At 51.1% G+C, this 69,393-nt stretch overlaps 1 protein-coding gene across 1 annotated transcript; it reads left to right on the forward strand.

Annotated features, from left to right (window-relative positions):
- Positions 1-8,145: 8,145 nt before the first annotated feature.
- Positions 8,146-32,719, forward strand: fam217ba (family with sequence similarity 217 member Ba). The gene is made up of 6 exons (XM_072556993.1): positions 8,146-8,308; positions 17,852-17,993; positions 18,958-19,057; positions 21,589-21,660; positions 27,645-27,754; positions 30,622-32,719. The coding sequence occupies exons 1-6, from the start codon at positions 8,146-8,148 to the stop codon at positions 31,823-31,825; spliced, it is 1,791 nt and encodes a 596-aa protein (XP_072413094.1). The 3' UTR covers positions 31,826-32,719.
- The last annotated feature ends 36,674 nt before the right edge of the window (positions 32,720-69,393 follow it).

Genomic DNA, 69,393 nt, shown 5'->3' on the forward strand with positions numbered 1-69,393 from the left:
TTGGTTAGGCCACTGTTGGAATATTATGTGCAATTCTGGTCTCCTTCCTATCGGAAAGATGTTGTGAAACTTGACAGGGTTCAGAAAAGATTTACAAGGATGTTGCCAGGGTTGGAGGGTTTGAGCTATACGGAGAGGCTGAACAGGCTGGGGCTGTTTTCCCTGGAGCGTCAGAGGCTGAGGGGTGACCTTATAGAGGTTTACAAAATTATGAGGGGCATGGATAGGATAAATAGACAAAGTCTTTTCAATGGTGTCAGGGAGTCCAGAACTAGAGGGCATAGGTTTAGGGTGAGAGGGGAAAGATATAAAAGAGACCTAAGGGGCAACTTTTTCATGCAGAGGGTGGTATGTGTATGGAATGAGCTGCCAGAGGAAGTGGTAGAGGCTGGTACAATTACAACATTTAAAAGGTATGTGCGGCATGGTGGCACAGTGGTTAGCACTGCTGCCTCACAGCGCCAGAGACCTCGGTTCAATTCCCACCTCAGGCAACTGGCTGTGTGGAGTTTGCAATTCCAACACCAATTCAGGGACCAGCCAACCTCTGAGCTATGGCCTCAGCAGCCACTCGCCGCCCGGGCCAGGGCATTCGGAACACAGTCAGGGTGACTGTGAAGAAGGTGGAGGAGCACACACCGGTGGATTGGACGGTGTTTGTGAAGAAAGTTCTGCTGGAGTGTTGTGGGCTTGCAGCAGCAGACGTGTACTGCCTGCAGGATTTCCCTGGGGCAGGCTACTTCGATGTGACCTTCAGAAGCGTGAAGCAGTGCAGACAGCTCCTGAAGGTGTTCAAGGAAAAGGAAGGGGAGCCACTGTTTTCCATCTTGTCGGCGACCCCATTGTGTGTGCTTCCTGCACAGAGGAATCGGGTTGTTACAATCCATATGTACAACCCCTATGTTCCAGCGGCTGATGTCCTGACCTTCCTGGGAAGGTACGTCCAAGTTGAGGGAGAAGCCACTGATGTGATCGACCCCTTTGGGATCTGGACCAGTAAGAGGCAAGGTCAAGGTAACTCTGAGGGCCGATGACAGTGGGAACATCCTCCACCCACCCTCGAGCTTCGCAATCGGAGGGAGCAGAGGCTACCTGACATATGCAGGGCAGCCCAAAGTGTGCCGAACCTGCGGGAAGTCGGGACACGTGGCGGTGGATTGCAAAGAGACCATCTGCAGGAACTGCAAACAGGAGGGTCACTTGACTAAGGACTGTCAGGAGGAAAAGAGCTGCAACCTGTGCGGGGAGGTGGGCCACATGTACAAGACCTGCCCAAGACGAGGAGCCGCCACTTACGCACAGATGGCCGGAGGTGGCAACACGAGCCGCGGACTGACAAAGTCCAGCGAGGTACCGCAAATCAGCAAAGGAACGGTGTCTGGAGGCACCCAGAAGGAAGGGAAAGTTGTAGAGGAGCAGGCGGCAGACAGCGGGGAGATGCAGCAGCCGACCCAAGCTCCTGCAAGACAGACGGAGGAAATGGAAGAGGAGGGATCAAAGGAGGCAGAGGATTGGATTATCGTTAAAAACAGGAAAAGGAAACCTCTCGAGGGCCCCAAAGCCACCAAGCGAAGGGGGAAGAGACACCTCCAAGAGGAGGATACAGGCAGCTCCTCCGAGGGTGAGGATGGGCGCAAGAAGGGTCGCCTCCGGAGGAAGAGGCAGAGCGCCGTGGGGAGAAAGGAGGGCAGCACCGCCCAAGAAGGAAAAGACGATCCCTCTGAGGGGGTGGGTGAAGGCGTCCCCCTACCCGGTGAGAACCAAGGGGTACCCACCGGCCCACAGCTCCAGGGAACTGGGAGCAGCGTCCCAGTGACAGCCCTGCTGTCAGATGGAGAACGGGGCGATGAGGACCCTGGGTCCGACACGATGACACCAGAGCGGGGAAATGACTCCAGCGTGGAGCTGGACAACTACCTCAGCCCTGGGAGGGTCCAGCAGTTTGCTGTCACCACGGGGATGCACGCAGCTACCCCACTGGAGCAAGACCAGAAGAAAATGGACACTGGTAACCCCGTAAACTGGTAAAATGGGGTTTAAAATTGCCAGCATAAATGTGCGTAGCATTAAAGCGGCTACGCGATGTGTTTCAACGCTGGCCTTCCTGGTCAACGTCAAAGCCGATGTCCTGTTTCTGCAGGAGTGTGGGATACCGCACCTCAGCAGTTACAGGAGATGGTCGAGCTTGTGGGCCCACGGGCTGTCAGTGTGGTCGGGGGGCAACGATAGCCGCGCCTCCGGCCTGGGTATCCTGTTGCGGGGAGGCAACTTCACCATCTCCGAGGTTAAGGAGGTGGTGGGCGGGTGCCTCCTCGTCGCGGACGTTAAATACAGAAACGCTCCCGTGAGACTAATCAACGTGTACGCCCCAGTGGGTAAGAGTGAATGGTTGGCCGTCCTGCAACAGCTTCCACTGCTGCTGGCTACGTCCAGGCTGGTCATTCTGGCCGGAGACTTCAACTGCATCATTGATGCAGATGGACGATCCGGCGGGGGGGGACAGTAAACCAGACGCTACGTCCAGGGCCCTGATGGAAACGGTCAAAGACGCCAAGCTGCACGACGTCTTCAGCACCCCTGCAGATGGAGCGCAGCGTAGATACACCTGGTCACGGGCAGACGCGTCTATCCGCTCAAGGATAGATTACCTGTTTGTGTCCCGAACGCTCTCGGTCAGATCCACCGACGTCAAGCCGGTGTTCTTCTCTGACCACTGCCTCCTGCTGGCCGACTGTCACCTACAGGACGAGCAGCGGGCGGGCAAGGGAACGTGGAAACTGAACACTAAGCTGTTGACCCTGGGAAACATCGAAGAGCTCAAGAGGGATTACGCAGGTTGGAGAACCGTGAAGCCCCTCTTTGAGTCCCCAGCGAACTGGTGGGAAACAGTAAAAGGGAACATCAAGAGGTTCTTCATCCTCAAAGGTGTCCAGGAGGCGAGAGAGAGGCGGGGAAAACTGTCCCAGCTCCAGGAAAGTATGCAGAACCTGCTCCTGCTGCAGACGATGGGGGTCGATGTCACGGAGGACCTCAAGGAGGTGAAGGGCCAGCAAGCCTCACTCTTTGCCTTGGAGGCCTCCAGGATAATCTTCCGGTCCAGGGTCCGCTCGGTGGAGCAGGACGAGACGTGCTCACGTTTCTTCTTCCAGAAGGTGCACAAAGAGAGCTCCGTGCTCAGCAGCCTGAAGAAAGAAGATGGCTCGGTAACGTCATCTCAGGCTGATGTCATGAGGATCAGCAAATCCTTCTACGCCAGCCTGTATGACTCGAAGCCAACCGACAGCGCGGCCTCCCAGTCGTTCCTGTCCTCTATCACGGAGGTCCTAGATGACGGAACACGAGAGAGGCTGGACTAGCCGCGATCTCTGGATGAACTGACCAAGGCCCTCGAGTCCTTCGAAAAGAATAAAACTCCCGGAAGCGACGGCTTACCGGTCGAGGTTTATTCCGCTCTGTGGGAATTGTTTGGCCAGGACCTGCTGGAGGTGTATGTCAGTATGATTCAGGCAGGTACCATGAGTGAATCCATGAGGAAAGGCATCATCACCCTCGTCTACAAGCGGAAGGGGGAGAGGGAGGAACTCAAACATTGGAGACCGATCTCACTGTTAAATGCAGACTACAAAATCTTGTCAAAGGTCATCGCCAACCGGGTCAGGTCTGCTCTGGGATCGGTGATCCACCCGGACCAAACCTGTGCTGTACCGGGCAGGAAGATCTCTGAGAGTCTCGCGCTCCTCAGGGATACGATCGCCTACGTGCAGGACAGGGGGTTGGACACCTGCCTGATCAGCTTGGACCAGGAGAAAGCCTTTGACAGGATATCACACAGGTATATGAGAGATGATCTCTCCAAAATGGGCTCTGGGGAGGGAATCGGAAATTGGATCAGACTGCTCTACACCAACATTGTCAGTGCAGTCTCAGTCAATGGGTGGGAATCAGATAGCTTCCCTGTAAGATCTGGAGTCAGGCAGGGCTGCCCTCTCTCTCCTGCCTTGTTTGTGTGTTGCATAGAGCCATTTGCCGAATCCATCAGGAAGGATGTGAACCTGAGAGGGGTGACTATTCCTGGCCGCGGGGGCCTGCAGGTTAAGGCCTCCCTGTACATGGATGACGTCGCTGTTTTCTGCTCGGATCCGCTGTCCGTGCACAGACTCGTGTGCATCTGCGACCAGTTTGAACGGGCCTCGGGGGCCAAGGTAAACCGAGGCAAGAGCGAGGCCATGCTCTTCGGGAACTGGGCCGACCAATCCTCTATCCCCTTCACCGTCAGGACTGACCACCTGAAGGTGCTGGGTATTTGGTTCGGGGGGGCTGGGGCGTGCGCCAAGACCTGGGAGGAGCGGATCAGGGAGATGAGACAGAAACTAGGCAGATGGGGGCAACGGTCGCTCTCCATCGCGGGAAAAAACCTGGTCATCAGGTGTGAGGTACTCTCAGTATTGCTATATGTGGCACAGGTCTGGCCTATCCCCAGGACCTGTGCCGCTGCAGTCACCCGGGCCATCTTCCAATTCATTTGGAGATCAAAGATGGACCGGGTCCGAAGAGACTCTATGTACAAAGACCGGTGCAATGGGGGAAAAAACACGCCCAATGCCACCCTCACCCTGATGGCCACCTTTGTGTGTGGCTGCATCAAGCTGTGCGTGGATCCCCGGTACGCAAACACCAAGTGTCACTACGTACTGAGGTTCTACCTGTCCCCGGTGTTGCGAAGGATGGGCCTGGCCTCGCTGCCGCGGAACGCTCCGAGTAGTTGGACCGTTCCGTATCACCTGTCCTTCGTGGAGAAATTTATGAGGAAAACCACCTTTGACCACAAGTCCATCAGGAAGTGGTCAGCACGTAGCGTCCTTGAGACCCTTCGGGAAAAGGAGAGGGCGGATCCTGTCGAGCGGTTCCCTGAGCAGACTGTCAAAGCCATTTGGCAGAATGCCTCATCGCCAGAACTTTCCAACAAGCACCAAGACGTGGCTTGGCTGGTGGTGAGAAGGGCTCTGCCCGTGAGATCCTTTATGCACGCCCGGACTCTCTGCCGCACCGCGCGCTGCCCTCGAAGTGGCTGCGGGGGGGACGAGACTGTCACACACCTCCTTCTGGAATGTGCCTATGCAGAGGAAGTCTGGAGAGGAATGCAGTGGTGCTTGTCGAGGTTCGTCCCGAGCAGCGCCGTGACGCGGGACTCTGTGCTCTACGGCCTGTTCCCCGGGACTCACACCGAGACGAACATTAACTGTGCCTGGAGGATCATCAACTCGGTGAAGGACGCTCTCTGGGCGGTCCGAAACCTGTTGATCTTCCAGCTGAAGGAGTTGACCCCGACCGAGTGTTGCAGACTGGCACATTCCAAGGTCCAGGACTACGTGTTGAGGGACGCGCTGAAGCTTGGGGCAGCTGCCGCCAAGGCGCGGTGGGGAAAGACCACCGTGTAAGATCGGCCTGCCTAAAGAAGAACAGGGGGCCCATACAGACGTTTTTTGGGCTCTGCTGATGCCTCAGCCAAATATATGTATATATACAAGATTGAAAAATGCACAGGATTGTAAAGGACAAGGATAAAGTCGAATCTGTGTTTGTCAATATGGACATATGTATGGCATGATCCAATGTACAGACCATCAAATCATTTATGAATAAAGTATATTTTTGAAATAAAAAAAAACTGGCTGTGTGGAGTTTGCACATTCTCCCCGTGTCTGCGTGGGTTTCCTCTGGGTGCTCCGGTTTCCTCCCACAGTCCAAAGATGTGCAGGTTAGGTGAATTGGCCATGCTAAATTGCCCATGGTGTTAGGTTAGGGGTATGGGTGGGTTGCGCTTCAGCGGGTCAGTGTGGACTTGTTGGGCCGAAGGGCCTGTTTCCACACTGTAAGTAATCTAATCTAATCTAAGTATCTGGATAGGTATATGAATAGGAAGGGTTTGGAGGAATATGGGCCGGGTACTGGCAGATGGGGCAAGATTGGGTTGGGATATCTGGTCAGCATGGACGGGTTGGGCCAAAGGGTCTGTCTCCACGCTGTGACTCTATGACTCTATGATGCCATTGACTGGGGAAGAAGACATAGAAGTACTCTACAGTGAAAAAGTAGATTATTACTGCCTGTAAGTGAGATTGTTAATACTCTTAAACATTTTGAGTTTATGACCATCACGTCCATAAAGAAACACTCATGTATACCAGTCATAATCACATGGCCTTTGTAGAGAAATTTAAAACTTGAAATGTGAAATTATTTCAGTGGAGCTTGTTAATTCAACATGTAGCATGGTGGCTCAATGGTTAGCGCTGCTGCCTCATATCACCAGGGACCCAGATTCGATTCCACCCTCAGACAACTCTCTGTGGAGTTTGCACACTTTCCTGGCGTCCACTTGGGTTTCCTCCAGGGACTCTGGATTCCTTCCACAGTCCGAATAGTGCAAGTTAAGCGGATTGGCCGTGCTAATTGTCCTGCAGTGTCCAGGATGGTCCAGGGCTAGGCGGGCTAGCCATTGGAAATGAAGGGTTACAGGAAATGGGGTGGGTGGATTTGGGTGGGATGCTCTTTGGAGGGTTGGTGTGGACTTGATGGGCCAAATGGCCTCTTTCAGCAGTGTAGGGATTCTGTGATTGACTAACTTAACTGAGAAAAATGTGCCAATAATCATATCCCAATGTTTCAGAAACTGTCACAAAAGCCTGAGATGATCAACTTCCCCAACTGACTGCTATTCAGAAAAAAAAAGCAATTTACATCACGTTTCGTCATTGACAGAAATTATTTATTGGAACACATTTAACTTTGAAAAATGGTAGAGAAAAGATACCAAATCTATTACAATGGGGTTTCAACTACAGCCCTTTTAAAACTCCAAATATGCTCCTTCATGTTTAAGACAGACACAAAACAGATGGTTTGCCACAGATCATATGGGTGACAAACAAGAGCCACAGACAGGGAACAAAATTCTGAAAATCACACATTCAAATCACCACGTGCTTTAAGTAAATTATGCCTCACAATTCCCTTTGATTTCAGCAATGATGACTCACTGTTGTCTGTTCAGTGGTTCACTCTGATAGTTGATCCTAAGTCTTTTCTGAGATTATTTCCGTTTAAGCTTTCTGGTTTATTCAGTCTTTTTAGAGAGAGAGAGAGAGAGAGATAGATCGGGAGAACTGATGCCAGGTGTCCTTGGGTTAAAACAAATCTGCTCAGCAAGAGGTTTTGGAGTAAAGTGGGAAGTTTGCTGCAGATGTCCCTGTGTCCTTCAGTGCCCTGACTCTCAGTTCAATGCCCCCGACTGTCAGACTGCCTTCCTTCAGTATTGCTGAAAAATGTGGTGCTGGAAAAGTGCAGCAGGTCAGGCAGCATCCAAGGAGCAGGAGAATCGACGTTTCGGGCATAAGCCCGAAGAAGGGCTTTCCTGAAGAAGGGCTGACGCCCGAAACGTCGATTCTCCTGTTCCTTGGATGCTGCCTGACCTGCTGCGCTTTTTCAGCAACACATTTTCAGCATCTGCAGTCCTCACTTTCTCCTTCAGTACTGCCATCCCTCACTCCCACGGTCCCTCAGTTCACCCCTCACACACTCCTACCATCCCTGAGTCCACCCTTCTGCCCCCTTGGCCCCTGCTGTGCTGTTCCCCCATTCCCCATTCCTCAGTCCTAAGCCCCTCACTCCCCGCAGTCCTCCCTCCCTTTAGTTCCCAGTCCCTCAGTCGTATGTCCTCCCAGTTTCTCCGGTCCCCTGGCCCTCGGTGCCCCAGCCCCTCTGGACCCAGACCCCTGTCTCTATGGGCTCACATCTCTCTGTCCCCATCACTAAGGCCATTCAGCCCACATTTTCATGGAGCATCCCACTACAACTCCCTCTCTGCTCTCCCTCACTCACTACCTCACCTCCTTTAACTCACCCTCTCCTTCACTCCCTCCTCCCTCAGTCCATCCCCCCCTGACTCCCTCTCCCTCTCCCTCTCTCTCCCCTACATTTCCCCATCTCCTCCTGGTCCCTTCCGGGTTCCCGTTTCCATGGACACCGTCACCAGCAGAAACGGAGCGGGAGGAACCATCCCCACCTGCGGGTGGCGCGCTCGGGGGAGGCTCACACCCTTAGCCACAGCGGGAGAGCGGAGTGGACTACAGTTCCCGGCGGGCAATGCGAGGGGGACGACAGCAATCCGAGGGTGTTGTTGAGAAGGGGACTACAATTCCCAGCGGGCGGTGCGGAGCGGAGCGGCGGATACTACAACTCCCGGCAGACAATGGGGCCGGGGACTACAACTCCCAGGGGACAGTGCACCGGGGCCTGGTGGTGGGCGGTGAGTATTTCGGGCAGAGTCAGGGTCAGGGGAATGATGGAGTTACCGTCATCGCCATTAAATACCACCGTCTATCAAAGTCCCCGACTTACAGCGTTCAGAAATGTGTATAAGGCCCACTATCACAGGGAGACTGACCTCAGGGTCAGTACTGAGGGAGTGCTGCACTGTCAGAGGGTCAGTGCTGAGGGAGTGCTGCACTGTCAGAGGGTCAGTGCTGAGGGAGTGCTGCACTGTCGGAGGGTTAGTACTGAGGGAGTGCCGCACTGTCGGAGGGTCAGTACTGAGGGAGTGCTGCACTGTCAGAGGGTCAGTACTGAGGGAGTGCTGCACTGTCAGAGGGTCAGTACTGAGAGAGTGCTGCACTGTCAGAGGGTCAGTACTGAGGGAGTGCCGCACTGTCAGAGGGTCAGTACTGAGGGAGTGCTGCACTGTCAGAGGGTCAGTACTGAGGGAGTGCTGCACTGTCAGAGGGTCAGTGCTGAGGGAGTGCTGCACTGTCAGAGGGTCAGTACTGAGGGAGTGCTGCACTGTCAGAGGGTCAGTACTGAGGGAGTGCTGCACTGTCAGAGGGTCAGTACTGAGGGAGTGCTGCACTGTCAGAGGGTCAGTACTGAGGGAGTGCCGCACTGTCAGAGGGTCAGTACTGAGGGAGTCTGCACTGTCAGAGGGTCAGTACTGAGGGAGTGCTGCACTGTCAGAGGGTCAGTACTGAGGGAGTGCCGCACTGTCGGAGGGTCAGTACTGAGGGAGTGCTGCACTGTCAGAGGGTCAGTACTGAGGGAGTGCTGCACTGTCAGAGGGTCAGTACTGAGGGAGTGCTGCACTGTCAGAGGGTCAGTACTGAGGGAGTGCTGCACTGTCAGAGGGTCAGTACTGAGGGAGTGCCGCACTGTCAGAGGGTCAGTACTGAGGGAGTGCCGCACTGTCAGAGGGTCAGTACTGAGGGAGTCTGCACTGTCAGAGGGTCAGTACTGAGGGAGTGCCGCACTGTCGGAGGGTCAGTACTGAGGGAGTCTGCACTGTCAGAGGGTCAGTACTGAGGGAGTCTGCACTGTCAGAGGGTCAGTACTGAGGGAGTGCCGCACTGTCAGAGGGTCAGTACTGAGGGAGTCTGCACTGTCAGAGGGTCAGTACTGAGGGAGTCTGCACTGTCAGAGGGTCAGTACTGAGGGAGTGCCGCACTGTCGGAGGGTCAGTACTGAGGGAGTCTGCACTGTCAGAGGGTCAGTACTGAGGGAGTCTGCACTGTCAGAGGGTCAGTACTGAGGGAGTGCCGCACTGTCAGAGGGTCAGTACTGAGGGAGTCTGCACTGTCGGAGGGTCAGTGCTGAGGGAGTGCCGCACTGTCGGAGGGTCAGTGCTGAGGGAGTGCCGCACTGTCGGAGGGTCAGTGCTGAGGGAGTGCCGCACTGTCGGAGGGTCAGTGCTGAGGGAGTGCCGCACTGTCGGAGGGTCAGTGCTGAGGGAGTGCCGCACTGTCGGAGGGTCAGTGCTGAGGGAGTGCCGCACTGTCAGAGGGTCAGTGCTGAGGGAGTGCCGCACTGTCAGAGGGTCAGTATTGAGGGAGTGCTGCACTGTCGGAGGGTCGGGAGTGCTGCACTGTCGGAGGGTCAGTATTGAGGGAGTGCCGCACTGTCAGAGGGTCAGTATTGAGGGAGTGCCGCACTGTCAGAGGGTCAGTATTGAGGGAGTGCTGCACTGTCGGAGGGTCGGGAGTGCTGCACTGTCGGAGGGTCAGTATTGAGGGAGTGCCGCACTGTCAGAGGGTCAGTATTGAGGGAGTGCCGCACTGTCAGAGGGTCAGTATTGAGGGAGTGCTGCACTGTCGGAGGGTCGGGAGTGCTGCACTGTCGGAGGGTCAGTACTGAGGGAGTGCCGCACTGTCGGAGGGTCAGTACTGAGGGAGTGCCGCACTGTCGGAGGGTCAGTACTGAGGGAGTGCCGCACTGTCGGAGGGTCAGTACTGAGGGAGTGCCGCACTGTCGGAGGGTCAGTGCTGAGGGAGTGCCGCACTGTCAGAGGGTCAGTACTGAGGGAGTCTGCACTGTCAGAGGGTCAGTACTGAGGGAGTGCCGCACTGTCGGAGGGTCAGTGCTGAGGGAGTGCCGCACTGTCGGAGGGTCAGTATTGAGGGAGTGCCGCACTGTCAGAGGGTCAGTATTGAGGGAGTGCCGCACTGTCAGAGGGTCAGTATTGAGGGAGTGCTGCACTGTCGGAGGGTCGGGAGTGCTGCACTGTCGGAGGGTCAGTATTGAGGGAGTGCCGCACTGTCAGAGGGTCAGTATTGAGGGAGTGCCGCACTGTCAGAGGGTCAGTATTGAGGGAGTGCTGCACTGTCGGAGGGTCGGGAGTGCTGCACTGTCGGAGGGTCAGTACTGAGGGAGTGCCGCACTGTCGGAGGGTCAGTACTGAGGGAGTGCCGCACTGTCGGAGGGTCAGTACTGAGGGAGTGCCGCACTGTCGGAGGGTCAGTGCTGAGGGAGTGCCGCACTGTCAGAGGGTCAGTACTGAGGGAGTGCCGCACTGTCAGAAGGTCAGTACTGAGGGAGTGCCGCACTGTCGGAGAGTCAGTACTGAGGGAGTGCCGCACTGTCGGAGGGTCAGTACTGAGGGAGTGCCGCACTGTCGGAGGGTCAGTACTGAGGGTGTGCCGCACTGTCGGAGGGTCGGTACTGAGGGAGTGCTGCACTGTCAGAGGGACAGTGCTGACAGATTGCCGCACTGTCAGAGGGTCAGTACTGAGGGAGTGCTGCACTGTCAGAGGGTCAGTACTGAGGGAGTGCTGCACTGTCGGAGGGTCAGTACTGAGGGAGTGCTGCACTGTCAGAGGGTCAGTACTGAGGGAGTGCTGCACTGTCAGAGGGTCAGTACTGAGGGAGTGCTGCACTGTCAGAGGGTCAGTACTGAGGGAGTGCTGCACTGTCAGAGGGTCAGTACTGAGGGAGTGCTGCACTGTCGGAGGGTCAGTACTGAGGGAGTGCTGCACTGTCGGAGGGTCAGTACTGAGGGAGTGCTGCACTGTCAGAGGGTCAGTACTGAGGGAGTGCTGCACTGTCAGAGGGTCAGTACTGAGGGAGTGCTGCACTGTCAGAGAGTCAGTACTGAGGGAGTGCCGCACTGTCGGAGGGTCAGTACTGAGGGAGTGCCGCACTGTCGGAGGGTCAGTACTGAGGGAGTGCCGCACTGTCGGAGGGTCAGTGCTGAGGGAGTGCCGCACTGTCGGAGGGTCAGTGCTGAGGGAGTGCCGCACTGTCGGAGGGTCAGTGCTGAGGGAGTGCCGCACTGTCGGAGGGTCAGTGCTGAGGGAGTGCCGCACTGTCAGAGGGTCAGTATTGAGGGAGTGCCGCACTGTCAGAGGGTCAGTATTGAGGGAGTGCCGCACAGTCGGAGGGTCAGTGCCGAAGGAGTGCTGCACTGTCAGAGGGTCAGTGCTGAGGGAGTGCCGCACTGTCGGAGGGTCGGGAGTGCTGCACTGTCGGAGGGTCAGTACCGAGGGAGTGCCGCACTGTCGGAGGGTCAGTACTGAGGGAGTGCCGCACTGTCGGAGGGTCAGTGCTGAGGGAGTGCCGCACTGTCGGAGGGTCAGTACTGAGGGAGTGCCGCACTGTCAGAGGGTCAGTACTGACGGAGTGCTGCACTGTCAGAAGGTCAGTACTGAGGGAGTGCCGCACTGTCGGAGAGTCAGTACTGAGGGAGTGCCGCACTGTCGGAGGGTCAGTACTGAGGGAGTGCCGCACTGTCGGAGGGTCAGTACTGAGGGAGTGCCGCCCTGTCGGAGGGTCAGTACTGAGGGAGTGCCGCCCTGTCGGAGGGTCAGTACTGAGGGAGTGCCGCACTGTCGGAGGGTCGGGAGTGCTGCACTGTCGGAGGGTCAGTACTGAGGGAGTGCCGCACTGTCGGAGGGTCAGTACTGAGGGAGTGCCGCACTGTCGGAGGGTCAGTGCTGAGGGAGTGCCGCACTGTCAGAGGGTCAGTACTGAGGGAGTGCCGCCCTGTCGGAGGGTCAGTACTGAGGGAGTGCCGCCCTGTCGGAGGGTCAGTACTGAGGGAGTGCCGCACTGTCAGAGGGTCAGTACTGAGGGAGTGCTGCACTGTCAGAAGGTCAGTACTGAGGGAGTGCCGCACTGTCGGAGAGTCAGTACTGAGGGAGTGCCGCACTGTCGGAGGGTCAGTACTGAGGGAGTGCCGCACTGTCGGAGGGTCAGTACTGAGGGAGTGCCGCCCTGTCGGAGGGTCAGTACTGAGGGAGTGCCGCCCTGTCGGAGGGTCAGTACTGAGGGAGTGCCGCACTGTCGGAGGGTCAGTACTGAGGGAGTGCCGCACTGTCGGAGGGTCAGTGCTGAGGGAGTGCCGCACTGTCAGAGGGTCAGTACTGAGGGAGTGGGCACTGTCAGAGGGTCAGTACTGAGGGAGTGCTGCACTGTCGGAGGGTCAGTACTGAGGGAGTGCCGCACTGTCAGAGGGTCAGTACTGACGGAGTGCTGCACTGTCAGAAGGTCAGTACTGAGGGCGTGCCGCACTGTCGGAGAGTCAGTACTGAGGGAGTGCCGCACTGTCGGAGGGTCAGTACTGAGGGAGTGCCGCACTGTCGGAGGGTCAGTACTGAGGGAGTGCCGCACTGTCGGAGGGTCAGTACTGAGGGAGTGCCGCACTGTCGGAGGGTCAGTACTGAGGGAGTGCCGCACTGTCGGAGGGTCAGTACTGAGGGAGTGCCGCACTGTCGGAGGGTCAGTACTGAGGGAGTGCCGCACTGTCGGAGGGTCAGTACTGAGGGAGTGCTGCACTGTCAGAGGGTCAGTACTGAGGGAGTGGGCACTGTCAGAGGGTCAGTACTGAGGGAGTGGGCACTGTCAGAGGGTCAGTACTGAGGGAGTGCTGCACTGTCGGAGGGTCAGTACTGAGGGAGTGCCGCACTGTCAGAGGGTCAGTACTGACGGAGTGCTGCACTGTCAGAAGGTCAGTACTGAGGGCGTGCCGCACTGTCGGAGAGTCAGTACTGAGGGAGTGCCGCACTGTCGGAGGGTCAGTACTGAGGGAGTGCCGCACTGTCGGAGGGTCAGTACTGAGGGAGTGCCGCACTGTCGGAGGGTCAGTACTGAGGGAGTGCCGCACTGTCGGAGGGTCAGTACTGAGGGAGTGCCGCACTGTCGGAGGGTCAGTACTGAGGGAGTGCCGCACTGTCGGAGGGTCAGTACTGAGGGAGTGCCGCACTGTCGGAGGGTCAGTACTGAGGGAGTGCCGCACTGTCGGAGGGTCAGTACTGAGGGAGTGCCGCACTGTCGGAGGGTCAGTACTGAGGGAGTGCCGCACTGTCAGAGGGTCAGTGCTGAGGGAGTGCCGCACTGTCGGAGGATCAGTACTGAGGGAGTGCTGCACTGTCGGAGGATCAGTGCTGAGGGAGTGCCGCACTGTCGGAGGGTCAGTGCTGAGGGAGTGCCGCACTGTCAGAGGGTCAGTATTGAGGGAGTGCCGCACTGTCAGAGGGTCAGTATTGAGGGAGTGCCGCACAGTCGGAGGGTCAGTGCCGAAGGAGTGCTGCACTGTCAGAGGGTCAGTGCTGAGGGAGTGCCGCACTGTCGGAGGGTCGGGAGTGCTGCACTGTCGGAGGGTCAGTACTGAGGGAGTGCCGCACTGTCGGAGGGTCAGTACTGAGGGAGTGCCGCACTGTCGGAGGGTCAGTGCTGAGGGAGTGCCGCACTGTCAGAGGGTCAGTACTGAGGGAGTGGGCACTGTCAGAGGGTCAGTACTGAGGGAGTGCTGCACTGTCGGAGGGTCAGTACTGAGGGAGTGCCGCACTGTCAGAGGGTCAGTACTGAGGGAGTGCCGCACTGTCGGAGGGTCAGTACTGAGGGAGTGCCGCACTGTCGGAGGGTCAGTACTGAGGGAGTGCCGCCCTGTCGGAGGGTCAGTACTGAGGGAGTGCCGCCCTGTCGGAGGGTCAGTACTGAGGGAGTGCCGCACTGTCGGAGGGTCGGGAGTGCTGCACTGTCGGAGGGTCAGTACTGAGGGAGTGCCGCACTGTCGGAGGGTCAGTACTGAGGGAGTGCCGCACTGTCGGAGGGTCAGTGCTGAGGGAGTGCCGCACTGTCAGAGGGTCAGTACTGAGGGAGTGCCGCCCTGTCGGAGGGTCAGTACTGAGGGAGTGCCGCCCTGTCGGAGGGTCAGTACTGAGGGAGTGCCGCACTGTCAGAGGGTCAGTACTGAGGGAGTGCTGCACTGTCAGAAGGTCAGTACTGAGGGAGTGCCGCACTGTCGGAGAGTCAGTACTGAGGGAGTGCCGCACTGTCGGAGGGTCAGTACTGAGGGAGTGCCGCACTGTCGGAGGGTCAGTACTGAGGGAGTGCCGCCCTGTCGGAGGGTCAGTACTGAGGGAGTGCCGCCCTGTCGGAGGGTCAGTACTGAGGGAGTGCCGCACTGTCGGAGGGTCAGTACTGAGGGAGTGCCGCACTGTCGGAGGGTCAGTGCTGAGGGAGTGCCGCACTGTCAGAGGGTCAGTACTGAGGGAGTGGGCACTGTCAGAGGGTCAGTACTGAGGGAGTGCTGCACTGTCGGAGGGTCAGTACTGAGGGAGTGCCGCACTGTCAGAGGGTCAGTACTGACGGAGTGCTGCACTGTCAGAAGGTCAGTACTGAGGGCGTGCCGCACTGTCGGAGAGTCAGTACTGAGGGAGTGCCGCACTGTCGGAGGGTCAGTACTGAGGGAGTGCTGCACTGTCGGAGGGTCAGTGCCGAAGGTGTGCTGCACTGTCGGAGGGTCAGTGCTGAGGGAGTGCCGCACTGTCAGAGGGTCAGTACTGAGGGAGTGCCGCACTGTCAGAGGGTCAGTACTGAGGGAGTGCCGCACTGTCGGAGGGTCAGTACTGAGGGAGTGCCGCACTGTCGGAGGGTCAGTACTGAGGGAGTGCCGCACTGTCGGAGGGTCAGTACTGAGGGAGTGCCGCACTGTCGGAGGGTCAGTACTGAGGGAGTGCTGCACTGTCAGAGGGTCAGTACTGAGGGAGTGGGCACTGTCAGAGGGTCAGTACTGAGGGAGTGCTGCACTGTCGGAGGGTCAGTACTGAGGGAGTGCCGCACTGTCAGAGGGTCAGTACTGACGGAGTGCTGCACTGTCAGAAGGTCAGTACTGAGGGCGTGCCGCACTGTCGGAGAGTCAGTACTGAGGGAGTACCGCACTGTCGGAGGGTCAGTACTGAGGGAGTGCCGCACTGTCGGAGGGTCAGTACTGAGGGAGTGCCGCACTGTCGGAGGGTCAGTACTGAGGGAGTGCCGCACTGTCGGAGGGTCAGTACTGAGGGAGTGCCGCACTGTCGGAGGGTCAGTACTGAGGGAGTGCCGCACTGTCGGAGGGTCAGTACTGAGGGAGTGCCGCACTGTCGGAGGGTCAGTACTGAGGGAGTGCCGCACTGTCGGAGGGTCAGTGCTGAGGGAGTGCTGCACTGTCGGAGGATCAGTACTGAGGGAGTGCTGCACTGTCGGAGGATCAGTACTGAGGGAGTGCTGCACTGTCGGAGGGTCAGTACTGAGGGAGGGCTGCACTGTCGGAGGGTCAGTACTGAGGGAGTGCCGCACTGTCGGAGGATCAGTACTGAGGGAGTGCCGCACTGTCGGAGGGTCAGTACTGAGGGAGTGCCGCACTGTCGGAGGGTCAGTACTGAGGGAGTGCCGCACTGTCGGAGGGTCAGTACTGAGGGAGTGCCGCACTGTCGGAGGGTCAGTACTGAGGGAGTGCCGCACTGTCGGAGGGTCAGTACTGAGGGAGTGCCGCTCTGTCGGAGGGTCAGTACTGAGGGAGTGCCGCTCTGTCGGAGGGTCAGTACTGAGGGAGTGCCGCACTGTCGGAGGGTCAGTACTGAGGGAGTGCCGCACTGTCGGAGGGTCGGGAGTGCTGCACTGTGGGAGGGTCAGTACTGAGGGAGTGCCGCACTGTCGGAGGGTCAGTACTGAGGGAGTGCCGCACTGTCGGAGGGTCAGTACTGAGGGATTGCCGCACTGTCGGAGGGTCAGTACTGAGGGAGTGCCGCACTGTCGGAGGGTCAGTACTGAGGGAGTACCGCACTGTCGGAGGGTCAGTGCTGAGGGAGTGCCGCACTGTCGGAGGGTCAGTGCTGAGGGAGTGCCGCACTGTCAGAGGGTCAGTATTGAGGGAGTGCTGCACTGTCAGAGGGTCAGTACTGAGGGAGTGCTGCACTGTCGGAGGGTCAGTGCCGAAGGTGTGCTGCACTGTCGGAGGGTCAGTGCTGAGGGAGTGCCGCACTGTCAGAGGGTCAGTACTGAGGGAGTGCCGCACTGTCAGAGGGTCAGTACTGAGGGAGTGCCGCACTGTCAGAGGGTCAGTGCTGAGGGAGCTTTCATTCCAATTGTGGCAAATCGTCCAATTCTATCGCCTGTTCCTCCTCCTCCTCCCCATATCCTCTGATCCCATGTGTCAAAAGTACTTTATGCAGTTCCTTCTTGAAATCATACAATGTTTTTAGCCTCAAGTGCTTTCACTGGTGGTTAATTCCACAGGTTCACACTCTGTGTGAATAATATTTTCCTCCTTTAGGTCCAAGTACACTTTAACCTCAGACAGTGACCCCTGGTTCTAGACTTTCCCGTCATCAGGAATATCCACTGTGTTTCCTCAGTTTGGCATTGACAATGTTTCTATGGGATACGCTTCCCCCTTATTCATCTGAAGTGCATGGTGATCGTCCTAACCAATTCAACCATCCCTGATTTGACAGTGCCCCCGTCCCAAGCATCAATTTGAAGCCTTCGCTGCACTCGCACGTTACAGAAACTGGCCCAACTCATCCGTGACGACCATGTTTCCTGAATTGAACTAGTCCCATTTGCTTGTGTTGGACCCCTATTCCTCTAAACCTTTCCTAACCATGTACCTGTCCAAATATCTTTTAAATGTTGTAATTGTATCTGTGTTTACCTCTCCTTCTGGCAGCTTGATCCATATATGTACCACCCTCTGCATGGAAAAAATGCCCCTCAAGTCTTTGTTTAAATCTTTTCTCTCTCTCACTTTAATCCTATGTCTTCTAGTTTTGAATTCCTCTACCCTGGAGGAAAATACCTTGGCTATTCACCTTATCTATATGCCTCATGATTTTGTAGATTCCTTTAGCTCACCCCTCAGCCTCCTGAGGGAAAAAAAAGTCCCAGTCTCTCCTGAATACTCTTATAATATCCTTGCTAGGAGTAGAAAGCCAAAGCCGCACACAGTATTCCAGGTATTTTGAAGCACAAAGGAGTAACTAGGGCAGATAATGAAACATTGGTTTAAGAATGTAGGTTCACACCAGCATCATAAAGGATTTGGTGAGGTACGGGAGAGACTAAGGGACAGAATTCCAGAGTAGAGGGCTCAGTTAGCTCATGGCATGACTGTTTGAAGGGCAAAATGAATAGGGAGTCTCGAAATCAGGCTATGGATAATGTAGCTGACGTACTGTTGTAAAGAAATTGAATAAGTTTTGGTGAATTTCACTCTGGGTTGTGGGTCATTGTGATTGCTGGTTGCTGACTCTTTGCCATGTTCCCACAGTGAGCTGGAGGATGAGTCCTGATCGATTGCCACACCAGGCATTTTTGACAGTAACGAGTGATGCCTGGGAAACCAAAGGACTGCACAACACAGTCAGAAAACCATTGATCACGAAAGGCTTACCAGCTGGAGATGCAACCAGGTAGGCATTTGTGTAACGTACATGCACTTGACCCCTAGGTGGTGGCACCAATCTAGTTAGATGAGGAGATTCAGGTTGTGTTTCCTGGCCAGTGAGCAGTGCTAAGTAAAAACCATGGTCAGGCATCCCAAAGGATGTCTGCAAAAGGGCTTATGCCCGAAACATCGGTTCTCCTGCTCCTCGGATGCTGCCTGGCCTGCTGTGTTTTTCCAGCACCACATTTTTCAACTCTGGTACTCCAGCATCTGCAGTCCTCACTTTCTCCTCAGACATCCCAAAACCAACTTTGGTCCTGGATTGTGCAGCGTGTCTGTGGGATCTTGTTTGATGTTCCCTTCTCGCGCATGATACAGCGCTCCATTTCAACACTCCACGTGTTGGTGAGCTCCTGTTAATTCGGAATGCAAAGAGCTGCTTGTACTGTCTCTCCACTGTCCACACCCACACTGGCTGTAGTGTACCTCTTTTTCTCTGACCAGTACTGCATACACATGCTACATGTACTGTCCACGACTTACACAGTTAAAATATCTGTCCCGTCTGTCCAACACCGCTGCCTGAATTGTATCTGTCTTACGGGGCTCTGGTGTCTGCAGTATATCTTGAATTTAAACAGCTCCACTGCTTGTACTCACTGTCACACCTTGACAGCACCTGAGCTGTCTTGCTGTCCCAGCCACTTGCATTGTGTGTTTATCCACACTCTGCCCGGACGGTTCGCTGTGTCTCTCTTGCACGTGCTCTGCCCGGACGGTCACTGCGTCTTTTGCACCTGCACTGCTTGTCCCCATCTCCAATGTACCCACCCACACTTTATACTCGTGCTCTACCTTTCCTACTTACTCGGCCTGTCTGCATCACTCACCTGCACGGCCTGCTGTGTCTCCATCTCCCTTGCCCATCATGCTTGTTTTAGCTGTGCCCTGTCTCAGCTACATTAACTATAATTGCTCTTACTTCCTAGGAACAGTAAGATAAAGAATAGTTCACCCAAGGTGAGGAGGATCCAGACCAGATCGCAGGCTTGCAGTTTTAGCATGTTTGATAAGTCACATTTTGAGGAGGTAAGTTTCTATTATTCTATCAGCGTGGGGAGAGTGAGGAGCCAGGCCGTAATTACAGCGCGGGGAGAGACAGGGGCCGAGCCATCATTACAGTGCGGGGAGAGTGAGGGGCCGGGCCGTCATTACAGCGCGGGGAGAGTGAGGGGCCGGGCCGTCATTACAGCGCGGGGAGAGTGAGGGGCCGGGCCGTCATTACAGCGCGGGGAGAGTGAGGGGCCGGGCCGTCATTACGGCGCGGGGAGAGTGAGGGGCCGGGCTGTCATTACGGCGCGGGGAGAGTGAGCGGCCGGGGCCGTCATTACGGCGCGGGGAGAGTGAGGGGCCGGGCCGTCATTACGGCGCTGGGAGAGTGAGGGGCCGGGCCGTCATTACGGCGCTGGGAGAGTGAGGGGCCGGGCCGTCATTTACGGCGCTGGGAGAGTGAGGGGCCGGGCCGTCATTACGGCGCTGGGAGAGTGAGGGGCCCAGGGCGGTTACGGCGCGGGGAGAGTGAGTGGCCGGGCCGTCATTACAGCGCGGGGAGAGTGAGGGGCAGGGCCGTCATTACGGCGCGGGGAGAGTGAGGGGCCGGACTGTCATTACAGCACGGGGTGTGCAGCCCTGGGAGCAGGCCATCATTCCAGCACCATTCGGGATGCAACTATTGTTAAGTATGAAGTACTAATCCCAAAGAAAAACCCGGTTGGAAATTGCTCTCCAGAAATTGGCGGCTCCTTACTTTTTTAACTTGGTACACTATGTCATCAGTTCCTGCCATTGGCCGTCTTAGATTCACTTTCCTTGATGTACTTGCCAACCCAACCTAAGCGGTTCAACTGAAGTTGCCAAGCTTGAGGACCTGAAGACCCTTTCCCATCTACCTTCTGTAGGTCGTTTTGTTGATCACTCTCAGCTCTTCCCATTACTTTCAACATCCATGTCTTGTTGCTAACTATATTTGGGCACATTAACCATCTCCCCCCAAGTATGAAGTTTTAACTGTAATTTTAAGCTTTAGCACTGACGAGAGAATGGCATGATCATTACATACAAAATTCTCACACCCCCTTCCCGTGACATCTGAGAAGGCTGGTTTTTCAGGCCAGCCTGAGAGTAGGTTTTAAATTTGGAAACTTAATGATTTGTCCCCAGCATCGTGAGCTAACACATACAACCATCTTTGTATTTTGTCGGAGATATTGTTTCAGGTTCACTCTCATCAGATGCCCCTACAAATGGAGCCCAGACAGCCAGCAATCCAGACTGTATCTTTTTATGCCTAGAGTTTAAAGAACAGAACTGAAAAGAACAATGCTGTGGACCACAGCGGGTCAGACAGCATCCATGGGGAGACAGTAAGCTAACATTTCGAGTCGACATGACTCATCAGAGCTGAATAAATACTTTTGATCAATCTTCACTGTTGAGGACATCAATAACATTTCAGAGATATTACGTAATTAAGGAGCTCAAGGGGCAGGGAACATCATAGTTGAGGTCATAGAGAATGAAGACATTAACTCTCACCAGAGAAAATGTCCTCGTGAAACTAATGGGGCTTAAGATGGGATGCATTCTAGAGTTTTAAAGGAAATAGCTTGGGGCAGCATGGTGGCTCAATGAGTGTGTGTGTGTGTATCTGAGTGAAAGACAGAGAGACAATACAAGCAGTATGTGAGACAACAGGCAGCATTAGCTGCATTAAACCCACAATGATGTTAGGGAGGGAGTTTCAGGACTTTGACTGTACAGTGATGTATTTCCAAGTCAGGTGAGTAGCTTGAAGGGGAACTTACAGGTGGTGGTGTTCCCAAGTGTCTGCTGCCCTTGTCCTTCTCCGTGGAAATGGTCATGGGTTTGGAAGGTGCTTTGTAAGGAGCTTTTGTAATTTCTGCAGTGTACCTTGTAGACACACTACTGCTACTGAGCATTGGTGGTGGAGGGAGTGACTGTGGATGGGATGCCAATACATTGGGTTACTTTGTCCTGGATAGAATGAATGAGAAACAGAGTACAGTCAGTGTTCCTGCCTGAAATGAACAATATTGCAGGCTGGGTGCATATCTGTTATGGAGGTGCAGTACCAGTGGTGTGTGTGTGGTTTTAAATATTTATTCATGGGATGTGGACATTGCAGGCTAGATCAGCATTTATTGCCCAGAGGGCAGTTAAAAGTTAACCACGTTGCTGAGAGTCTGGAGTCACATGTAGACCAGATATGGATGGCAGTTTCCTTCCCTTCAGGGTATTAATGAGCAAGATGTTTGTTTTTCCAACAATGCAATGGATTCACAGTCACCATTAGTCTCTTAGTTCCAGATTTTTTTAAATTGAATTCAAATTGCACCATCGGCCATGGCAGAATTTGAACCTGGATCCCTAAAACATTGCCAGTGTCTCTGGAGTAATAGTCTAATGATAAGATCACTAGGCCAGTCCCTCCCCATGTGTGACAGACAGAGAGCAAATACGGATAGTGTCTTTGTGAGCACAGGACAGGGAGAACCTTTAGTTTTGTTGAAGAATTAACTTGTGTTTTTCTTTTACTGCAGGTCTCGCATCGAGATTGTGCAACTAAATTAAAGAACCTCTCTTTGGGCCAGAAGGACAGGAATTCAAAGAAGGTGAAGTGTTGTTTCGACCTGTTCCTGTGCACGAGCATGAGCTCCTGTAACAACTCCAAAAGCATTCTTGTACTTTCAGAAATATAATCACCACTTAAGGCAGTTTGTAACTGCATGAACGTTCTTGGGGCGAATGGGATTGGAACGAGTTTATAAGATTTTGACAGATAAGGTAGAAAATGTGCCTTTAGCGAATAGTATAAGGTCGAGGAAACGTAGATTTAAGATGTTGGTGAAGAGATAGTGGGATGTGAGAAAGACCTTTTGAACCCAGTGAGTGGTAATGACCTGGGACTCGCTGTCAGTGTGGGTGGGTGGGAACTGAGATGATGAATGATCATTGGAAGGTGATTGAGAGAAATGAAGCAGTAGAGCAAAGGGAACGGAGTGTCAGAGTAAAACTGATCCGAATGGTCTAAAGGTGCCAGCACTGAGCTGAACGACCTTCTGTGCCAAAGTAACTCTGACACCATGAGCTAACTCCAGGCCCATTCCCTACATTTTGCAACTTCCTCACAAGACACTTTCCACTCCCTTTCATTCATCTTTTTCCCCAGTAACACCTAAGTACCAAGAAAACTATATTGGTCACTTTGAACTCCAGCCACACGATTACTGAGAATACTGTGTGCAGTTCTTGTCTCTACACTGAAGGAAAGATGGGCTTGTATTGGAGTTGGTACAGTGAAGGTTCACTAGATTGGTCCCTGGGATGAGGGGCTTGTCCTATGAGAAGCTGTGTAGATTGGCCAGTTTGCTGATGTGTAGCCGAATGAGAATGGGTCTCATTGAAATATTTCAAACAAGCTTCCAAAGAGGCTTGACGGGATCGATACTAAGAGGTTGCTTGGACCATGCTGAGGAACCCAGAACTTGGGGGTGCAGTCTTGGATACAGGGCTGAGATGGGGAGAGCTTTCTTCACTCAGAGGCTGAGAAACCTTTGTAATTCTGTAAACCCAGAGATTTGCAGTGGCACTGTCATTGAACTCATTAAAGTCTGGGACTGAGAAGGTTTTGGTGCCTTGTGATCATGTTGAGTAACAGAGCAGACTCAACAGGCCAAATGGTCTCCTCCTGCTCCTATTTCCCGTATTCCTTTGATCTTATTTTCTAGCCTAACTTCCTCTTGGAGATGAAAAGACGGTTCGAGATGTGCAGGAAAGAGGTGAAAAAAGTGCACATGGTTTTAAGACCATGAGACATAGGAGCAGAAATTAGGCCATTCAGCCCATCAAGTCTGCTCTGTTATTCAACCAAAAGTCACTAAGGTCTTCCCTTTACTCTCAGACTGTGCCCTCGGGTTCAGGTCTCCAACCAATGTAAACACCTTCCCAACATTCACTCTGTCCAGTGTTCTGTATGTTTCAGTTAGGTCCCCCCATCTTCTAAACTCCATCGAATGATGACCCAGAGTCCTTGAACATTCCTCATACGTTGCGCTTTTCATTCCTGGGTCCATTCTCGTGAACCTCCTCTGAACACGCTCCAGGGTCTGTACATCCTTCCTGAGATATGGGGCCAAAACCACACACAATATTCCAAATGTGGCATGAACAGAGCCTTATAGAGCCTTAGAAATACATCCCTGCTTTTATATTCAAGTTCTCTTGAAATAAATGCCAACGTTGCATTTGCCTTCCTAATGGCTGATTCAATCTGCAAATTTACCTTGAGAGAATCCTGGACTAGAACTCCCAAGTCTCTTTGCACTTCAGACTTCTGAATGTTTCCCCCATTTAGAAAACAGTCCATGTTTCTGTTCTTGCAACCGAAGCGCATGATTGCACACTTTCCCACAATGAACTCCATCTGCCACTACTTTGCCCACTCTCCTAACCTGTCCAAATCTTTCTGCAGTCTCTCCGCCTCCTCATTGCTATTTGTCCCTCTACCTATCTACATAACGTCTGTAAACGTACCCAAAATGGCCTCAGTTCCTTCATCTAGATCATTAAGGTAGAACAGTGAAAAGTTGTGGTCCCAACATTGAGCCTCGAGGCAGGCTGCCATCCTGAGAAGGACCCTTTTATCCCCACTGTCTGCTACACCCACACTGTAGGTGGTGTGAGAGAGAGATATGGAGACAATACTTTTGGTGTGTTAATGAGGGATGGAGGCAGCACGAGCAGTCGAGGTGAATGGCAGGACAGTACAGAGATGGGGAGACAATATGGATCGTCTGGGTGTATGAATGTATGAAAAGGCCATTCGGCCCTTTTGAGGCTGCTCCTCCATTCAGTAAGGTCACAGCTGATCGGACTTTAATCTCAACTCTACATTCCTGCAGATCCCTGATAACCTTTGGTAATTAAAAATCTATTTGCCTCTGCCTTAAAACTATTTAAAGATTCTGCATCCATTGCCTTTTGAGAAGGGGCGTTTCAAAGACAATGGATTAAGTGGAGAGGGGGTACAGGCATTGTTAGTGTGTGAATTGAAGAGCAATTACAGGCAGAGAAAATGTATCCGAAACGGACAGTGACAGAACAGACAGTACAGTAGAGTGTGAGAGGGATCAAGAGGTAGACAGTCTGGGTATGAGAAATGGAGAGACAGTTCGGGTAGGGAGAGAGTAAGTAGGTGGGGCGACAGGGCATTCATGGTTAGAAAGATGAAAGGACAATTTCGGGCAGAGTTTGTGTGAGAAAGAAAGAACTGTAAGAATAGTACTATATCAAAAGCTGTTGTGGAAAATATATCCAAGACTGAGACAGATTTTTGATCAGTAAGGGAAAAGGAAAGTTATAGAGAAAAAGCAGGAAAGAGGAGTTGAGGATTATCAGATCAGTCATGATTTTACCGAATGACAGAGTGCACTCGATGGGCTGAATGGCCTACTTCTCCTGTCTCATGGTCTTAGGTATTGGTGAGACCACATTTTGAATATCGAGTACAATCTGGGTTTCAGTCTTTTAAGAAAAGCTGTAAATGTACTGGCAGAGGTTGAGAGGACGTTTTCTAGATTAGTAGATTGGATAGGATGGGTTTGTTTCCACTGGAGTTGGGAAGAATGAAAGGTGGAGGTGTGGAAAAAGCAGGAAGAGAGAATGTAAACGGGTGGAAGTCAGGAAAGATTCAATAGCAAAAGAGTTGGCAGAGTTGAGCCCAAGAGAGTGGTAATGGGATGATTAGAAAAATCAAGAGATGTGTCTGGAGGCGATGTGATGATGAAAAGGAACATCTGAAAGTGAAAAGAGAAGACAAGTGAGAGTTAAATTGAAGCTTGTGCATAAAGAAAAAAACAAAATTGGGCCAGAGATGATGGGTTTTGAAGGCTGTGAAGTGATTTGAAATTTAAGATCATGTTCAATGCGTCAAACTTCATTGGAACTGCAGCCTGCTGAGGACCGAGGTCAGTGTGAGAGCAAGGTGGAAAATTAAAACGATCGTTTGGAGTGTCAGCTCCCTGGAATGTAGGATCCAGCAAACTCTCATCCTTCCTGATGGTCGACAGTGACTGAAACTCTGAAATCCTGAGCTCAAAATTTCTTGAAGCTCCCTGAGATTATGTCCCCCTGGTTCTAAACTCACCATCCAGTGTAAACATCCAAAAAACATCCACCCCATCATACCCTGGAAGGATGTTGTAAGTTTCAATGAGATCGCTCTGATGCTTCCCAACTCGGAAGCCTACAACCCCAGTTTCCTCAAAACACCATCCTGACATGCCAGGGATTAATCTGGAGGACCTCTGTTACACTCTGCCGATGGCAAGTATATCTTTCCTTGGATAAGGAAGGCAGTACTGTGCACAATATGACAAGTGAGGTCTAAATTGCAGCAAGATATTTTTACTTATGTCGTCAGATAGAATTAGGGAGTATGCAGTCTGGAAACAGACTCTTCAGTCCAACTCCTCCCTGCCAACCAGACATCTCAATCTGACCTATTCCCATTTGCCAGATTTGGCCCATAACCCTCTCAACCCTTTCCTACCCATGAACCCCTTCAGATGCCTTTAAACTGTTGCAATTGTACCAGTGTCCACCATTTCCTCTGGCATCTTGTTCCATGCATGTACCACCCTCTGGATGATAAAGTTGCCCCTCTGCTAACAATTAAAGTAATCGTACCTTATATCTTTCTTATTGATTATTCCAACTACCTGCTCGCTTCTCGTGACTTATGAACGGGGTCTCTTTGGACGCCAAGACTTCCCAACTCTCCCTCTTTTTAAAAGGAGTCTTTCAGTTTTTTTTTCTACCACAGTGGACCAACTTCCCTCTTACCAACGCTGTATTCCATCTGCTGTGTTGGAGCTGTTTGTTGACAGGATCATTGTCAGTTTGATACCTTCCTGCACTCCCCTCACAGGTTTAATTACCACTTAGCGTTATGGCATGAACAACTTGGGAATGGATACCATTCTGATGTCTGCTCACAAGTCAACTTGTATGCAAGTATGAAGACATTACAAAACAATGGAAAGCAGCCATTTGTAGGGACAGGAAAAGTTCGTACGTCAGGTCTTTAAAATTACAGCCCTGTGTGAGGTCCTGTTTGTAATTCTGAATGTTCATAAATTGGGGACCTGCTGTAGATTATGAACAGTTGTGTTTCAGCAATGATCCACTAGCAACAGCCTGCCAATTTGAGAATGATCTGTTTATTTTGACATTCTGCTTTCTGTCTGACCAGTTCTCAATCCATACTAGTATATTTCCCCCAATTCATAGAATCCCGACAGTGCGGAAAGAAGTCATTCAGCCCATCAAATTTGTCCTGATCCTCCAAAGGACATCCCACCTAGATCCACCCTATCCCTGTAACCTCGCATTTCCCGTGGCAAATCCACATAACCTGCACGTCTTTGGATTGAGAGGAAGCCAGAGCGCCCAGAGGAAACCCACACTGACACAGGGTTGGAGGGGGAATGTGTAAACTTCACACAGATAGTCACCTGAGGCTGGAATTGAACCTGACTCCCTGGTGCTGTGAGGCAGCAGTGCTAACCACTGAGCCACCGTGCCGCCCAAATTGCAAGCTCTACTTTCATTCATTAACCTCCCATGTGGGATGTTATCCAAAACATTCTGAAAATCCAAGACCCCACATCTATTGGTTCTTCATCAATTTTACACACAACATCCTCAAAAAAAACTCCATCAGGTTTGTCAAACATAATTTCCCTTTCATGTTCACTTTGCTGCCTCCTTTTCGAAGTGTCCAGTTATCAAATTCTTTAAAACAGATTAGTCACATTTTTCTCTTTCTAAAATCTAGTTAGTATCTTGTTTAAACTATTAATTCTATCTCAGTCTTTAAACCTGCCCTGCACTAATACTCTGTTAAATCTATATCTTGTAATAGCGATTGCGATTGAATTTTAAAATTTATTAGCACTTAACTGAGCTAAGTGCCTGGCTGCACACTCTCATCCTCTGTTGTTCTCAAAGACCAAGGCTCCCTCTGTTCCTGAAACTTCCTACCCAGAGTTCTCTGCAACTGGAACAAAGTTCCAATGTTGATACTCCAACGCTCAAGATAAAAGTTGATGGATTCGACTTCTCAAACTTCTTATTGGTAGCTGCTCACTAGCTTTTAGTGATATCTGTACTCAAATCCCTAATCCTCTCCAGCATCTCACCACTTGCAAAATACTTTATTCTGTTCGAGTCCTCAGAATTCTCTACATTGAATTCCAGCTGTCATCATTTTACTAAGTCACACCAGCTGCATTTACTGAGCCACATAACCTTTCATTAGCAAACCTGGACATTTGGTCTTTTATCACTTCCCTGAGAAGGAATAAATATGATGAAAAGCTGAGAATGTGTTCCAAAGGAAGCCTCTACTCCTCATGTTTATGTGTTCCTCGTTATTACCTGCAGTGTTTTCACGACCACTTTGAAGTGGAGAGAATTCACCACTGTCGAACTCCATGCAGTTACTTTAGGAATCCAGTTCCCAAGATCCTGATTTTTCTCTTGGTGGTTGTGTTGGGAATGTCAGAGGTATCACGGATCCCATGCTGTTTTGTAGATTACCAGAAACACGTCGAGCCCAGGCAGGAAGGGCGTGTCTCTACTCCGACCAAACAGCTCTGTTCAGAAGAAGGAGATGAGTGATTATTCGACTGAGAGTTGTCCGAGGTAAGTCACTTTGTATAAACTCCCTGCAATCCCCACAACTCCATGAACTTGCGGGATTCACAATTCACAGATCCTACCTTTTTTTACTGCTCTGGTTGCCCCTTCACCGTTTTGTATCCATGCGACCACTGTCCCTTTAATCCCCTAAACTGTAATTTTGCTTTCCATATAGCCCAGACTCAGTTGGTAGCAGCAAAATGTGCTGCTTAAGTTCCGAGCTGCCAACTAACTGATATTCCTGATGTAAATACAAGCTGTGTGTCAGTGCCAGAGGTTAGTGTTTCCAGCTACTGCAGCAATCAATCCAGAACATGGACTGCAGGCAAGACAAGATTCCACCCCCCCCCCCCCCCCCCCACCCCCAGATCAGGATCTCCAATGTTTGACCAAAGAGAGGGAATGCTAGGTGCAGTTCTAGTTCAGACTGTCACTCTGTCAGACACAAAGAGTCTTTGAGTTGCATATTCTGGTTTTCTTTTCTCCCCAGTACAAGTACTTCTGTTCAGAAAAGCAGTTCCAAATTCAGATCGTGTTGGCTTTCTGCTGGTACTGAGCTCACACATCTGCTATCCTCCACACAGCTGACCTGCTAATATGACCACAACCTTCAGGCTCTGATTAATATAGGGAGTTAACTCTCCCCATAGTTGGCAGCTGCTCCTCTTCCAGTGAGGGTATACTTGCAGCTTTACCCCCTGTTGCTCCTATTTTAGGATGTGACCTAATGTTTCTGCTGCTGTTCAGGATCTCCTGTATACTTGTATGTTCGAAAGAAATTCGAGGGAACCTCTGCCTGTGCCTTATTGTAAACTTTGCAAGAATCTGATGATAGGGACAGCGTAACTGACCATTTAGAGTCATAGAGCACGGAAACAGACCCTTCGGTCCAACCAGCCCATGCTGACCATAATCCCAAACTAAACTAGTCCCATCTGCCTGTGTTTGGGCCATATCAAAACCTTTCCTATTCATGTACAGAGGAACCTCGATTATCCAAATATTGGATTATCCGGAGAAGATCTCGAGATCCTGATAGAAACATTACATCAAAGAGGTGTTTCCAACAATGATCGCAACTTTTGTTTACAGTAATCAAAAACTATCTCAGCTTACTGAAATGCTGCTGAGAACAGTCCTGGACATCAATAGGAGCCCAGGCACTGGACTGACTGCACGCTCTCTTTCTCTCCCCACACTTTCCCTGAAGTTCTACACAAGGATGTACCCTAAACCCCCCCTTTCCCACATAATCTCTCCAACATTGTCCTGGAGTGTAAAGGTGGAACCGGTCAAAGAGTTACAGTAAAAAGTGTGTGTATGTATGTATGTGTGTGTGTGTGTATGTTCTATTTGGAGACTCACCCCACTACCCCCCGTCCACCCCCACCCCCAAAGGCAGCAGTAGTCTTACTGTAGTCTGGCTGTCTGGGGTCGGGGGGGGAAGTGGGAGGAGGTGGTAAGAGTGGCCAGATTGGACTGGGGGTGATGTCACAGAGGGGGGGGGGAGGTGGTGGGGCAGGCAATGTTGAGGGTGGACGGGGGTGGTGACAGTGTTGGACAGGGTGCTGGCAAATTGGGGGGTGGGTGGGGTTAGGGGACAGGGAGTGGGGGTGGGGACGGAAGGGGGCTGTGTTGGACAGGAGTTGGGGTGTGGTGGGGCGGGGGCTCCCCCGCAATGTCCTGATGCCTCATCTCCTGAACGGGGAGCAGACTGAAAAAAACTCCGAGCCCCAGAGGAGAGGCATTGAATCAATTATCCGAATGAAATAGTGCCCGCCCATCTTGTTCGGATAATCGAGGTTCCTTTGTACTTATTTAAATGCTTTTTAAATATTTTAACTGTTCCCAGTTCATTCCACATACAAACCACTCTCTGTGTAGAGAGAAAAAAAAGTTACTCCTCCTGTCTTTTTTTTAAAAAAAAACTTCTTCCTTTTATTTTAAAAGTATGCCTTCCAGTCTTGAAATCCCCCACTCCAGGGAAAGGACACCTGCTGGTCATCTTATCTATGCCCCTCGTGATTTTATAAATCTCTATAAGTTCACCCCTCAAACGCCTGTGCTCCAGTGAAAAGGTCCCAACCTATCCAGCCTCTCCTTATAACTCAAACCCTTCATTCCTGGCAGCACCCTGGTAAATCTCTTCTGAATCCTCTCCAGTTTAATAATATCCTTCCTATAACAGAGCGACTAGAACTGCACACTGTATTCCAGAAGAGGCCTCCCCAACGCCCTATACATTCCCAACATAATGCCCTAACTCCTACACTCAGTGGTCTGAGCAATAAAGGCAAGCATGATAACCACCTTCTTAACCACCCTGTCTACATTTGATGAAAACTTCAAAGAATTATGTACCGAAACCCCTCTGTGTTATACAACACTGCCTACTTTTAATTGTATAAATTCTGCCCATGTTTGTTTTTCCAAAATGCAACACCTTGCACTTATCCAAGTTGAACACCATCTGCCCCTCCTCAGCCCATTGACCCAATTGATCAAGATGTCTTTGTAACCTTAGATAATCTTTTGGATGGTGCTGAACTGACACCAGACTGTGCCAACATGGATTTCTGATGGGTTAGTGGGAATTGGGTCACCCTGGCTGTGCAGGTGGAGGATCTTTCCCCGCACTCCAAGCTGAGTACATGGGGGTCTGGTCTCTTTCCTCTAACCCCTCCCTTGACCTGCCCAAATAGGATTGGGGGAGGGAGTGGGGGGGGGTGGCTAAGGATCAAATTTGGAATTGCTGTGTGTATGGTTATAAATGGGAAGCTTCAGTTTGTTCCTTTGTTTGTTTTGGAATAAATGCTGTACAGAGTGTGGAGCAGAGCTCTGAATCCTCCCTCAATACCTTTTGTTGGCAGGAATGCCAAGTCCGCGTCGAGTTTGAAGCAGCTGCCGAGATCGTCGGCCTCCTTCAGGAAGCTGCTGAAGGTCTCCATGGCAGCCAGAGAGTCTCCCTCCAATCTCCGACCTGTTACACCGACCGTGCCAGTGGACTGCACGCTGCTGGGTGACCCAGCGTTGGACACAGATGGGTCCAACCAGCAGCCGAGCACCTACTGCCGTAACGCCGTTGGCTGTTCTCCGACAAACCCACTGCTGCAGAGCTTCGAATTACCAGTAGCTGCCCCGGATGAGGACAGCGCCAGTGATCTCTCTGATTCTGAGAGGATTCCTTTAGTCTCCAGCCCTTGCAGGCCTCCAGACCTGAACCTGCGGGCCGAAGTGATCGCCCCGGCTGAGCTGACTCAGACTTGCGGCTGTGTGGAGTTTAGCTTCCCGGATTTCCTGCCCGAGCCGTACGCCAGCTGGAACCTGCGGGAGCTCTCGCTGCTGGTCCACAGCAGCAGCAGCAGCAGCAACGTGAGGAGCCCTGTCACTGCCCAGCCCCTGGGGCTTTTGGAGAGCTTTGTGGGCCGACTCCTCAAGCTGGAATGGCTGCAGCTGAAGACGGAGCAGGCAGAGAGGAGCAGGTTCACCCGGCCGCGCTCCAACACTGCTGCTGGGAGCTGTAACCCCACTCGCCATCCCGGGAGAGGCAGGAGAGCCTGCCTGATGGTTAACAAGGGTCCCAGCAGCCCAGGGGACCCAGCCATTGGACTGATGGGCAGTGCTGCCAGTACCTGCAGTCACTGCCGGTTACAGTACCCCTACTGCAATGGCACCTGCCGTCCCTCGGCATTCCAACACTTCTCCCGCAATGCCAGCGCAAAGCCACGTGGCACGGACCCCCAGCTGGGAGGGGGTGGTCCGCCCAGAGCAAGGGCCGTCCTCAGCCCCAAGGAGGTGGTGTTTGGAAAGGGACCTTCAGAAACCACCCGCTTGGGCCGCAGCTCGGCAGCGAAGGGGGGGAAACAGCCCCCACACGCGCAGCGATGCCCTCCTCCCTGCTCATGGCACAGTTCCTCTGCCTCCCTCAGAAGACTGTGTATGATCCATCAGGGGGCAGTGGGGAGCAGAGAGCAGAGCTTTGTGGGGGAGGAAGATTTCATTTTGGATGACAAGTCCCAGAGGATTAGTAACTCTGTTGGAAAGGGGAAGCGACTGCATAGACGCCCAAAATAGAGGAGAGGTGCTGAGATGGGGAGAGGCCGGAGCTCTCCACACCAGCAGCATCTATTGTTTTAGATGTGGCACCTTCTTCAGTCTCCTTTTTTTATATTAAACCACTATCCCCCTGTACACGTCACCGTCTCTTCCCCCACACCCTGCATGTGAACTGCACTCCCACATGCATCTCTGACCTCCCCCTACATGGGCTACTCAATGTAGCACTTGCCACTATCCCCTGGCACAGTTCAATGGTGGGCTGTCAATGCACGTTCCTCGACCCAAGACCAGGTGCTACCCTGTCATAAGGCATCTCCTCCAGTTGTACACTCCCAATTTCCCCAAGCTGTTTGCTTGGTAGCTGTGCAATGTGCAGGAGTGTAGTTTGGTCACTCTGCATCAGGACTGTTGCTGGACGTTGCGGATGGAGCAGGGTACATTAGCAAGCTGCAGTCAGACCACTGAATGAATGAATATGCAGACAAAATGTGGATTCCGAATGCTTGGAGCCTGGAGAGGGTGAAGTTTGTTCATGGATGCTGGGCACAGAAAAAGCACTGTACACAGGCCAACATAATTGTCAGACTGATCTCTTCTATCTCCACCTTTTCAACACTTCATTGGCAATGTTTCTTGATATGGTGTAATTTGTGTGTTATTTCTTGAGCTTTCCCAGCCCCTACACTTCAGGACGCAAGTGAAGATTGAGAATGGATGTGGCTACCTTGCTGTTTTATAAATTTCATTCTTGCCTGCTCCTATTAATAAAAAGTGATTCCAGACAAACCTGCCCGATGGCTGCTCCACATCTCAAAGTGTACAACAGTTTCTGTAGTTGTCAACAAATCTAAAACATGATTGGACATGCTCAGGACAAGAAAATAAAGATATTGCAGTGTAAAAATAAAATGACATGCTCAGGACAGTCTCCTTTTCTTGAAAGGCATCCTGCACTACCCCTATATCCCATTGAAATTGTCTGGCTCTGCCCCGAAATCCCATTGAAATTGTCCGGCTCTGCCCCTATATCCCATTGATCCTCTCCGGCTCCGCCCCTCTATCTCATTGATCCTGTCCAACACCACCCCTGTATCCCATTGATCCTGTCTGGCTTTGTTCCTGTATCCCATTGATCCTGTCTAACACAGCCCCTGTATCCTATTGATCCTGTCTAACACAGCCCCTGTATCCCATTGATCCTGTCCAACAGCGTCCCTGTATCCCATTGATCCTGTCCAACAGCGTCCCTGTATCCCATTGATCCTGTCCGGATCCGTCCCTATATCCCATTGATCCTGTCCGGCTCCGTCCCTGTATCCCATTGATCCTGTCTAACACCGTCCCTGTATCCCATTGAACCTGTCCAACACCGCCCCATGTATCCCATTGATCCTGTCCAACACCGCCCCATGTATCCCATTGATCCTGTCCGGCTCCGCCCCTGTATCCCATTGAACCTGTCCAACACCGCCCCCGCATCCCATTGATCCTGTCCGGCTCCGCCCCTGTATCCCATTGATCCTGTCCAACACCACCCCCGCATCCCATTGATCCTGTCCAACACCGTCCCTGTATCCCATTGATCCTGTCCGGCTCCGTCCCTGTATCCCATTGATCCTGTCCGGCTCCGTCCCTGTATCCCATTGATCCTGTCCAACACCGTCCCTGTATCCCATTGATCCTGTCCAACAGCGTCCCTGTATCCCATTGATCCTGTCCGGCTCCGCCCCTGTATCCCATTGAACCTGTCCAACACCGCCCCTGTATCCCATTGATCCTGTCCAACACCGCCCCCGCATCCCATTGATCCTGTCCAGCTCCGCCCCTGTATCCCATTGATCCTGTTCAACACCGCCCCTGAATCCCATTGATCCTGTTCAACACCGTCCCTGAATCCCATTGATCCTGTCCAACACCACCCCTGTATCCCATTGATCCTGTCCAGCTCCGCCCCTGTATCCCATTGATCCTTTCCGGCTCCGCCCCTGTATCCCATTGATCCTGTCCAACACTGTCCCTGTATCCCATTGAACCTGTCCAGCTCCGCCCCGTTTCTGCTTTTCATGATGAAAGGTCATGTGACCAACCCGATGCATTTTTTCCTCTACTTAAAATCACTTTTGCTTTTTCCTCCTCTAACCTTATTAACCTATTACACAACAAGGAGAATGTGAGGACTGCAGATGCTGGAGATTAGCGGTGAGAGTGTGGTGCTGGAAAAGCACAGCAGGTCAGGCAGCATCCGAGGAGCAGGGGAATCGATGTTTCAGGCATAAGCCTTTCCCCTGCTCCTCGGATGCTGCCTGACCTCCTGTGCTTTTCCAGCACCACACTCTTTGACTATTACATAGCATTCCAAAGCTTTTGAATAGTAGATAATTATATCAACTGCATTATACTTATTTACTGTCTGTCCCTCTTTAATACATTTGGACAAGGCAGTTTTTCCCTGTTTAATTCTGTCCTGACTACATTTATCATTGCTTTGATTTCGGGCTTTTGTGATTCTCTTTTGTGATGTTTTATTATTTTCCCACCATTGATGTTCAGCTGATTTTCCTGTAATATCCTGGATGTGTTTACCTCCCTTCTTCCCTGGGTTATAATATTATAATTATAATGTGCAACATCTTTGCATGATGATATTCACAGAGGACTCTTTGCATTTTAGCAAAACTGCCCTGGAAACTGTCCCATCAAGCCTTCTGTAATTATTCTTTTGTGGTATGTAACGTTTTCTGGTTGGACCAACATTTATTGCCCATCCCCGGACTGTAGGCCCTGCTTCCTGTACACACTCCACCCCTGGGACTGTAGGCCCTGCTCCCTGAACACATTCCACCTCCGGGACTGCACGACCTACATCCTGTACACAGTCCACCCCTGGGACTGTAGGCCCTACGTCCTGTACACAGTCCACCCCTGGGACTGTAGGCCCTGCTCCCTGTACACACTCCACCCTGGGACTGTAGGCCCTGCTCCCTGAACACATTCCACCTCCGGGACTGCACGACCTACATCCTGTACACAGTCCACCCCTGGGACTGTAGGCCCTACGTACTTTACACACTCCACCCCTGGGACTGTAGGCCCTACGTACTTTACACACTCCACCCTGGGACTGTAGGCCCTTCTCCCTGTACACAGTCCACCCCTGGGACTGTAGGCCCTGCTCCCTGTACACACTCCACCCCCGGGACTGTAGGCCCTTCTCCCTGTACACACTCCACCCCAGGACTGTAGGCCCTGCTCCCTGTACACACTCCACCCCCGGGACTGTAGGCCCTGCTCCCTGTACACACTCCACCACTGGGACTGTAGGCCCTACGTACTTTACACACTCCACCCCCGGGACTGTAGGCCCTTCTCCCTGTACACACTCCACCCCCGGGACTGTAGGCCCTGCTCCCTGTTCACACTCCACCCCAGGACTGTAGGCCCTGCTCCCTGTACACACTCCACCCCCGGGACTGTAGGCCCTGCTCCCTGTACACACTCCACCCCTGGGACTGTAGGCCCTACGTCCTGTACACAGTCCACCCCCGGGACTGTAGGCCCTGCTCCCTGTACACAGTCCACCCCTGAGACTATAGGCCCTTCTCCCTGTACACACTCCACCCCTGAGACTATAGGCCCTTCTCCCTGTACACACTCCACCCCTGGGACTGTAGACCCTGCTCCCTGTACACACTCCACCCCCGGGACTGTAGGCCCTGCTCCCTGTACACAATCCACCCCTGGGACTGTAGGCCCTGCTCCTTGTACACAGCCACTCCGGGACTGTAGGCCCTATGTCCTGTACACAGTGTATCCCTGGGACTGTAGGCCCTGCTCCCTGGACACACTCCACCCCCGGGACTGTAGGCCCTGCTCCCTGTACACAATCCACCCCTGGGACTGTAGGCCCTGCTCCCTGTACACAATCCACCCCCGGGACTGTAGGCCCTGCTCCCTGTACACAATCCACCCCTGGGACTGTAGGCCCTGCTCCCTGGACACACTCCACCCCTGGAATGTAGTCTCCACTCCCTGTACACACTCCACCCTGGGACTGTAGGCCCTGCTCCCTGGACACACTCCACCCCTGGACACACTCCACCCCTGGAATGTAGTCTCCACTCCCTGTACACACTCCACCCCTGGGACTATAGGCCCTACATCCTGTACAGTCTACCCCTGGGACTGTAGGCCCTACGACCTGTATACAGTCCACCCCCGGGACTGTACACCCTACGTCTTGTACACGGTCCATCCCTGGGACTGTAGACCCTGCTCCCTGTACACACTCAAAGCATTCAAAATGATATTGCATTGAAGAATTGTGTCAACGCGCTCAACTGAACAGAACCTGTTTGAGCCTTTAGGCACAGCCAAAAGCTGAGTCATCTGTAACACCTCTGAAATAGTCAAATAGATCTGAAGAAACTACTTAAAGAGTAGGAAATTCATATATCAGCCTGGAATTCAAACGGAGCTGACCTCTCATCCATTGTGCAATGCAGAGCTGCATTTATCTGTTGGTTAATGTTCTGAAATACACTTTCCCTCCTGTTCCTTCACCTGACGGTTTACCAGTTGTCAGAAGTAATATCCTATTAATCACAGCATTTAAAACTCACTCTTTCAATTAAGAGCTCTTTCATCACTCACTGTAGTAAAAGGATGGAACATGTTCTGTTGTGTTTCAGAACATCTGAAGAAGGAAGTATGATTTCCTTTCGTGTGGTTCCTGCATCCAACCCGTGGGTCACCCATGCTTCACATCACCTCTTGTACCAACTTCCAAAACCTGAATGACTCTGTAAAACCTGTAGCAAAGTTGCGATCGCCATTTCCAAATGTGTGTATCTCCAGCCTGCCCTCCTATCCCATGCTGGGGAAAGTTCCTTATGACAGGCGTGGAAGCAGAAATGAAGTTAAAACCACAACCATGTACTGCACAAGCATTTCCAAGCTTTCTTCTGGATAGTTTAAAGTCTGCAGGATATTATTGTAGAGCACTCTGCAATATTCAAGTGGCCTCATTTAAGAGGGGGGTCCAAAAGCTAACAATGCTGGAGATGTTGTGATAATAATGTGTGAAACTATTCTTTGAAGGTCCTGTCCATGAATCTCTATATTCCCACAGTGAGTTTAATGAAATACCCAGACTGGAATCAAATAGGAATCACTGAGCTAGGGAGAACTTTCCTTTAGTGTCACAGGTAAAAGACTTTGAAAACATTGGTGGATATTAAATGTGACATTAGTGGGTCTTTAACAGTTAATGAAGTTTATTGACCCTGAACAATTCACATTGTGAGTCGTAGAGTCATACAGTATGGAAACAGACCCTTCGGTCCAACTTGTCCATGCTGACCAGATATTCTAACTTAATCGAGTCCCATTTGCCAGCATTTGGCCCATATCCCCCTAACCCCTTCCTATTCATATACCCATCCAGATGATTTTGAACATTGTAATTGTACCAGCCTCCACTACTTCTTCTGGCAGCTCATTCCATACACGCATCCCCTGCATGAAAACATTGCCCCTTATGTCCTTTTATATCTTTCCCTTCTCACCTTAAACCTATGCTCTCTAGTTTTGGATACCCATACTCTGGAAAAAAGATCTTGGCTCTTCACCCTATCCATGCCCCTCATGATTTTATAATCATCTATTAGGTTGCCCCTCAGCCTCTGACACTCCAGGGAAAACAGCCCCAGCCTGTTCAGCTTCTCCCTCTCGCTCACACCCTCCAACCCCAGCAACATCCTGGTAAATCTTTTTTGAGCCCTTTCAAGTTGAACAATATCTTTCCAGAAACCAGAACTGGGAAACCAGAACTGAGCACAGTATTCCAGAAGTGACCTAACCAATGCCCCATACAGCCACAACATGACATCCCAACTCTCATTCTCATTGCAATGATCTATAAAAGCCAACGTACCAAACCCTTTCTTTACTACCTTGTCCACCTGTGATTTTAATTTCTGAAACTATGAACCTGCACCCCAAGGTGCCTTTTTTAAAAAAATTGGCTGTCTTTAAAAATAAAACATGATGTTTTTCAGTGTTTTAAACTTCCTGTTTTGCCTAACTATGAGATTACTTCAACGTGATTGGCTGCTACTCTGATGACATCACTGATGTGGGACGTTTGATGCCAGATCCGTCCTTAATGCATAACTCTGCCATAACTTTGGTGAATATTATTTTAAATCAGTTTGGTAGATTTAAGATTGATCAACCATCAATTTGGAATTCCAAACATCCAGAAGCCTTTATGATTAGATTATTACATTAGATTAGATTACTTACAGTGTGGAAACACTTTATGTTTTGTAATATTCATTTGAAGTCTGTCTCTAAATTTTAGGTTTTTGCTGCTAGATCTAGATCCTTAAACCAGCAGGAAAAGGTTCCCTCTTTTCACCTTTTAGTGCCTTGCTTTGAGGTCAATGATGAGTACAGTGACTGCAAGATCCAGCGTCATAAACCACCAGAGGACAGTGCAGGCTGACCTAAAGCAAAAATGATCCATACAGACCTAATCACAGAGATCTGTAGCTACACATGGAACTTTTCAGAGCCACACACACTGACAAGATTGACTCCAGACCCGTGACGTCTCGTGGCTTCAGGTTAAACATGGACGTGGAAACACCCGCTGATTACTACGTACCATCCTCCCTCGGCTGATGAATCAGCACTCCTCCATTTTGAACAACTCTTGGAGGAAGGGCTGAGGGTGGCAAGGGTGTACAGTTTACTCTAGGAGTGGGGTTTCAATGTCCACCACCAAGAGGGGCTCAGCAGCAGCACTATTGGTCAGGTCTGAAAGGAAATAGCTGCTAGACTGGGTCTGCAGCAGGTGTTGAGGGAACCAACAAGAGGGAAAAGCAGACTTGATGTGACACAAACCATTTGGGGAACTATCCCCTTACTGGCGATGGTCATTACCTGGCATTTGTGTGGTGAGAATCCAAGCCTGGATATTGTCCAGACCTTGTTGCATTTGAACACGGACTGCTTCAGTATCTGAGGAGTTGTGAATGGTGCTGAACATTGTGCAATTGTCGGTGAACATCCCTGTTTCTGACTCTGGGATGGAGGGGAGGTCATTGTTAAAGCAGCTGAAGATGGTTGGGCCTAGGACACTACCCTGAGGAACTCCTGCAGAGGTGTCCTGGAGCTGAGACGACTGACCTCCAACAGCCACGACCATCTTCCTATGTGTCCGATTTGACTCCAACCAGTGGAGAGTTTTACCCAGACTCCCTCTGCTGCCATGGTGCATCTGCTCCCTCCCCAGAGACTGAGTTCTGTTCTAATGGGACATTGATGGTGGGGGTTGAGAAGCTCTGTCACAGAATCCCATGTCAGTGCTGAGGAGCTGCATCAGGAATATCGGACTCTCCCTGGGATACAGGGTTTCACACAGAGACTGGGACCAATCCTTTCCCAAATGGATGTGGTGACCAACTGCAAGATGGCACTGTTGGCCTGGGTAGTGCTGCAGTGTTTGGTGTCTCAGCACCTGTCCCAGCATAGGCAGATGCCTGTTGCTGTCTCTGTGCTCCACTCTCAGCTCAGACTGGGCTGACAAGACCGTGGTTTGGTGCCAGTCAGGTTCAGAGTTGTTGTTGTAATGGGAAGCTGCTGAAACAGGGTTCATGGTCTCCCCTCCCTCCCCTCCCCAGTGGCGACACGAAACGCCATCCTGACCAAGTCACCACTCCCTCCCACTGCCACTCTGCATTGGCCCCCTTTGGCGTGATGGTAATGCTGGTTTCAACACTGTTAGCAAAGTGGCTATTAGAATCCTTCCTAATCGCTGCCGGCTCGGAAACTGGGCACGGAGGCTCGGATCTGAAATTACTGAGCAGGAAACTGAGTCCAGGAGGAGGGGCATCCAATTCACATCAAGTTTTACTGGAACAGAGTAAGAGGCAGAAGGCAGGAGGGGTCAGGGTGGGAATAAGGGACGGGGGTGGGGGGGAGAATTTAGATGCCAGTAGACAAGGAGTTAAGGACAACTTGTCACATCATCAATCGTCCATTTGGTATCATGTTGTATCAGAGCCCTCAGGATTTTATCTTTCCACCCATGGGAGTAATTTATCTCTATGAACTCTATTCAGACCTTTCAGGATTTTGAATACCTTGATCAAATCTCCTGTAAACCTTGGCCTTGTGAAGGAGAATAATTTGAACTACTCCAATCTATCTGTGCATCTGAAATGTCTTATTTTTGGAAGCATTCTTGTGAATCTTTTGAAGACAACAAACGTTGGAGATCGCAGTGGGTCAGACAGCATCCGTGGAGAGAGAGCAAGCTAATGTTTTGAGTCTAGATGACTCTTTATCAGAGCTCCTACATTGTGAATGTTTTGGTATTCATTCATGGGATGATGAGGGCATGGCTGGCTTGGCCAATGTTTATTGCCCGTCCTTGGGCAGTGGGTAGTAAAGAGTTAACCGCATGGCTGTGGGTCTGGTTTGACATGTCAGCCAAATCAGGTAAGGATGGCAGTTTCCTTCCCTAAACACCAATCCACAGATGTGCAGGATAGGTGAATTGGCCATGCTAAATTCCCCATAGTGTTCAAGGATGTGTAGGTTAGGGGTGAATGTAGAGTAATGAGGTAGGCGAATGGGTTTGGGTGGGATACTCTTCGGAGGGTCGGGGTGGATTTGTTGGGCCGAAGGGCCTGTTTCCACACTGTAGGGATTCTATGATAAAGGATATTAGAGAGCGGGGTGTTTTTTTTTTCTGACAGTCAACAATGGTTTAATGGTCATCATTAGACTCTTAATTCCAGATTTTTAATGAATTCGAATTCCACCCTTTGAACCCTGATCCCAGGTCATTACCAGGGTCTCTGGATTAACAGTTCACCAACGATACCGTAAGACCATTGCCATCCTCCATACATTCTCTTTTCTCCTTAAGTATCCCTCCTGGAACTGGACACAGTACTCTAGTTGAGTTCATTAAGTTCATCACAACCTCCTTGGCTCTTGTGCTCTGTTTCTCTCTTTCTCGTGGATTGTATTTGTACTCTTTTCTCAGCCTGACCTGTTGCTGTTGGCCATTTGAACACATGCACTCCGAGTTTACTCTGGGGCGGCACTGTATCGAAAGAAGCAGAAGCAATTCTTGGTTCACTTAGAAGGAGTGTCTTTGGCGCTGAACAGTGAGAAGGGAGGAGGTCAAAGGACACACAGAGTCATGGAGATGTACAGCACAGAAACAGACCCTTCAGTCCAACCCGTCCATGCCGACCAGATATCCCAACCCAATCTAGTCCCACCTGCCAGCACCCGGCCCATATCCCTCCAAACCCTTCCTATTCATATACCCATCCAAATGCCTCTTAAATGTTGTAATTGTACCAGTCTCCACCACATCCTCTGGCAGCTCATTCCATACACGTACCACCCTCTGTGTGAAAAAGTTGCCCCTTAGGTCTCTTTTATGTCTTTCCCCTCTCACCCTAAACCTATGCCCTCTAGTTCTGGACTCCCCCACCCCAGAGAAAAGATTTTGTCTCTTTATCCTATCCATGCCCCTCATGATTTTATAAACCTCGATAAGGTCACCCCTCAGCCTCTGACGCTCCAGGGAAAACAGCCCCAGCCTGTTCAGCCTCTCCCTATAGCTCAAACCTTCCAACCCTGGCAACATCCTTGTAAATTTTTTCTGAATCCTTTCAAGTTTCACACATTTTTCCGATAGGAAGGAGACCAAAATTGCGCGTAATATTCCAACAGTGGCCTAACCAATGTCCTGTAGAGCCACAACGTGACCTTCCAACTCCTGTACTCAATACTCTGACCAATAAAGGAAAGCATACCAAACGCCTTCTTCACTAACCTATCTACCTGCGTTGTTCCACACTTTCACGGAAATGAGCAATAGGGAAGGATGGGAATTTGGGAGTTACTAAGCGCTGGCTCCAGGTGTCACAGTGGAATGGTGTCTTCAGAAAGCTGGAAGAGGAGGACAGGGAAAGATGTGTTTGGCCATTGTATCAGATTGGAGCTGGTGGAGACTGCACCGTTGAAATGTGAAGGCTGGTGCAGTGGGAAATTGTGACCAATAGGAACCTTATCCTGGTCTGGGAGGGAAGGGAAGATATAGGTCAGGGAGTGCAGAAGAACACTCACTGCTTTACAAAACACCTCCTGTACACACAGGCAGACACAAAACAGAATTACAAACACAGAAACTGCTGGAAAAACTCAGCAGGTCTGGCAGCATTTTTGGAGAGAAATCAGGTTTAATGCTTCGGGTGTAGTGACACTTCAGAACCGATAGTAGGTAGGGAAAGTTTTTTTTATCCAGAAGATTGGGTAAGGGGTGGGGGCAAGGAATAAACAATACATAGAGATAAAACCAGGGAGAGAGAAGAACAGCGAGTTTTGAGAAGATTTGTAGCTCAGGTTGAGGCTATGGATGTAGGTTTGCTCGCTGAGCTGAAAGGTTCATTTCCAGACGTTTCGTTACCCTACTCGGTAACATCTTCAGTGAGCCTCATGCAAGGCAATGCTGAAAATTCCTGCTTTCTATTTATATGTTTGGGTCGGCGATGTCATTTCCTGTGGTGATGTCATTTCCTGTGGTGAAGTCACTTCTTGTTCCTTTTCTCAGGGAGTAGTAGATGGGGTCTAACTCGATGTGTTTGTTGATAGAGTTCCGGTTGGAATGCTCGTGCATGTTTTTATTTGGCTTGTCCTAGGATGGATGTGTTGTCCCAGTCGAAGTGGTGTCCTTCCTCATCTATATGTGAGAATACTAGTGAGAGAGGGTCGTGTCTTTTTGTGGTTAGTTGGTGTTCATGTATCCTGGTGGCTAGTTTTCTGCCTGTTTGTCCAATGTAGTGTTTGTTACAGTCCTTGCATGGTATTTTGTAAATGGCATTAGTTTTGCTCATTGTCTGTATTGGGTCTTTCAAGTTCATTAGCTGCTGTTTTAGTGTGTTGGTGGGTTTGTGGGCTACCATGATGCCAAGGGGTCTGAGTAGTCTGGTAGTCAATTCCGAGATGTCTTTCATGTAGGGGAGAGTAGCTAGGGTTTCTGGACGTGTTTTGTCTGTTTGGGTTTGGTGCTGAGAAATCGGCGGTCTGTGTTCATTGGGTACCCATTCTTTTTGAGTACACTGTATTGGTGATTTTCCTCTGCTCTGTGTAGTCCCTCTATGCTGCAGTGTGTGGTGGCTCATTGAAATAATGTTCTGATGCAGCTTCGTTTGTGGGTGTTGGGATGATTGCCTCTGTAGTTCAGTATTTGGTCTGTATGTGTTGTTTCTCTGTAGATGCTGGTTTGAAGTTCCCCATTGACTGTTCGCTCAACTGTGACATCTAGGAATGGCAATTTGTTGTTGTTTTCCTCCTGTTTAGTGAATTTTATGCCAGTAAGAGGATTATTGATGGTCTTGAATTTTTCCTCTAACTTGTTTTGTTTAGTGATCACAGGGAAGACTGGGAAAATTGTTCAGTGTTCCCTGTCCACAGAGTTCACTAAAGCCTAACCCTAACCCTAACCCTAACCCAGAGTTCACTGGGTTGTCACTGCTCCTTGATCTTTCACTTGCTTTCAGGTAGCGCAGAGTGACTGGTTTAGAACTTATAAAGTCTCTGGTCTATTGTTTAAAGAGCATGAATCTGACTGGGCTGGGATCATACCGAGTGTGAATCTGATTGAGCTGTAATCATACCGAGTGTGAATCTGACTGGGCTGGGATCATTCTGAATGTGAATCTGACTGGACCAGAGTTACTCTGAGTGCGAATCTGACTGGATCGTGATCAATCTGAATGTGAATCTGATTGAATGATTACAGCTCAGAGTGTGAATCTGATTGGATTGTGATCATTCCGAGTGTGAATCGGAATGGACCAGGATCAGTCCAAGTGTGAATCTGATTGAGCTGTAATCATTCCGAGTGTGAATCTGATTGGATTGTGATCATTCCGAGTGTGAATCTGAATGGACTGGGATCATTCCGAGTGTGAATCTGACTGTTCTGTGAATATCCAGGCTTGGTGACAATAAATCACCAGACACACCAGTGGAGTATCCTTCAATCCTACTTGTCTTAATGGATTGTAAGCGCTGTCTGTAATGTCCCTTCCCCCACCAATTTAATGCAAAGAAAAGTTGAAAGTGTTGACTGCTCAGGAAGCTCTGTACCAGTGACCTTCCTCAGTGAATATTCGAAAGCACATTCCATTAACAAAGTCAGATCATACTGGTTGACATTGACACAAGTCAATATGCTCTTGTTCAATCACAACCTATCAATTATTTGTGCACTGGTAAATTATTCCCCAGCTAGCTGAGTTTTGAATATGCAACATTAAATATTTTAAGGAGAAAGTGAGGACTGCAGATGCTGGAGATCAGAGCTGAAAATGTGTTGCTGGAAAAGCGCAGCAGGTCGGGCTCATGCCCGAAATGTCGATTCTCCTGCTCCTTGGATGCTGTCTGACCTGCTGTGCTTTTCCAGCAACACATTTTCAGCTTAAATATTTTAAGCCAAGCTGCTGTCAAACACAAAGAACAAAGAGGTTCCTGGCCAGTCCAGGCCTCTGGACACCTGAGTGGATGTTGTTTCGCTGTGGCCCCATCTTTAAGCCAGGAGGCTGTAGGAAATAGGAACATGAGTAGGCCATTCGGCCCCTCGAGTTTGCTTCACCGTTCAAAGTGCTCATGGCCAATATTCTATTGAAATCTGTGTGAAGTGGGCGTGTTTGTGGGAAGTTCAGCTCTGTATGCCAATCATAATCTGGGGATGTCCTGAACACAGCAAGAACACCCTGGGTTTCTTTAGAGTAGTGCCTCAGGACCTTTTGCCCACTTGAGAGGGCAGAAGGAGATTTACTTTATTGTTCATCAAACACAATTTTGCCTCCAGTTGAAACAACACAACCAGCACTGTGTCGGAGTGTCAGCCTTGTTTACGCTCTCAGGCCTCTGAAGTGGGTCTTGAACTCTCAACCATCGGCCTCAGGACTGAGGATGTTATTCACGAACTCTGGACTGGCACTAGATTTGCAGCATTATCCCCCTGGGTGGTGATGTGGTCTGACCTGCCTGAGTGGGCCCGAGGGAGGGTATTTTGGGGCTGTGTGAGGATTGTTGGTCAACTGTAGACGTCATGGTCAGGTAGAATCCTGTCCTCAGGTTAAGCGTGGGGTCTGTGAGCTGGAGTGGGCGATGGGCCCTCCTGGCAAAACTCAACACGGGCCTGAAGCCAGGACCTACTGGCCCAGTTGATGAGGTTACACATTGGAATCATTGCCTCACAAGAAAACCAAAAGGCAACACAAGAAGGTTCAGGAAGCACAACACCAGCTGGAGATGGGAAAGGCTGGGGATTGGTTCGGAAAGGTGCTGCTAAGGAGTTCAGAGCAGGCTTCATTGTGACTGTTTGCCAAGGCAAGTCATGGTGGTGCCATTGGGATGTATGGTGGGATGCATTACTGGAGGTTCATTCACATGATCTCCTGCCTCCAAGCATTCTGCCCACTCAACACTGCAGCCATTGGCTGCACAACATGTACATCTCCGTGATATCCCACTTCCCCAACCAATTGGGATGCAAACAAAATGGTACAAAGTCAATGGCATGTTTGTGGTGCGTTCTGCGTCATGTTTGTGGCGTGTTGGGAGTCATGTCACATTGGGAGTCATGTTGGTGCCATGTTGAGAGCCATGTTTATGGTGTGTTCAGAGCCATGTCTGTGTCATGTTGGGAGCCATGTTTGTTGTGTGTGCTGAGCCATGTTTGTGTCATGTTGGGAGCCATGTTTGTAGTGTGTTCTGAGCCATGTTTGTGTCATGTTGGGAGCCATGTTTGAAGTGTGTTCTGAGCCATGTTTGTGTCATGTTGGGAGCCATGTTGTAGTGTGTGCTGAGCTGAAAGTGTGTTGCAGGAAAAGCGCAGCAGGTCAGGCAGCATCCAAGGAGCAGGAGAATCGACGCTCCGGGCAGTTTCAGAGAACACCTCTGGGACACCCGGACCAACCAACCCAACCACCCCGTGGCTCAACACTTCAACTCCCCCTCCCACTCCACCAAGGACATGCAGGTCCTTGGACTCCTCCATCACCAGACCATAGCAACACGACAGCTGGAGGAAGAGCGCCTCATCTTCCGCCTAGGAACCCTCCAACCACAAGGGATGAACTCAGATTTCTCCAGTTTCCTTATTTCCCCTTCCCCCACCTTGTCTCAGTCCCAACCCTCGAACTCAGCACCACCTTCCTAACCTGCAATCTTCTTCCTGACCTCTCCGCCCCTACCCCCACTCGGCCTATCACCCTCACCTTGACCTCCTTCCACCTATTGCATTTCCAACGCCCCTCCCCCAAGTCCCTCCTCCCTACCTTTGATCTTAGCCTGCTGGACGCAGTTTCCTCATTCCTGAAGAAGGGCTCATGCCCGAAACGTCGATTCTCCTGCTCCTTGGATGCTGCCTGACCTGCTGCGCTTTTCCAGCAACACATTTTCAGCTCTGATCTCCAGCATCTGCAGTCCTCACTTTCTCCCTGTAGTGTGTTCTGAGCCATGTTTGTGTCATGTTGGGAGCCATGTTAGTCGTGTGTGCTGAGCCATGTTTGTGTCATGTTGGGAGTCATGTTTGTGGCGTGTTGAGAGTCATACATTCCCGGAGTGGGGGTTCCTGCTTGAGAAATATTTGCATGCTGTGAAAATCCATTCATGGGAAGCATTTTCAAATTACACCCTGCTGTTCAGACAAAATCAGCAGCTCATCAGATTGTTAAGGTGACTGGTTCGTGATGGGTTAAAGATGGAGGTGCACCCATTGGCTTTGGAGAGTGGTATTTCAGCTCAGCAGTTTCCTGTGTTTAACTGAACAGCCAAAGGCCAGAAGCAAGGACACAGAAGCTCAGAATTGGCGAGGGGAGTCAGTGGTGAGGAGGGAAGCGGAGGGGGTGGGGGGTCATCTCCAGGCTTGGTGAGGTGAAGGAAGGGTCTAACCAAGGCCAGGTGGTGGGGCTGAGAGCACAGATGAGTGAAATGGGAAGGGCCTGGTTACTGGGTGGTGCACCAACAGTTAATACTGTCTGAAGGAAGGATAGTCTGGCTGTGGAGGGAGGGGTTTACCAGAATGAGGCCTGAGGTAGCAGGATGGATGTACTAACACAAACTGGATCAGTTAGGACTATATTCACTGGAGTTTAGAAAAATGAGGGGCATCACAAAGAAGCCTATAACATCCTAACGGGACTAGACACTGTAAATACAAGAAGGATGTTGCCAATAACCAGGATCAGGGATCACAGTGTAAGGATATGGGGTAAGTCACCTGGGACTGAGATGGGGTGAAATGTCTTCTCCCAGAGAGTGGTAAGCTCCTGGAATTCTCTGCCACAGAAACGGGTTGAAGCCAAAATATTGAATGTTTTCAGGAAGGAGTTAGATACAGTTCTTAGGGCTAAGGGGATCAAAGGGTATGGGGGTGAAAGCAGAAAGCATGATCATGGCGGATGGTGGAGCAGGTTTGAAGGGCCAAATGGCCTACTCATGCTCCTATTCTCTATGCTTCTGGATACATCTCAGACAGCAGGCTTTGAGGGGAGCAACATATTCCCTGAGACAGATCTCGAACAAGAACCTTCACAAAGCAAGGCCTGACCCTGAGAGTTCAGCTAAGACCCACAGAGACCCAGTAACCATCAATGTCTGTCAACCACAAGGTGTACCAGCACATCTCACTCTCTGACCAAACTAGGCTCAACAAATGAACAAAGTGAAGCCAACGTCATGTGAAACACCTACAAGTGAAAACTGAATTTGAAAGACCCTTCTTTGTGCTCTCAGTCTGTCCTATGTTGATGCCAGTGGAGTCAGACAGGAATATGGTGACCATGATGAAGAACCTCCCTCATTGTCCCTGAGCTTGCTTTCTAGCCAATTGTATCTGCTGTATAGTCAGCTGACAGCAAGTTTAACCAATGGACACGGTCCCCCTTCACCGTATGATCGTCTGCGTCTCTCATACCACCAGCAATTTAAATGTTCATTGCCATCACATGGGCAAATGGAGAACAGAGGTTCAAAGTGATGCTCAGACTGTGTTCCACAGTCAGCAACAGCACAGTTCAAATCCTGTGTTTCTGATAAGGAGCGAGTTTGATTGAGTGAATTTCAGAAGGCCCAGTGCAGACCACTTTAAATTGGTGCAGCCCTCTTTATAAAATAGCAATGCGACATGTGGGCGGCACGGTGGCACAGTGGTTAGCACTGCTGCCTCACAGCGCCAGAGACCCGGGTTCAATTCCCACCTCAGGCAACTGACTGTGTGGAGTTTGCCCATTCTCCCCGTGTCTGCGTGGGTTTCCTCCGGGTGCTCCAGTTTCATCCCACAGTCCAAAAATGTGCAGCTCAGGTGAATTGGCCATGCTAAATTGCCCATAGTGTTAGGTAAAGGGGTAAATGTAGGGGTATGTGTCTGGGTGGTATACGCTTTGGAGGGTCGGTGTGGACTTGTTGGGCCGAAGGGCCTGTTTCCACACTGTAAGTAATCTAATGTGTGTCCCACTTTCAGGACTTCAAGCACAGATGGCCAGTTTGTGGCATTCTCTCACAGGGTCCTTTGTACACAGCCCAGCATGTAGGAGCCAGCCAGCTGCTCTCTGTAGCTGACACCACAGCAAACAGCAAGTCCTCTTGGAATGAGTACATTTGAACGGCCGAATGCTCGAGCATACTCCCTCCTTCACACAGCTTCGAGTCACAGATCATACAACACAGAAGCACACCCTTTGGTCCATGCTGACCATAATCCCAAAAAAAACTAGTCCCACCTGCCTGCTCCTGGTCCATATCCCTCCAACCCTTTCCCATTCACCTACTTATCCAAATGTCTTTTAAACGTTGTAATTGTATCCACATCCACCACTTCCTCAGGAAGTTTATTCCACACATGAGCCACCCTCTGAGTAAACAAACAGCCCCTTCATGTCTTTTTTTAAACCTCTTTCCTCTCACCTTAACAAAGTGCCCTGTCATCTTGAAATTCCACATCCTAGCAAAAACTAACAATGAACATGAACTCTACCTATCCACAATATTTTATAAACTTGTATAAGGTCACCTCTCAACCTTCCAGTGAAAGATGTCCCAGCCTATCCAGCCTCTCTTTATAACTCAAACCTCCCATCCCCAGCAACATTGTGGTCAATCTCTTCTGAACCCTCTCTAAACTTTTTCTATACATATCCCCATCCAAATGCCTTTTAAATGCTATAATTGTACCAGCCGCCACCACTTCCTCTGGCAGCTCATTCCATACACGTACCACCCTCTGCGTGAAAAAGTTGCCCCTTAGGTCTCTTTTATATCTTTCCCCTCTCACCTTAAACCTATGCCCTTTAGTTAAGGACTCCCCTACCTGTCTCTAGTGAAAAAAGATCAATCAATCTTTTCCAATCCTGCATGATTTTGTCGGCTGGATCTTTCACTGCCAGCTCAGTATTGGATTGGATTCCTGATGAAGGGCTTTTGCCCGAAACGTCGATCTCGAAGCTCCTTGGATGCTGCCTGAGCTGCTGTGCTCTTCCAGCACCACTAATCCAGAAATTGGTAATAAACCGTGTGTTATAGAAATTCCTGGGGCCTAATTTCCTTAGTTACCAACCCTCTCCTCACTCATCTGCTCTTTTGGTTGAGATTATGGACTAAAGCCTCTGGAGATGATTTGAAGGGTAGGGGTAAACATATTTTATTTTACTATTTGTCTGTTTTCCCTCCTGGGTTATTGCAGCTGTTTCCCAGAGATCAATCATGAAAAATACAGGTAGTTCCAGGAGTATCATTCAGTGCTGTTAATGATTCCTCATTCCACACTGAAGCAGCCTGGCTGAATGCAGCAAGTCCTGGGCAATATGCAGGTCAGGGCTGACAAATCGCCAGCAACATTTACACCATACAAATGCCAGGTAATGACCGTCTCCAACAAGAGAGAATCTAACCAGCGTCCCTTGACATTCAATGGTGTTACTGAATCCCCTGCTGACCAGAAACTGAACAGGAACAAGTTAGAGGCTAGGAATACTGCAATGAGTAAGTCACCTGCTGACTCCCCAAAATCTGGCCATTATCTACAAAGCACAATGCAGGAGTGTGATGGAATACTTCCCTCCTGCCAACAACACTCAAGAAGCTTGACACCATTCAGGACAAAGCAACCTGCTAGACTGGCATTACATCCACAAGCATCCGATCCCACCCCCACCGACGCTCAGTAGCAACGGTGTGTACTACCTACAAGACTCACTGCAGAAATTCACCAAAAATCCTCTCTCAGTACTTTCCAAAATTACAAGCACTTCCATTTAGAAGGACAAGGGCAGCAGATATTTGGGAGCAGCACCACCTGCAAGTTCTTCCAAGCCACTCCTCATCCTGACTTGGAAATATATCGTTGTTCCTTCAGTGTCACTGGGTCAGAATCCTGGAATTCCCTCCCTAAGGGCATTGTGGGTCAACCCACAGCAGGTGGGCTGCAGCGGTTCAAGAAGGCAGCTCACCCCCCACCTTCTCAAGGGGCAACTAGGGACGGGAAATCAGTGCTGGCCCGGCCAGCGACACCCACATCCCACAAATGAATAATAAAAGTCATGGAGAGTTGACAACCCAGAGTTATTGGCAGTGCTGTTAAAAGCAATGTGCATTTCTCTGGATATTTGGTGTTTGATGATTAAGTTGGGTTGGTCTTGGAAGAGGTTAACAGCCTGGTGGGATATGGAGAGGTGGTTAGAATTTGGACTGCTGGGAAAACCTCACTTTCTTTAGTCCACTGCTGTTTCTGGGAGTACACTTAACAGAAGGTTGTGCAAAACATCACCAGCCTCTGGAATCTGCTGCTATCAACAAAAAATCACCATAGTCCTTCCTGAACATGGGGCTGCTCTCTCATTAGAGAGAGAGAGAGAGAGAGAGAGGATTGGTGATGGTTTAACCAGAGGGCCAAGTCCCCCCGGGGGAGAGTTTGAGAAGGAGACTCCTTTACAGTAATCTCAGCCAGTGTGGGAACTGAACCCCTTCTGTTGGCATCAGTCTGCATCACCAACCAACCATCTAAGCTAACCAATCCCCATATCAGTGCCCAGCTATGAGTGTTACCCCTTACTCTACGACCAGAAGACTAATTTACTGCTAATGGTATTCTTAATGTGGAGGATGAGGCAGTTAATGGCTTCATAGTAAACTTTGGTCAGTCGCACAGTGATGAAGGCAGTGGGAGTTTGGTTGAGACATCATTTGGGCCCGGATATCAGGGACGGTATCTGGCTGTTTCCCCATTCGTGCAAGGACTCTGGTATAGCCATCATAAAGGACCATTTGTGACTGTGATAATGTCTCATCTGAAAGGGAGCATCTGTAATTGTGCGCCAGCTCCTGACTAGAATGTTCATATTATCCCAAGATTTGGAGATGCCGATGTTGGACTGGGGTGTACAAAGTTAAAAATCACACAACACCAGGTTATAGTCCAACAGGTTTAATTGAAAGCACGCTAGCTTTCGGAGTGTCGCTCCTTCATCAGGTGGTAGTGGAGGGCTCAATCCTAACACACAGAATTTAAAGCAAAAATTTAGTGTGATGCAACTGAAATTATACATTGAAAAATTGATTGTCTGTTGGAATACCGTGATAGTTTCACTTCTTTCATGTGTAAATCACAAAACTTTTTTTTTAAAACGTTGTATTCTCGGGTTAGCTGTTAACAATGGTGATAGCTAGACAATATGTTGAAGGTGTTAGCCCCCTGTGTTCTCTGTCTATAACCTGATGGTTCGATTAATTCTAATCTGAAAAGTGAGATAACGGAGTTTTAGATAAATTCATGCAGTTTTTGAGCAAAGTGCAATGTAACCTTTGAAAGTGAGCAGGGGTGAGAGTGAGCTGTAGTGAGACTGAGAAGTAGTGAGTGAGCTGTAGTGCGAGAGAGCTGTAGAGAGGGTGAGCTTTAGTGAGAGTGAGCAGGAGTGAGGGTGGGCTGTAGTGGGAGTGAGCTGTAGTGGGAGTGAGCTGAAGTGAGAGTGAGCTGTAGTGAGAGTGAGCGGGAGTGAGTGTGGGCGGTAGTGAGGGTGAGCAGGGGTGAGAGTGAGCAGGGGTGAGAGTGAGCTGGAGTGAGAGTGAGCTGGAGTGAGGGTGAGCTGGAGTGAGGGTGAGCTGTAGTGAGTGTGAGCTGTAGTGAGGGTGAGCTGTAGTCAGGGTGAGCTGTAGTGAGAGTGAGCTGTAGTGAGGGTGAGCTGTAGTGTGGGTGAGCTGTAGTGAGGGTGAGCTGTAGTCAGGGTGAGCTGTAGTGAGTGTGAGCTGTAGTGAGGGTGAGCTGTAGTCAGGGTGAGCTGTAGTGAGAGTGAGCTGTAGTGAGGGTGAGCTGTAGTGTGGGTGAGCTGTAGTGAGTGTGAGCTGTAGTCAGGGTGAGCTGTAGTGTGGGTGAGCTGTAGTGAGTGTGAGCTGTAGTCAGGGTGAGCTGTAGTGAGAGTGAGCTGGAGTGAGGGTGAGCTGTAGTGAGAGTGAGTGGGAGTGAGAGTGAGCAGTAATGAGGGAGAGCTGTAGTGAGTGTGGGTGTAGTGAGAGTGGGCTGTACTGAGGGTGGGCTGTAGTAAAAGTGAGCTGTAATGTGGGTGAGCTGTAGTGAGCGTTGTCTGTAGTGAGGGTGAGCTGTACTGAGCGTGGGCTGTAGGGAGCATGGGCTGTAGTGCTGTAGTGAGGGTGAGCAGTAGTGAGAGTGAGCTGTAGTGAGAGTGAGCTGTAGCGAGCGTGTTCTGTAGTGAGAATGAGCTGGAGTGAGGGTGAGCTGTAGTGAGAGTGGATTGTAGTGAGGGTGGATTGTAGTGAGGGTGAGCTGGAGTGAGGGGGAGCTGGAGTGAGGGGGAGCTGTAGTGAGAGTGAGCTGGAGTGAGGGGGAGCTGGAGTGAGGGGGAGCTGGAGTGAGGGGGAGCTGGAGTGAGGGGGAGCTGTAGTGAGGGTGAGCTGTAGTGAGGGTGAGCTGGAGTGAGGGTGAGCTGGAGTGAGGGTGAGCTGGAGTGAGGGTGAGCTGGAGTGAGGGTGAGCTGGAGTGAGGGTGAGCTGGAGTGAGGGTGAGCTGGAGTGAGGGGGAGCTGGAGTGAGGGGGAGCTGTAGTGAGAGTGAGCTGTAGTGAGGGTGAGCTGGAGTGAGGGGGAGCTGGAGTGAGGGGGAGCTGGAGTGAGGGGGAGCTGTAGTGAGAGTGAGCTGTAGTGAGGGTGAGCTGGAGTGAGGGTGAGCTGGAGTGAGGGTGAGCTGGAGTGAGGGTGAGCTGGAGTGAGGGGGAGCTGGAGTGAGGGTGGATTGTAGTGAGAGTGAGCTGTAGTGAAGGTGAGCTGGAGTGAGGGTGAGCTGGAGTGAGGGTGAGCTGGAGTGAGGGGGAGCTGGAGTGAGGGGGAGCTGGAGTGAAGGGGAGCTGGAGTGAGGGGAGCTGGAGTGAGGGGGAGCTGGAGTGAAGGGGAGCTGGAGTGAGAGTGGGCTGTAGTGAGAGAGAGCAGGAGTGAGAATGAGCTGTGGTGAGGATGAGCTGTAGTGAGTGTGAGCTGTCGTGTAAATAAGATGTAGTGAAAGTGAACTGCAGTGAGAGTGAGCTGTAGTAAGAGTGAGCTGTAGTGTGGGTGAGCTTTAGTGAAAGTGAGATGTAGTGAGGGTGAGCTGAATTGAGTGTGAGCTGTTGTGAGAGTGAGCTGTAGTGAGGGTGAGCTGTAGTGAGGGTGAGCTGTCGTGAGAGTGAGCTGTAGGGAGGGTGAGCTGTAGTGAGCGTGTTCTGTGTTGAGAGTAAGCTGTAGTGAGGGTGAGCTGAAGTGAGTGTGAGCTGTAGTCAGGGTGAGCTGTAGTCAGGGTGAGCTGTAGTGAGAGTGAGCTGTAGTGAGGGTGAGCTGTAGTGAGGGTGAGCTGTAGTGAGCGTGTTCTGTATTGAGAGTGAGCTGTAGTGAGGGTGAGCTGAAGTGAGTGTGAGCTGTTGTGAGAGTTAGCTGTAGAGAGGGTGAGCTGTAGTGAGAGTGAGCTGTAGTGAGAGTGAGCTGTAGTGAGGGTGAGCTGTAGTGAGCGTGTTCTGTATTGAGAGTGAGCTTAAGTGAGGGTGAGCTTTAGTGGGAGTGAGCTGTAGTGAGGGTGAGCTGAAGTGAGTGTGAGCTGTAGTGAGAGTTAGCTGTAGAGAGGGTGAGCTGTAGTGAGAGTGAGCTGTAGTGAGGGTGAGCTGTAGTGAACGTGTTCTGTATTGAGAGTGAGCTGTAGTGAGGGTGAGCTGTAGTGAGGGTGAGCTTTAGTGGGAGTGAGCTGTAGTGAGAGTGAGCTGTAGTGAGCGGGGGCTGTAGTGAGTGTGAGCTGTAGTGAGGGTGGGCTGTAGTGAGGGTGGGCTGTAGTGAGCGGGGGCTGTAGTGAGTGTGAGCTGTAGTGAGGGTGGGCTGTAGTGAGTGTGAGCTGTAGTGAGCAGGGGCTGTAGTGAGTGTGAGCTGTAGTGAGGGTGGGCTGTAGTGAGTGTGAGCTGTAGTGAGGGTGGGCTGTAGTGAGCGGGGGCTGTAGTGAGTGTGAGCTGTAGTGAGGGTGGGCTGTAGTGAGTGTGAGCTGTAGTGAGCGGGGGCTGTAGTGAGTGTGAGCTGTAGTGAGGGTGGGCTGTAGTGAGTGTGAGCTGTAGTGAGGGTGGGCTGTAGTGAGCGGGGGCTGTAGTGAGGGTGGGCTGTATTTAGGGTGTGCTGCAGTGAGCTGCTGATGTAGTGAGTGTGAGCTGGAGTTAGCGTGAGCTGTAGTGAGAGTGAGCTGTAGTGAGAGTGAGATGGAGTGAGGGTGAGCTGTAGTGTGAGTGAACTGTAGTGAGTGTGAGCTGTAGTGAGCGGGAGCTGTAGTGAGGGTGAGCTACAGGGAGATGAGCAGGAGTGAGATTGAGTGGATGTGAGAGTGAGCTGTAGTGAGTGTGAGCTGTAGTGAGTGTGAGCTGGAGTGAGGGCGAGCTGGAGTGAGAGTGAGCTGGAGTGAGGGCGAGCTGTAGTGAGGGCGAGCTGGAGTGAGGGCGAGCTGGAGTGAGAGTGAGGTGGAGTGAGGGCGAGCTGGAGTGAGAGTGAGCTGGAGTGAGGGCGAGCTGGAGTGAGAGTGAGCTGTAGTGAGGGCGAGCTGTAGTGAGGGCGAGCTGGAGTGAGAGTGAGGTGGAGTGAGGGTGAGCTGTAGTAGTTTGAGCGAGAGTGAGAGTGTAGGGTACTGAGAGTGAGCTGGAATGAGAGTGAGCTGTAGTGAGATTGAGCGGGAGTGCGAGTGGGTATAGTGAGTGTGAGCTGTAGTGAGGGTGAGCTGTAGTGAGGGTGAGCTGTAGTGAGCGTGAACTGTAGTGAGAGTGAGCTGCAGTGAGGGTGAGCTGCAGTGAGGGTGAGCTGAAGTGAGAGTGAGCTGGAGTGAGGGTGAGCTTTAGTGAGGTTGAGCTGTAGTGAGGGTGAGCTGTAGTGAGAGTGAGCTGCAGTGAGGGTGAGCTGTAGTGAGCGTAAACTGTAGTGAGAGTGAGCTGCAGTGAGGGTGTGCTGCAGTGAGGGTGAGCTGTAGTGAGCGTGGGCTGTAGTGAGGGTGAACTGTAGTGAGAGTGAGCTGCAGTGAGGGTGAGCTGTAGTGAGGGTGAGCTGCAGTGAGAGTGAACTGTAGTGAGGGTGAGCTGTAGTGAGGGTGAGCTGCAGTGAGAGTGAACTGTAGTGAGAGTGAGCTGAAGTGAGAGTGAGCTGAAGTGAGAGTGAGCTGGAGTGAGGGTGAGCTTTAGTGAGGGTGAGCTTTAGTGAGAGTGAGCTGTTGTGAGAGTGAGCTGTTGTGAGAGTGAGCTGAAGTGAGAGTGAGCTGGAGTGAGGGTGAGCTTTAGTGAGGTTGAGCTGTTGTGAGAGTGAGCTGTATTGAGGGTGAGGTGTAGTTAGTGTGAGCTGTAGTTAGTGTGAGGTGTAGTGAGAGTGATCAGTAGTGCATGTGAGCTGTAGTGACAATGAGCTGGAGTTAGGGTGAGCTGTAGTGAGAGTGAGCAGCAGTGAGAGTCAGCTGTAGTGAGAGTGAGCTGTAGTGTGGGTGAGCTGTAGTGAGAGTGAGATGCATTGTGAGTAAGCTGCAATGAGAGTGAGCTGGAGTGAGAGTGAGCTGTAGTGAGCACGTTCTGCAGTGAGAGTGAGTTGTTTTGAGCGTGAATTGTAGTGAGGGTGAATTGGAGTGAGCCTCGACTGGAGTGAGTGTGAGCTGCAGTGAGAGTGTGCTGTACTGAGAGTGAGCTGTAGTGAGAGTGAGCTGTAGTGAGAGAGAGCGGGAGTGAGAGTTGGCTGTAGTGAGACAGAGCTGTCGTGAGGGTGAGCTGTAGTGAGTGTGAGCTGTAGTCAGAGTGAGTGCGAATGAGAGTGGGCGGTAGTGAGAGTGAGCTGTAGTGAGCAGGTGCTTTAGTGAGTGTGAGCTGTAGTGAGGGTGGGCTGTAGTGAGGGTGGGCTGTAGTGAGCAGGGGCTGTAGTGAGTGTGAGCTGTAGTGAGGGTGGGCTGTAGTGAGTGTGAGCTGTAGTGAGGGTGGGCTGTAGTGAGAGTGAGCTGTAGTGAGTGGGTGCTGTAGTGAGTGTGAGCTGTAGTGAGGGTGGGCTGTAGTGAGGGTGGGCTGTAGTGAGCGGGGGCTGTAGTGAGTGTGAGCTGTAGTGAGGGTGGGCTGTAGTGAGTGTGAGCTGTAGTGAGTGTGAGCTGTAGTGAGTGTGAGCTGGAGTGAGGGCGAGCTGGAGTGAGAGTGAGCTGGAGTGAGGGCGAGCTGGAGTGAGAGTGAGGTGGAGTGAGGGTGAGCTGTAGTAGTTTGAGCGAGAGTGAGAGTGTACGGTACTGAGAGTGAGCTGGAATGAGAGTGAGCTGTAGTGAGATTGAGCGGGAGTGCGAGTGGGTATAGTGAGTGTGAGCTGTAGTGAGGGTGAGCTGTAGTGAGGGTGAGCTGTAGTGAGCGTGAACTGTAGTGAGAGTGAGCTGCAGTGAGGGTGAGCTGCAGTGACGGTGAGCTGAAGTGAGAGTGAGCTGGAGTGAGGGTGAGCTTTAGTGAGGGTGAGCTGTAGTGAGGGTGAGCTGTAGTGAGCGTGAACTGTAGTGAGAGTGAGCTGCAGTGAGGGTGAGCTGCAGTGAGGGTGAGCTGTAGTGAGCATGGGCTGTAGTGAGGGTGAACTGTAGTGAGCGTGAGCTGCAGTGAGGGTGAGCTGTAGTGAGGGTGAGCTGTAGTGAGGTTGAGCTGTAGTGAGGGTGAGCTGTAGTGAGAGTGAACTGTAGTGAGAGTGAGCTGTAGTGAGGGTGAGCTGCAGTGAGAGTGAGCTGAAGTGAGAGTGAGCTGGAGTGAGGGTGAGCTTTAGTGAGGGTGAGCTTTAGTGAGAGTGAGCTGTTGTGAGAGTGAGCTGTTGTGAGAGTGAGCTGAAGTGAGAGTGAGCTGGAGTGAGGGTGAGCTTTAGTGAGGTTGAGCTGTTGTGAGAGTGAGCTGTATTGAGGGTGAGGTGTAGTTAGTGTGAGCTGTAGTTAGTGTGAGGTGTAGTGAGAGTGATCAGTAGTGCATGTGAGCTGTAGTGACAATGAGCTGGAGTTAGGGTGAGCTGTAGTGAGAGTGAGCAGCAGTGAGAGTCAGCTGTAGTGAGAGTGAGCTGTAGTGTGGGTGAGCTGTAGTGAGAGTGAGATGCATTGTGAGTAAGCTGCAATGAGAGTGAGCTGGAGTGAGAGTGAGCTGTAGTGAGCACGTTCTGCAGTGAGAGTGAGTTGTTTTGAGCGTAAATTGTAGTGAGGGTGAATTGGAGTGAGCCTCGACTGGAGTGAGTGTGAGCTGCAGTGAGAGTGTGCTGTACTGAGAGTGAGCTGTAGTGAGAGTGAGCTGTAGTGAGAGAGAGCGGGAGTGAGAGTTGGCTGTAGTGAGACAGAGCTGTCGTGAGGGTGAGCTGTAGTGAGTGTGAGCTGTAGTCAGAGTGAGATGGAGTGAATGTGAGCTGGAGTGAGAGTGAGTAGCAGTGAGAGTCAGCTATAGTGAGGTTGAGCTGTTGTGAGTGTGAGCTGGAGTGAGGGTGAGCTGTAGTGAGAGTAAGCAGGAGTGAGAGGTGGGTGTAGTGAGAGTGAGCTGTAGTGAGATTGAGCTGTAGTGAGGGTGAGCTGTAGTGAGAGTGAGCTGTAGTGATGAGTGAGCTGGAGTGAGAATAAGCTGTAGTGAGTGTGAGCTGTAGTGAGTGTGAGCTATAGTGAGAGTGAGCTGTGGTGAGCATGTTCTGTAGTGAGAGTGAGTTGTGAGAGTGAGCAGTAGTGAGGGTGATTTGTAGTGAGCGTGGTCTGTACTGAGAGTGAGCTGCAGTGAGAGTGAGCTGCAGTGAGAGTGAGCGGGAGTGAGAGTGGACTGTAGTGAGAGTGAGCAGGAGTGAGAGTGGGCTGTAGTGAGACAGAGCTGTAGCGAGGGTGGGCTGTACTGAGCGTGGGCTGTAGGGAGAGCAAGTGGGAGTGAGGGTAAGCAGCAGTGAGTGTGAGCTGTAGTCAGAGTGAGTGCGAATGAGAGTGGGCTGTAGTGAGAGTGAGTGGGAGTGAGAGTGAGCTGTAGTGAGTGTGAGCTGTAGTGAGATGAAGTGAGGGTGAACTGTAGTGAGAGTGAGCAGCAGTGAGAGTCAGCTATAGTGAGGTTGAGCTGCTGTGAGTGTGAGCTGGAGTGAGGGTGAGCTGTAGTGTGGGTGAGCTGTAGTGAGAGTAAGCAGGAGTGAGAGTGGGTGTAGTGAGAGTGAGTGGGAGTGAGAGTGAGATGTAGTGAATGTGAGCTGTAGTGAGGGTGAGCTGAAGTGAGAGTGAGCTTTAGTGAGAGTGAGCTGTAGTGAGAGTGAGCTGTACTGAGGGTGAGCGTACTGTGAGTGAGCTGGAGTGAGAGTGAGCTGGAGTGAGAATAAGCTGTAGTGAGTGTGAGCTGCAGTGAGAGTGAGCTTTAGTGAGAGTGAGCTGCAGTGATGAGTGAGCTGTTGTGAGAGTGAGCTGGAGTGAGAATAAGCTGTAGTGAGTGTGAGCTGTAGTGAGGGTGAGCTGTCGTGAGAGTGAGCTGTGGTGAGTGTGTTCTGTAGTGAGAGTGAGCTGTAGTGAGAGTGAGCGGGAGTGAGAGTGGGCTGTAGTGAGACAGAGCTGTAGTGAGGGTGGGCTGTAGTGAGCGTGGGCTGTAGGGAGAGCGAGTGGGAGTGAGGGTGAGCAGCAGTGAGTGTGAGCTGTAGTCAGAGTGAGTGCGAATGAGAGTGGGTGGTAGTGAGAGTGAGTGGGAGTGAGAGTGAGCTGTAGTGTGGGTGATCTGTAGTGAGAGTAAGCAGGAGTGAGAGTGGGTGTAGTGAGAGTGAGTGGGAGTGAGATTGAGCTGTAGTGAGATTGAAATGTAGTGAGTGTGAGCTGTAGTGAGAGTGAGCTGGAGTGAGGGTGAGCTGTAGTGAGAGTGAGCAGCAATGGGAGTCAGCTGTAGTGAGGTTGAGCTGTTGTGAGTGTTAGCTGTATTGAGGGTGAGGTGTAGTTAGTGTGAGCTGTAGTTAGTGTGAGGTGTAGTGAGAGTGATCTGTAGGGAGTGTTAGCTGTAGTGAGGGTGAGCAGTAGTGAGTGTGGGCTGTAGTGAGGGTGAGCTGTAGTGAGAGTGAACTGGAGTGAGAGTGAGCTGTACTGTGGGTTAGCTGTAGTGTGGGTGAGCTGTAGTGAGCGTGGTCTGTAGTGAGCATGGTCTGTAGTGAGGGTGAGATGTAGTGAGAGTGAGCAGCAATGAGAGTGAGCTGTAGTGTGGGTGAGCTGTAGTGAGAGTTAGCTGTAGTGAGTGTGAACTGTAGTGAGAGTGAGCAGCAGTGAGAGTCAGCTATAGTGAGGTTGAGCTGTTGTGAGGGTGAGCTGTAGTGAGTGTGAGCTGTACTGTGGGTGAGCTGCAATGAGAGTGAGCTGCAATGAGAGTGAGCTGCAATGAGAGTGAGTTGTAGTGAGAGTGAGATGTAGTGAGTGTGAGCTGCAGTGAGAGTGAGCTTTAGAGAGAGTGAGCTGCAGTGATGAGTGAGCTGTTGTGAGAGTGAGCTGGAGTGAGGGTGAGCTGTCGTGAGAGTGAGCTGTGGTGAGCGTGTTCTGTTGTGAGAGTGAGCTGTAGTGAGGGTGAATTGTAGTGAGCGTGGTCTGTAGTGAGTGTGAGCTGTTGTGAGAGTGAGCAGGAGTGAGAGTGGGCTGTAGTGAGACAGAGCTGTAGTGAGGGTGGGCCGTAGTGAGTGTGAGCTGCAGAGAGTGAGCTGTAGTGAGAGTGAGTGGGAGTGAGAGTGAGCTCTAGTGTGGGTGATCTGTAGTGAGAGTAAGCAGGAGTGAGAGTGGGTGTAGTGAGAGTGAGTGGGAGTGAGATTGAGCTGTAGTGAGATTGAAATGTAGTGAGTGTGAGTTGTAGTGAGTGTGAGCTGTAGTGAGGGTGAGCTGTAGTGAATGTGAGCTATAATGCGAGTGAGCTGTAGTGAGCGTGGACTGTAGTGAGAATGAGCTGTAATGAGGGTGAGCTGTAGTGATGGTGGGCCGTAGTGAGGGTGAGCGTAGTGAGAGTGAGCTGGAGTGAGAGTGAGCTGTAGCGAGGTTGAGCTGTTGTGAGAGTGAGCTGTATTGAGTGTGAGCTGTACTGTGGGTGAGCTGCAATGAGAGTGAGCTGCAATGAGAGTGAGTTGTAGTGAGTGTGAGCTGTTGTGAGTGTGAGCTGTTGTGAGTGTGAGCTGTTGTGAGTGTGAGCTGTAGTGAGAGTGAGCTGCAGTGAGAGTGAGCTGCACTGAGTGTGAGCTGGAGTGAGAGTGAGCTGTAGTGAGGGTGAGCTGCAATGAGAGTGAGCTGTAGTGAGCGTGGTCTGTAGTGAGCATGGTCTGTAGTGAGGGTGAGATGTAGTGAGAGTGAGCAGCAATGAGAGTGAGCTGTAGTGAGGGTGAGCTGCAATGAGAGTGAGCTGTAGTGAGCGTGGTCTGTAGTGAGCATGGTCTGTAGTGTGGGTGAGCAGTAGTGAGAGTGAGCTGCAATGAGAGTGAGCTGGAGTGATGAGTGAGCTGCAGTGATGAGTGAGCTGTAGTGAGAGTGAGCTGTAGTGAGCGCGTTCTGTAGTGAGAGCGAGTTGTTTTGAGAGTGTGTTGTAGTGAGGGTGAATTGGAGTGAGCCTCGACTGGAGTGAGTGTGAGCTGCAGTGAAAGTGTGCTGTAGTGAGAGTGAGCTGTAGTGAGAGTGAGCTATAGTGAGAGTGAGCGGGAGTGAGAGTTGTCTGTAGTGAGGGTGAGCTGTAGTGAGTGTGAGCTGTAGTCAGAGTGAGATGGAGTGAGGGTGAGCTGTAGTGAGAGTGAGATGGAGTGAGGGTGAGCTGTAGTGAGAGTGAGCAGCAGTGAGAATCAGCTATAGTGATTTTGAGCTGTAGTGAGAGTGAGCTGTAGTGAGAGTGAGCTGCAGTGAGAGTGAGCTGTAGTATGAGTGAGCTGTAGTGAGAGTGAGCTGCAGTGAGAGTCATCTGCAGTGAGAGTGAGCTGTTGAGAAGGTGAGCTGTAGTGAGAGTGAGCTGTCGTGAGAGTGAGATGTAGTGAGTGTGAGCTGCAGTGAGAGTGAGCTTTAGTGAGAGTGAGCTGTACTGAGGGTGATCTGTAGTGAGAGTAAGCAGGAGTGAGAGTAGGTGTAGTGAGAGTGAGCTGTAGTGAGTGTGAGCTGTAGTGAGAGAGAGCTGGAGTGAGGGTGAACTGTTGTGAGATTGAGCTGTAGTGTGGGTTAGCTGTAGTGAGGGTTAGCCGGAGTAAGTGTGAGCTATAGTGAGAGTGAGATGTCGTGAGAGTAAGCTGTAGTGAGGGTGAGCTGTAGTGAGGGTGAGCTGTAGTGAGAGTGAGCTGTAGTGAGAGTGAGCTGTAGTGCGGGTGAGCTGTGGTGAGAGTGAGCTGTAGTGAGAGTGAGCTGTAGTGAGAGTGAGCTGAAGTGAGGGTGAGCTGGAGTGTGGGTGAGCTGTGGTGAGGGAGAGCTGTAGTGAGAGTGAGCTGTAGTGTGGGTGAGCTGTAGTGAGAGTGAGCTGGAGTGTGGGTGAGCTGTGGTGAGAGTGAGCTGTAGTGAGAGTGAGCTGTAGTGAGAGTGAGCTGAAGTGAGGGTGAGCTGGAGTGTGGGTGAGCTGTGGTGAGGGAGAGCTGTAGTGAGAGTGAGCTGTAGTGTGGGTGAGCTGTAGTGAGAGTGAGCTGGAGTGTGGGTGAGCTGTAGTGAGGGTGAGCTGTACTGAGGGTGAGCTGTAGTGAGGGTGAGCTGGAGTGTGGGTGAGCTGTAGTGAGGGTGAGCTGTAGTGAGGGTGAGCTGGAGTGTGGGTGAGCTGTAGTGAGCGTGGGCTGTAGTGAGAGGGAGCTGTAGTGAGAGTGAACTGCAGTGAGAGTGAGCTGGGATGAGAATGAGCTGTAGTGTGGGTGAGCTGTGGTGAGTGTGTTCTGTAGTGAGAGTGAGCTGTTGTGAGAGTGACCTGTAGTGAGATTGAATTGTAGTGTGCATGGGCTGCATTGAGAGCGAGCTGTTGTGAGAGAGAGGTGTAGTTATGGTGGGCGGTAGTGAGTGTGAGCTGTAGTCAGAGTGAGTGTGAATGAGAGTGGGCGGTAGTGAGAGTGAGTGGGAGTGAGATTGAGCTGTAGTGAGTGTGAGCTGTAGTGAGATTGAGATGGAGTGAGTGTGAGCTGTAGTGAGAGTAAGCAGGAGTGAGAGTGGGTGTAGTGAGATTGAGCTGTAGTGAGTGTGAGTTGTAGTGAGGGTGAGCTGTAGTGAGAGTGAACTGTTGTCAGGGTGAGCTGTAGTGAGAGTGAGCTATAGTGAGTGTGAGCTGTGTTGAGGGTGAGCTGTAGTGAGAGTGAGCTGTAATGAGTGTGAGCTGTATTGAGGGTGAGCTGTATTGAGGGTGAGCTGTAGTGAGAGTGAGCTGTACTGAGGGTGAGCTGTAGTGAGGGTGAGCTGGAGTGTGGGTGAGCTGTAGTGTGGGTGAGCTGTAGTGAGGGTGAGCTGTAGTGAGGGTGAGCTGTAGTGAGGGTGAGCTGGAGTGTGGGTGAGCTGTAGTGAGCGTGGGCTGTAGTGAGAGGGAGCTGTAGTGAGAGTGAACTGCAGTGAGAGTGAGCTGGGATGAGAATGAGCTGTAGTGTGGGTGAGCTGTGGTGAGTGTGTTCTGTAGTGAGAGTGAGCTGTTGTGAGAGTGACCTGTAGTGAGATTGAATTGTAGTGTGCATGGGCTGCATTGAGAGCGAGCTGTTGTGAGAGAGAGGTGTAGTTATGGTGGGCTGTAGTGAGTGTGAGCTGTAGTCAGAGTGAGTGTGAATGAGAGTGGGCGGTAGTGAGAGTGAGTGGGAGTGAGATTGAGCTGTAGTGAGTGTGAGCTGTAGTGAGATTGAGATGGAGTGAGTGTGAGCTGTAGTGAGAGTAAGCAGGAGTGAGAGTGGGTGTAGTGAGATTGAGCTGTAGTGAGTGTGAGTTGTAGTGAGGGTGAGCTGTAGTGAGAGTGAACTGTTGTCAGGGTGAGCTGTAGTGAGAGTGAGCTATAGTGAGTGTGAGCTGTGTTGAGGGTGAGCTGTAGTGAGAGTGAGCTGTAATGAGTGTGAGCTGTATTGAGGGTGAGCTGTATTGAGGGTGAGCTGTAGTGAGAGTGAGCTGTAGTGAGAGTGAGCTGTAGTGAGTGTGGGCTGTATTGAGGGTGAGCTGTAGTGAGAGTGAGCTGTAGTGAGGGTGAGCTGTGGTGAGGGAGAGCTGTAGTGAGTGTGAGCTGTAGTGAGGGTGAGCTGTAGTGAGGGTGAGCTGTATTAAGGGTGAGCTGTAGTGAGTGTGAGCAGTAGTGAGGGTGAGCTGTAGTGAGAGTGAGCTGTAGTGAGTGTGAGCTGTGTTGAGGGTGAGCTGTAGTGAGAGTGAGCTGTAGTGAGTGTGAGCTGTAGTGAGAATGAACTGTAGTGAGAGTGAGCTGTAGTCAGTGTGAGCTGTAGTGAGAGTGAGCTGTAGTGAGTGTGAACTGTAGTGAGGCTGAGCTGTATGAGTGTGAGCTGTAGTGAGTGTAAGCTGTAGTGAGAGTGAGCTGTAGTGAGGGTGAGCTTTAGTGAGAGTGTGCTGGAGTGAGAATGAGCTTTAGTGAAAGTGAGATATAGTGAGAGTGAGCTGCAATGAGGGAGAGCTGTAGTGAGGGTGAGCTGCAGTCAGTGTGAGCTCTAGTGAGGTTGAGCTGTATTGAGAGTGAGCAGTAGTGAGCGTGGGCTGTAGTAAGGGTGAGCTGTAGTGAGGGCGAGCTGTAGTGAGGGCGAGCTGTATTGAGGGTGAGCTGTAGTGAGAGTGAGCTGTAGTGAGTGTGAGCTGTATTGAGGGTGAGCTGTAGTGAGAGTGAGCTGTAGTCAGTGTGAGCTGTAGTGAGAGTGCGCTGTAGTGAGTGTGAACTGTAGTGAGGCTGAGCTGTAGTGAGTGTGAGCTGTAGTGAGTGTGAGCTGTAGTGAGTGTGAGCTGTAGTGAGAGTGAGCTTTCGTTAGGGTGAGCTGTAGTGAGAGTGAACTGTAGTTAGGGTGAGCTGTAGTGAGAGTGAGCTGTAGTGAGTGTGAGCTGTGTTGAGGGTGAGCTGTATTGAGGGTGAGCTGTAGTGAGTGTGAGCTGTATTGAGGGTCAGCTGTAGTGAGAGTGAGCTGTAGTCAGTGTGAGCTGTAGTGAGAGTGAGCTGTAGTGAGGCTGAGCTGTATGAGTGTGAGCTGTAGTGAGTGTAAGCTGTAGTGAGAGTGAGCTGTAGTGAGGGTGAGCTTTAGTGAGAGTGAGCTGGAGTGAGAATGAGCTTTAGTGAAAGTGAGATATAGTGAGAGTGAGCTGCAATGAGGGAGAGCTGTAGTGAGGGTGAGCTGTATTGAAAGTGAGCAGTAGTGAGCGTGGGCTGTAGTAAGGGTGAGCTGTAGTGAGGGCGAGCTGTAGTGAGGGCGAGCTGTATTGAGGGCGAGCCGTATTGAGGGTGAGCTGTAGTGTGGGTGAGCTGTAGTGAGGGAGAGCTGCAGTGAGTGTGATCTCTAGAGAGACTGAGCTGTATTGAGGGTGAGCAGTAGTGAGCATGGGCTGTAGTGAGGGTGAGCTGTAGTGAGTGTGAGCTGTAGTGCGGGTGAGCTGTAGTGTGCGTGCGCTGTAGTGAGTGTGAGCTGTAGTGCGGGTGAGCTGTAGTGTGCGTGGGCTGTAGTGAGTGTGAGCTGTAGTGTGCATGGGCTATAGTGAGAGTGAGCTGTAGTGAGTGTGAGCTTAGTGAGTGTGAGCTGTAGTGCGGGTGAGCTGTAGTGCGGGTGAGCTGTAGTGTGCGTGGGCTGTAGTGAGTGTGAGCTGTAGTGAGGGTGAGCTGTAGTGTGCGTGGGCTATAGTGAGAGTGAGCTGTAGTGAGAATGAGTTGTATTAAGGGTGAGCTGCAGTGAGAGTGAGCTGTAGTGAGTGTCTGCTGTAGTGAGGGAGAGCAGTAGTGAGTGTGAGCTGTATTGAGAGTGAGCTGTAGTGAGTGTGAGCTGTAGTGAGAGTGAGCTGTATTGAGTGTGAGCTGTATTGAGTGTGAGCTGTAGTGAGAGTGAGCTGTAGTGAGAGTGAGCTGTAGTGAGTGTGGGCTGTATTGAGGGTGAGCTGTAGTGAGAGTGAGCTGTAGTGAGGGTGAGCTGTGGTGAGGGAGAGCTGTAGTGAGTGGGAGCTGTAGTGAGTGTGAGCTGTATTGAGGGTGAGCTGTAGTGTGCGTGGGCTATAGTGAGAGTGAGCTGTAGTGAGAGTGAGCTGTAGTGAGTGTCTGCTATAGTGAGAATGAGCTGTAGTGAGTGTGAGCTGTAGTGAGAGTGAGCTTTCGTGAGTGTGAGCTGTATTGAGTGTGAGCTGTAGTGAGAGTGAGCTGTAGTGAGTGTGAGCTGTATTGAGGGTGAGCTGTAGTGTGCGTGGGCTATAGTGAGAGTGAGCTGTAGTGAGAGTGAGTTGTATTAAGGGTGAGCTGCAGTGAGAGTGAGCTGTAGTGAGTGTCTGCTGTAGTGAGATTGAGCTGTAGTGAGTGTGAGCTGTAGTGAGAGTGAGCTTTCGTGAGTGTGAGCTGTATTGAGTGTGAGCTGTAGTGAAAGTGAGCTGTAGTGAGAGTGAGCTGTCGTGAGTGTGGGCTGTATTGAGGGTGAGCTGTAGTGAGAGTGAGCTGTAGTGAGGGGGAGCTGTAGTGAGTGTGAGCTGTATTGAGGGTGAGCAGTAGTGAGAGTGAGCTGTAGTGAGTGTGAACTGTAGTGAGGCTGAGCTGTATGAGTGTGAGCTGTAGTGAGTGTGAGCTTTCGTGAGTGTGAGTTGTATTGAGTGTGAGCTGTAGTGAGAGTGAGATGTAGTGAGGGTGAGCTGTAGTGAGAGTGAGCTGTAGTGAGTGTGGTCTGTATTGAGGGTGAGCTGTAGTGAGAGTGAGCTGTAGTGAGGGTGAGCTGTAGTGAGCGAGAGCTGTAGTGAGTGTGAGCTGTAGTGAGTGTGATCTGTAGTGAGGGTGAGCTGTAGTGAGAGTGAGTTGTAGTGAGGGTGAGCTGTATTAAGGGTGAGCTGTAGTGAGTGTGAGCAGTAGTGAGTGTGAGCTGTATTGAGGGAGAGCTGTAGTGAGTGTGAGCTGTATTGAGGGAGAGCTGTAGTGAGTGTGAGCTGTAGTGAGGGTGAGCTGTAGTGAGAGTGAACTGTAGTCAGGGTGAGCTGTAGTGAGAGTGAGCTGTAGTGAGTGTGAGCTGTGTTGAGGGTGAGCTGTAGTGAGAGTGTGCTGTAGTGAGTGTGAGCTGTAGTGAGTGTGAGCTGTAGTGAGAGTGAGCTGTAGTCAGTGTGAGCTGTAGTGAGAGTGAGCTGTAGTGAGTGTGAACTGTAGTGAGGCTGAGCTGTATGTGTGTGAGCTGTACTGAGTGTGAGCCGTAGTGAGTGTGAGCTGTAGTGAGAGTGAGCTTTCGTTAGGGTGAGCTGTAGTGAGAGTGAACTGTAGTCAGGGTGAGCTGTAGTGAGAGTGAGCTGTAGTGAGTGTGAGCTGTGTTGAGGGTGAGCTGTAGTGAGTGTGAGCTGTATTGAGGGTGAGCTGTAGTGAGAGTGAGCTGTAGTCAGTGTGAGCTGTAGTGAGAGTGAGCTGTAGTGAGTGTGAACTGTAGTGAGGCTGAGCTGTATGAGTGTGAGCTGTAGTGAGTGTGAGCTGTATTGAGAGTGAGCAGTAGTGAGCGTGGGCTGTAGTAAGGGTGAGCTGTAGTGAGGGCGAGCTGTAGTGAGGGCGAGCTGTATTGAGGGCGAGCCGTATTGAGGGTGAGCTGTAGTGTGGGTGAGCTGTAGTGAGGGAGAGCTGCAGTGAGTGTGATCTCTAGAGAGACTGAGCTGTATTGACGGTGAGCAGTAGTGAGCACAGGCTGTAGTGAGGGTGAGCTGTAGTGAGTGTGAGCTGTAGTGCGGGTAAGCTGTAGTGTGCGTGGGCTGTAGTGAGTGTGAGCTGTAGTGTGCATGGGCTATAGTGAGAGTGAGCTGTAGTGAGTGTGAGCTTAGTGAGTGTGAGCTTAGTGAGTGTGAGCTGTAGTGAATGTGAGCTGTAGTGCGGGTGAGCTGTAGTGCGGGTGAGCTGTAGTGTGCGTGGGCTGTAGTGAGTGTGAGCTGTAGTGAGGGTGAGCTGTAGTGTGCGTGGGCTATAGTGAGAGTGATCTGTAGTGAGAGTGAGTTGTATTAAGGGTGAGCTGCAGTGAGAGTGAGCTGTAGTGAGTGTCAGCTGTAGTGAGGGAGAGCAGTAGTGAGTGTGAGCTGTATTGAGAGTGAGCTGTAGTGAGTGTGAGCTGTAGTGAGAATGAGCTGTAGTGAGTGTGAGCTGTAGTGAGAGTGAGCTTTCGTGAGTGTGAGCTGTAGTGAGAGTGAGCTGTAGTGAGAGTGAGCTGTAGTGAGTGTGGGCTGTATTGAGGGTAAGCTGTAGTGAGAGTGAGCTGTAGCGAGGGTGAGCTGTGGTGAGGGAGAGCTGTAGTGAGTGGGAGCTGTATTGAGGGTGAGCTGTAGTGTGGGTGAGCTGTAGTGAGAGTGAGCTGTAGTGAGTGTGAACTGTAGTGAGGCTGAGTTGTATGAGTGTGAGCTGTAGTGAGTGTGATCTGTAGTGAGAGTGATCTTTCGTGAGTGTGAGCTGTATTGAGTGTGAGCTGTAGTGAGAGTGAGCTGTAGTGAGGGTGAGCTGTAGTGAGAGTGAGCTGTAGTGAGTGTGGGCTATATTGAGGGTGAGCTGTAGTGAGAGTGAGCTGTAGTCAGGGTGAGCTGTGGTGAGGGAGAGCTGTAGTGAGTGTGATCTGTAGTGAGGGTGAGCTGTTGTGAGAGTGAGTTGTGGTGAGGGTGAGCGGTATTAAGGGTGAGCTGTAGTGAGTGTGAACTGTAGTGAGGGTGAGCTGTAGTGAGAATGAGCTGTAGTGAGTGTGAGCTGTATTGAGGGAGAGCTGTAGTGAGTGTGAGATGTAGTGAGGGTGAGCTGTAGTGAGAGTGAACTGTAGTCAGTGTGAGCTGTAGTGAGAGTGAGCAGTAGTGAGTGTGAGCTGTGTTGAGGGTGAGCTGTAGTGAGAGTGAGCTGTCGTGAGTGTGAGCTGTATTGAGGGTGAGCTGTAGTGAGAGTGAGCTGTAGTCAGTGTGAGCTGTAGTGAGTGTGAACTGTAGTGAGGCTGAGCTGTATGAGTGTGAGCTGTATTGAGTGTGAGCTGTATTGAGTGTGAGCTGTATTGAGTGTGAGCTGTAGTGAGAGTGAGCTGTAGTGAGTGTGAGCTGTATTGAGGGTGAGCTGTAGTGTGCGTGGGCTATAGTGAGAGTGAGCTGTAGTGAGAGTGAGTTGTATTAAGGGTGAGCTGCAGTGAGAGTGAGCTGTAGTGAGTGTCTGCTGTAGTGAGAATGAGCTGTAGTGAGTGTGAGCTTTAGTGAGAGTGAGCTTTCGTGAGTGTGAGCTGTATTGAGTGTGAGCTGTAGTGAAAGTGAGCTGTAGTGAGAGTGAGCTGTCGTGAGTGTGGGCTGTATTGAGGGTGAGCTGTAGTGAGAGTGAGCTGTAGTGAGGGGGAGCTGTAGTGAGTGTGAGCTGTATTGAGGGTGAGCAGTAGTGAGAGTGAGCTGTAGTGAGTGTGAACTGTAGTGAGGCTGAGCTGTATGAGTGTGAGCTGTAGTGAGTGTGAGCTGTAGTGAGAGTGAGCTTTCGTGAGTGTGAGTTGTATTGAGTGTGAGCTGTAGTGAGAGTGAGATGTAGTGAGGCTGAGCTGTAGTGAGAGTGAGCTGTAGTGAGTGTGGTCTGTATTGAGGGTGAGCTGTAGTGAGAGTGAGCTGTAGTGAGCGAGAGCTGTAGTGAGTGTGAGCTGTAGTGAGAGTGAGTTGTAGTGAGGGTGAGCTGTAGTGAGAGTGAGTTGTAGTGAGGGTGAGCTGTATTAAGGGTGAGCTGTAGTGAGTGTGAGCAGTAGTGAGTGTGAGCTGTATTGAGGGAGAGCTGTAGTGAGTGTGAGCTGTATTGAGGGAGAGCTGTAGTGAGTGTGAGCTGTAGTGAGGGTGAGCTGTAGTGAGAGTGAACTGTAGTCAGGGTGAGCTGTAGTGAGAGTGAGCTGTAGTGAGTGTGAGCTGTGTTGAGGGTGAGCTGTAGTGAGAGTGTGCTG

This window comes from Chiloscyllium punctatum, chromosome 37, assembly GCF_047496795.1.
Source record: "Chiloscyllium punctatum isolate Juve2018m chromosome 37, sChiPun1.3, whole genome shotgun sequence".
NCBI classification, from domain to species: domain Eukaryota; kingdom Metazoa; phylum Chordata; class Chondrichthyes; order Orectolobiformes; family Hemiscylliidae; genus Chiloscyllium; species Chiloscyllium punctatum.

What these genes read in the sequence shown, in the direction of transcription:
- fam217ba (XM_072556993.1), top strand. Translation starts at nt 8,146, where the DNA reads ATGCGAGGGGGACGACAGCAATCCGAGGGTGTTGTTGAGAAGGGGACT. An exon ending in CCAGCTGGAGATGCAACCAG is followed by an intron (nt 17,994 to 18,957) that starts GTAGGCATTTGT and finishes CTTACTTCCTAG; the next exon opens with GAACAGTAAGATAAAGAATA. An exon ending in TCGACTGAGAGTTGTCCGAG is followed by an intron (nt 27,755 to 30,621) that starts GTAAGTCACTTT and finishes TTTTGTTGGCAG; the next exon opens with GAATGCCAAGTCCGCGTCGA.